The sequence below is a fragment of the Callorhinchus milii genome, unplaced genomic scaffold (genome assembly GCF_018977255.1).
Source record: "Callorhinchus milii isolate IMCB2004 unplaced genomic scaffold, IMCB_Cmil_1.0 Scaffold172, whole genome shotgun sequence".
In the NCBI taxonomy this organism is placed as follows: Eukaryota; Metazoa; Chordata; class Chondrichthyes; order Chimaeriformes; family Callorhinchidae; genus Callorhinchus; species Callorhinchus milii.
In genome coordinates, this window is record NW_024704913.1 from 1,457 (window position 1) to 73,545 (window position 72,089).

The 72,089-nt window shown below is 45.9% G+C and overlaps 3 protein-coding genes across 3 annotated transcripts in view; 2 read left to right on the top strand and 1 right to left on the bottom strand.

The window, feature by feature from the left end:
* Positions 1-4,451: 4,451 nt before the first annotated feature.
* Positions 4,452-6,283, bottom strand: nop10 (NOP10 ribonucleoprotein homolog (yeast)). The gene is given in 3 exon segments (XM_042345956.1): positions 4,452-4,549; positions 4,552-4,591; positions 6,230-6,283. Coding segments are annotated over 3 exon segments (192 nt in total).
* A 31,514-nt stretch (positions 6,284-37,797) lies between these two features.
* On the top strand, positions 37,798-39,756 carry LOC121851868 (LYR motif-containing protein 1-like). Its single transcript, XM_042345957.1, has 4 exons — positions 37,798-37,956; positions 38,427-38,487; positions 38,680-38,711; positions 39,643-39,756. Exons 1-4 carry the CDS (start codon positions 37,798-37,800, stop codon positions 39,754-39,756), a joined length of 366 nt encoding a protein of 121 aa, XP_042201891.1.
* Positions 39,757-53,557: 13,801 nt separating this feature from the next.
* Positions 53,558-72,089, top strand: part of LOC121851866 (E3 ubiquitin-protein ligase CHIP-like) — a 20,245-nt gene continuing 1,713 nt past the window's right edge. The window contains exons 1-4 of the mRNA XM_042345955.1: positions 53,558-53,650; positions 65,850-66,048; positions 69,142-69,307; positions 71,402-71,489. Of these exons, the coding sequence (XP_042201889.1) occupies positions 53,558-53,650; positions 65,850-66,048; positions 69,142-69,307; positions 71,402-71,489 (546 nt within the window). The remainder of the gene's footprint in view (positions 53,651-65,849; positions 66,049-69,141; positions 69,308-71,401; positions 71,490-72,089) is intronic.

Genomic DNA, 72,089 nt, shown 5'->3' on the forward strand with positions numbered 1-72,089 from the left:
GTGGAAGCAAGCTGAAGACGGAGCTCAGTCTCATCTACAGCAAGGAAGAGTTCAGAGCCTGCCGTGGTGCTGTGGACCTATTCCAGCTGTTTATGGAGAATAATTTCGAAGAAGTCTTTTCCGAAACTGTGACTCTCCTAAAAGTTATCATTACCACACCCATGACCACGGCTGAAGCTGAGAGGTGCTTCTCAACCTTGAAACGAATAAAAACTTTTCTCAGAAACACCATGACCCAGGAGAGGCTGAATGCACTGGCATTGCTGTCCATGGAAAAGAGACTTGTTACGGAGATGACTGACTTTAATCAGAGAGTAGTTGAGAAATTTGCTGGCCAGAAAGAAAGAAGAGCAAAATTTATGTTCAAGTAGGAAACATGCTTTTTGGTACTTTGGTCTGAAATGTATATAAAAGAGAAACATTTATGTTCAAGTAGGAAACATGCTTTTTGGTACTTCTTTTGGTCTGAAATGTAAATAAAGATCATCAAAATTTATATTCAAGTAGTCAAAATGGTTTTTGGTACTGCTTTATATTTATTTGCCCCCCTCAATAAAATAAAAAAAATGTGCCCCCCAAAAATAAATATCACCAGCCGCCACTGAGCAGGGGTCACCAAAATATTTACAAAATCATGAACAACACAAGATCCAGGTTCGATTTAACACAGTACATAAAATTCGTGATCTGATCCTATCTGTGAAGGATGTGATCCCTGACATGCAATACCCCAGCGTCTACAAACTAAGCTGTGTCTGTGGCAGTAGTTACATTGGGGAAACTAAGCGACATGTCTCGGACCGTGTTTGTGAACATAAGGCAGATCTGAAATACGGTAGGACCAACACCTCGGCCGTGGCTGGTCATTGTGTTAATGCGGTGGGCTCACACGAAATAGATTTATCCAAGACGAAGGTACTTTGCAAACCCACTGGCTATCAACAAAGATTAGTTCATGAAGCCATCTATATTTATAGACACAGACACAATTTCAACCGAGAAGATTGGTAGAAACTGAGCAATCAGTCGAAGGACGTTATTAACCAGTTGAAGTCATAACTGGCTGTGATGTTTCCATCCTACCTTTCAATGATAGTTGTTATTTGCGGCTCTCTGATTTTACATTAACAGGTTACATTTCTCACCCACCTCGTGCGCCGACATTACATGCTAATTTCTCTCATTAACAGAGCCACCTCTGTGCGCTCGTCGTGGAGGTCGCCCTCCGATCTAACATGGATTGGTTAATGAATTATACATTATTGGATGCATTGTTAATTAATATATGATTTAAAATCATCATGTTATATATTCATGGATCGGTAGACACGCCGTAAGATCAATGGACTGACGATTGCCCCAATGGCAATGTAACCCAGTTATAGAGAGGTTATAGGGTAATAGATGAAGAGATAAATTCATCCCTTTGTTTGGTCTTGAGCCTGACAAAATTATATAAATGTAATATTGTAATTATTGTCCCGAGATGAATGGCTGTATGGCTCGCCACCAGCTCCGTTCTGCACCTGAGCAGCATTGCGTACGACCGCTACGTGGCGATCTGCCAGCCTCTGCGCCACGCGGAGCGTGCGAGCCGCGGCCGCACCGCCGTCATGCCGCTGGGCCGCTGGTTCGTCGTGATGCACCACAACGCCCCCATCGTGATGGGCCTCATGCCGCCCGACATCGAGGATGCCGTCGCCAGCGCCTCCTGCCCGGACAAGTGCGTCGTCCACATGAACGCGAACTTCGGGGTCAGCGATGCCCTCTACTGCTTTGTCGCGACGATGTCCGTCATGGGGGTTGCCCGTCGACGGGCCAGGTCCGTCCACGGTGCCGCCACTTCCAAGTCGTGCGGACCCAAGGCGTCCGGTGGGACAATCACGGTACAGTGGGCGTCGTTAAAACGCGAGCACAACGCAACCAAGACGTTGGCCATCTATATCTTCTGGCTGCCCTACTTCTCGGTCGGCACGGTGGAACCGTTCAAGGACTTCACGATGAACGCCAACACGTGGAGCTGGTTGTGTGGCCGAGTTACACGAACTCTACCATCAACCCCCTGCTCTATGCCTGATTCCACCACTTGTTCCGCTACGACTTCAAGCTGACCTTCTGGCGACCAGGGCACTCGATCTCATGTAACGCAGACCTCAGCGGATCAGACGAGACGACCATGGACTCACAGTGGCAGCACCATCATAAAATGTGCGCTCGGAAACATTGGATTCATCAATTTCATTTTGCATGGCATTTACTTTAATTGGCTCAAAGTATGAGAATTGGTTTTCCCCTTTTTTCTGGCAACAAAACAGGTGTTGAGATGTTAAAACACCAAACTGAAACCATTTACAAGGAATCATGTCTGCAGTAACCACAATACTTGTGGTCTGAATTCAAACAAAAACATACTCTGATAATATATGCATTGTCTTTGAAACTGATTGGTCCACCAGAGATAGCTTTCGTTGAGCCTAGTCTCAAAATGGCGTTAGACCAGAGGACGCCAAAAGGCGTACAGCACAAAGACAACGCACCATCAGAGTAATGAGAGCTTGGGGTGAGCAGCTACATCATGGGACCTCCTTTGTCAGTACCAAAACATGAGAATAGGGTTTCCCTTTTTATTACACGCTTTTATTTAAGTCACTCCGTCTGTTGTCGTATCCTTAAAATATCTTGTAACTCAATTTTTACCCACTTCCCAATGTGCTATCGACTGCAAACTTGGTATACTTATGTCATACTGATGGAAATACTATATTCCACCATAAAAAAATATTTTTAAACAATCTTTTTTACGGGTCTAATTGTCCACGCTCAACTCACGTTGCCTGTAAATCACCACGGTCCCTTAATGCAGACATGATTTCTATTTTGGTGCTGGCAAATGAGGTCCCATGATGCATTTAACCTAGAGCATTAACTTATTTTTTATTATGAACCTGAAAGGTTTCGTGACCGGTATTTGCACGTGGTTTATACGTGGGTTTTCTTCGTAGCTTTCCAGGTAAGGCAGCAGCCGAGACGAGAGGCAACTTATTGAGAGCATGTTTTGAGGGCCAAAGGGAGTAGGCAAGGTTCCAACCCAGGCCTCTCAACCGTCAGTACTTGTCTCCGAACTACATTCTTCTGAGTCTAATGTCCTCATGTGGCAGTGTTTTGGCTGTATGCGTAATGCTAGCTGCAACTGCACTTAAGTCTGGACGATCAGGTGGAGGTTGTTTTATATATGGATACGTCTTGAGTAGGTAAACTGTTGAGTCTTGACATGAATTATTTTACCTAAGTTATAAGTGGAGCAGCATTGACTGCAGCTTTGCGATGGCGGTTTGATATGGGATGAAATTGTTACAAAGGTAGTTTCACCTGCCTACCGATGACAACTATCTGAACATTGCGTAGTCGGGATTTCATGGGACTTTAGCCACGAGTGAATTTTTTATTGAAGACCTTTCACTTGCAGCCTATTCATTGTGGGATGTGATTTTTAATACCCTGCTCATCTGTCTTCTCCTGGTACAAGAAAACGAAATGCTGAAAACCCTGCAGAAGCCTTAACTGTTTTGTTGCTGTTGCATCCTCAGATGTGCTGTGCTGCCAATGCTATGCACCATACTTTACTGTGGTATATGCCGTGTAATAATGCCAAAAACGGACCCGTTACAGGTTTTTTCACGCGAGCCAATCGGTACAATAATCTTAATATTCTGCCTGACTTTTTGAACCAGGAATAGTTACCCATTCACCAATTGCCATTTAACACTACGATTAAATGATAAAGTTTACACATTGCACCAATAGTAACATTTACGATTCAAGTGAGAATGAGACAAACTCGTGACACCAGTAATATTTTTATTTAAAATCCCACAAATCACGTATATAATTCAATGTAATCTTACACATTGAGTTTGTGATGTACACTGCATTGCTTTGCTTCTGCTCTTAAATTAAGTTGTGTTTTGGTGAAGGGGCTTCATGTACAGATCTTCTCAAGCAGGGTCTGCCAACCACTGTGGGCCCAAGACAGCCATCCGGGATGAGGGGGTGGCACAGAAAAGGGTTCACACACATTACCAGATGCAGGGGAGCACAGACACCACAGGTTTAAAAACTCCCGTTCTGTCTCCAGTAATTGAGCAGGGTGATCGAGTGATTGGCACTGGCCTGGGAAAATAGACCCTGCCAATACCACCGGTCTACCATGGCCCATGACTCCACAGCAGTATGTCCAGGCCTACACCACACAGGCTTGGGAACCAGCCTGGGTGGGGGGGGGGGGGTAAATGCTGGAACCAAGCCGGGCTTCTCTTGTGCCACCGAGTTGCTTGGCGGTCTTCCTGGAAATGCGGAGCAAGCAATTGTGCAGGATGGTCGTCTCAGTTGGTCACCTCCCCCCAGAGTGAGCCATCTCTGGTGGTGCCCAACCTGCCAAGCCCCCACGTGCCTTACAGCACGGGCAGAGGCTGCTGCGTGAGCAGCAATCCGAAGCGGCGCTTCAGCATAATACGGTGGCGCGAGAACTTGTCATCGGGGGAGAAGCGTGCGGGTGGGCAGACAGTGTGGGGCCGCCCTTGGGGTCCTGCTTCTGTAAGGAACAAGAATCACCGCACGTCTGATTAAACACAGTACCTATCTCAAAGAATCACACACACCCCTCTCACAACACATATAACCGCTTTAGCACAGCATATATCTCAATAACTAACATACAACTCAAGACTAATGACCACATCAGCAATGCACATCACAAATGGATCCGCTTTCATCATTTTGGGATGTGCTCTGTAATGTAATATGGTATTATTTATACGGAATGGGTTAAGTTGCTATCTACATATAATTGCATTAATTTAGCAGGCATGGACACAAGGATGTGAAAATGACCAAATCACCCAGAATGCATCTTGGCAGATCACTGAAGCTAAGCAAAGTTGAGCATGCACAATGCCTGCACGGGCAACCACCATAAGAAACCACCAAGGCTGCGGCTCTACATTGCAGGCAGCAGAGGCCGATGCAGCACGCTCCATTTCTGTAATGTAGTATGCTCACATGTCTAATGCGACTAGCTTTCACCAACCCTCACTGTGACCAGCATGGTCAAATAACTCTTACACTTATTAACTGGTAGTTGATATATTTTTTTACCAAAACTACGTTTGCAGTAGTACACAAAGACAAATAAAAAACGCAAAAGCGTTCGTCAATAGCACTGCTTTAAAATAAAAGTACAACGATTTGGATTGCCTACTAACATATAACTCTGCACGTACCGATTTAAAGACGGATCAGGAAAGTTGTTTTTAAATGTAATTCTTATCAGGCCTCATGTTTTAAAGTGCAGTCTCCAAATCGTATCTCCTATCTCTGGGCTGAGACCGAAACGTCGCCTATTACATACATTCCCCGTGAAGACAGAATTCTTGGCGAACGTGTCGTGTTGGGTTTCCTGTCGTGTGCAATACAAAGGTGGTGGCGTCGGTGCCGGCTCGTGGACCTGCAGCTGTGCGATTCACCGTGCACAGCTACGCGCGCCTGAGCCTCCACGTGCTAAGCAGCTGCTCCATTCTGTGGCAATGTACAATCCACTGCTGGCCTCTTCCCGCCGTCTATTTATATGGCCACTCGCAAATGATTATGCGGTCCCATTACAGTTGTCTGGTTATTTCATTAGCTTGTGTACAGGTATCTTTGGCGATATTGCTTTGAAGGCCACGAGCGTGTGGGCGTTGTGTAGCAGCACTCATTTACGTAGGCTGAAATAATCCAATGAGCTGTGAAGATCTTTTCACAGATGTCCGGCAGGCGCGGATCAGAAAGTTACAATACAAAAACCGACAGGAGTACAAGGTATAGGAAAGCGAGACAAGTCACGAAAATTAATAAAGGGGCTCGCAATTCACTCAATGTAACGGGCGCAAAACAGTAGCCTCTTTCACGTATCCGGACCTTGGCGTAAATATATATAAATAAGTATATTTTTACACACCTCGTCTGCCACACGGTTTGGGAGGGGGAGTTCGTACGTGCATCAGCGATGGCTTCGACACAAACATTTGGCGTTTAATCGGCAGAGCTGAGGGGGGTCTCGTTTCTGAGGCAGCCGCGGTGTAGGCCGCGCCGGGCCTACACAGCAAGGGCGCGCCGCACGGCACGACGAGACGGTATCCCCCCCCCCCAAACCCCCACGGCCGCTCGCCATCTCTGAGCCGTGCATGCTCACCTTGAGGGTGTAGACCCGCTCGCCCGCCTCGTCGACGTAGAACTGCAGGAACATCTCCGCAGTTGCGCGCTCCGCTCCACGTGTCGGCGCCTCGAGCTGTGTGGCGGAAGGGTCTTCTTCCGAAGCCGGAAGAGGGCGTGTCGAACTGCAAGGGGGCGTGTCGAACTGCAAGGGGGCGTGTCGAATTGCAAGGGGCGTGTTGAACTGCAAGGGGGCGTGTCGAACTGCAAGGGGGCGTGTCGAACTGCAAGGGGCGTGTCGAACTGCAAGGGGGCGTGTCGAACTGCAAGGGGGCGTGTCGAACTGCAAGGGCGTGTCGAACTGCAAGGGGGCGTGTCGAACTGCAAGGGGGCGTGTCGAACTGCAAGGGGCGTGTCGAACTGCAAGGGGGCGTGTCGAACTGCAAGGGGCGTGTCGAACTGCAAGGGGGCGTGTCGACGGGAAAGCGGCTGCCTCTTCCAAAAAAGGCAGAGTAGTCGGAGACGTTCAAGTCGACAGGAGCAGGCACGGACAACAGAGTCAACACGGCGGAGTCGATGCAGCACAGACACAGCACAGACCCCACACTCGACACGGCACAAACGCAACAGGCTCAATACATCCATAATAGAGGTTTTTGGGTTAGATCGCGTAAATATATAAATGTGTCCTTAAAACCCGCCACCACCCGACACAGCCAACTAGTAAGGGTTGTCACGTCAACAGAACGTGGCCAATTCGTCACGAGTACAGCACTAGTGTATAGTGTAGTATACTAGTACAGCACTAGCCGGTGTGTTGGAGAGCCAAGCCACGACATTTACAATCTGAGTACGACGTTTCGCCGGTAATTACAACTAGCTTCATCAGGCGACAACCAGATTTGTGGAGCAGTCTTGCTGGTGGTGGCGGGTTTTAACGACACATTTACGCGATTTAGCCCAAAAACCTCTATTATGGATGATATTGGTCGCGAAAGTCTACGTGTTAAACAGGCTCAATAAATGTACCAGTCTTGTTGGGTCTTTCATTGACATGCTTATCTTTCTGCTCCAGCAGACCCACCTCTCTCTCTGCCCCCCCCTCTCTATTTAAGGCCTCGACACAGAGGCATTGGGTCTCTGTGTCTATGTTGTGTCTCTCTCTGTGTGTCTTCGTGTTGTCTCTGCTTGTGTGTCTGTGTGTCTCCGTGTCTGTGTTTTGTCTGTCAAATTTAGTTCTACCTGATGACGGTTGCTTGTGTTGCAATCGAAACGTCGTATTCTATTATTTAATTTATTTTCTTTCTACGTGACTTTATCGAAAGAACCAAAGAGTATAATTCGTGCAGTCACGAAAGCTTCAAATCAAGTTTAGGCTCAATATAACCACTATGAATGTTGAGGCGCCGTGTTGATGCTTAGTATGCTATCTATTTAAAAAAAAAGTCGTAAATGTCACATTTTTCAACGAACATAACCCGTGTTTTTTTTCCCCCAAAAAATTTAATTTTTCCCAAAAAATTAAATTTTCCACTTTTTTAATGTTTGCTTTCACCTAACGCTTTGGCGTTAGTGCCACCAGAGGGCATCGTGTTACCAGTACAATACGGCACAGTATTGTAGTTTAATCGTAAAGGAGCTATATTCAATGTCGAAGTTTGCTAGTATTCTTCTTGGTTCTTTCGGTAAAGTCACGTAGAATGGAAATAATAAAACAACAAAAAATAAAACATAATAAAATGATTCTCACGACATCTCGATCACAAAATAAGCACATGCATTTATTAAATGTTATTGATTCTGCTCATTGATTTGCCCGCGAAATTTTAAAAAATCCAAATGAAAATTCACGCCCGCTTTTATCGTATTACAGCGCCCTATATAGAGAGGGCATCGCACAGTCACAGACACCGGCAGAGGCCTGCCAGTGATTAGGGACTCTGTGAAAGTTCAACAATTAATTAGATAGCTACAGAAACGGCAAAAAATTAAATACCATCTTCTTGGTTCTTTCGGTAAAGTCACGTAGAAGGGAAGTAATAAAATAATAAAATAAAACATAATAAAATGATTCTCACGACGTTTCGGTCACAACGCAAGCAGCCGTCCTCAGGTAGAGGGCAGGTCTGTCGAGTAGAGCCTGAATGACAGACCTGCTCTCCACCTGGGGACGGCTGCTTGCGTTGTGGCCGAAACGTCGTGAGAATAATTTTATTATGTTTTATTTTTTGTTGTTTTATTATTTCCATTCTACGTGACTTTACCGAAAGAACCAAGAAGATGAATCCCTGCAGTCACGAAAGCTTTAAATCGAAATACAATAGTATTATTTATGTCCACCAGAGGGTAGTAACACGTAGCCAGATAGTTTAGTATCCATAGTTCAGTGTATGTCGACCATAAGCCATCACGTTTTATTGTGTTTAACCAATTGCTGCTGAAATAATGCACTCCCAGATGGCTGTGTAGCTGATGGGATGCGGAAAAAAATACTTGTATTTATTACTTGCACAGATATGGAAAGGAGAAGTAGTGTCTCCTTTTGTAAAGCAATACATTTTTCATACAATTATAATTTTCTACGTGACTTAAGTTGCCCATCATATAAAAACAGATTCTGATTATTCGCATGGAACTTGAGCCATTTGCAAACGGAAGTGCTCCTGAATAAATATGTATGTACTGTATATATCTAAAATTTATTTGGCACCGTACGTAGTCAACCGTGCTAATCGGGGTTGTGGGGGAAGTACAACAAACTAAACACAAAAATCTGTTTTAAAGAAATGAGTTTTCAATCCAGATTTAAAAGTACACAGCACCAGTGGTTTTCCAATACCGGAAGGAAGAGCGTTCCAGACGGCCGCAGAAGCACATCTGAAAGCGCGCGATGCGGTGACCGTCTTTGTTCGATGGCTATCCTAATCATGCTGGTTTATGTTCCTTGACGAGATATGTGTAGAATTAGAATCGTATTAGAATTATTAGAATCACACTGTACGGTAATCGAATCACTCTATCCACTGCTGGATGAATGTACCATCTCAATGGAATCGAATAGATGTATACAGCATATATTAAAATTAACCTAATCAAAACTCATAATGCATGACACACGATGTAAAAAATAAATGTAACAAAAATTAAGATTGTAAGAAGGCCCAAACTCCTCCCAAGGGCGCGCTCTCCACATGCTTGTGTGGACTGCCCGACTCAATATCGGAGCGTGTAAATTCACAACCCGGCCACTGAAGACATCACAAGTGCCGTGTTTACACTTTGGCTGCCGAAAGGCGACATCGTGCCTGTGGGGGCTGGGGGCATCACGTGGTGCCTTGTCGGGTTGACGCTGGAATATTCCATAATTACAGCAAGCCGGGCTTGTCCCACGAACGTAATGTGCCGGCAGAGTTTGTCTGGTGTAAACTGGCAATGCTGTACATCAGTGGGGTATTTGGATTCACACGTAGGCCTTAGCTACTAATATTATCCATAATAGAGGGGGGGTTTTGGGGGGTTAGATCGTGTCAATATAAATGTTTTTTTTAAACCTGCCACAGCCAATTATAAGGTTTGTCATGTCAACATGCAATTCGTTACTAGTTCAGCACACCAGTGTGTTGGAGAGTAAACCCATAACATTTACACTTCGAGTACGTTTTACCGGTGATTACATTCAGCACCATCAGGTGGCAGCCACAATTTGCTGTTGCCCTGATGAGGCTGGTTGTAATTACCGGCGGAACGTTGTGGGTTTATTCTCCAACACGCTGGTGTGTGGGCTGGTGGCGGGTTTAACGACACATTTATATTTACGCGATCTAACCCAAAAAAACTTATTGGAATGTGGATGTTAACATATGGGCTCCGTATCGCCTTGTTGACAAGTTGTGTTACGTTTTCTACGCCACAACAATGAGGTTTTATAGGATGCAGTATTTGGTTTTCCAACATGAATACGTTCTTTTGGAATGCATCTTGTTCATCGACCAGGTGACTCCTCGGTAGAGTGGCTCGCAATCTGAAGTTTGCGAGTTGAAATCCTGGGTTGGGGTTGACTAGCCCATCATCCGATAAGAGTTTGATACGAATTATCACCTCATCTTGGGGAAGTCAACAGTGGTTATATCCAAGACTTGCCTCAACAGTCTCCTATGATTTGGCCTTAGACTTAGACTCACAGAGAGACCCACAGACTCACAGAGAGACCCATCGACTTACATAGAGCCATCGTTCTGCCCTAACAGTCTCCCACCATCCACTGTTCGGTCTCTTCCCCTTGGCCGTCAGAATCGTGTAGACCACTCCAATGCCCATCCTGCTTACATGCCGTTTTGAGCAATATAGTCCTTCTGTAGAATCTTTACAAGAGCCATTGACACGCTCAGACCAGCACTCAAATGCCACGTGTCCACATTCTAACTGGTTGTGCACAGAAGGCATGGAAGTGCAAAGACAATTACAGAACACAACCTGTTTTAATACAGAGCAGAATATTTCAAATATGAGCCAAATACCTGCAATAACCTTCTGAGGTAACCGCACAGATGCATTCGGTTTTTTTGCCAGGAAGCGTCTTACAGTGTGACAAACAGAAACTCATAATTAGAACATTGAACACAAGCACCATCTGCGCTTTCGCTCGGGGTTCCCTTTTATCCTCCCAGCGTGGCCTCGCTCCGCCCGGCCACGCTCCTCGTCTAGAACCTACGAGCGGGTTCCCGGGCTTCCCTCACGTGCCCCCTCTGTAACCTTTCCCCTACATCCTTCTCTCTGGTGTATCACGTGACCTGCTGACAGACAGGGCTGCTGCAACTGCAGATCCCCTTCTCTGCCAGCAACCAGCGCTATGCTACGTAGTGACCAATTCCATGTCACTACATATGCATGGCCATTTGGCAATACATTGCTGTAAGAGGGCTTCCCGACACCGTGTCGGTCGTCAGGGTTTTCTTGACCATACTTTTTGATGATATAATTTGACTATGCCGCAATGGTCAGGTCAGGTTGGTGAAGGCGGAGAGCAAAAGACGTGGGAGCCTAGAAGTGCAGCATAACAAATAATTTCCCTGCACTGCAGTCTGCTGCCCACCACATGATCTCACCCTTTATGCATGGTTGTCGCCCATTCAAGACAATTTAAGCTCACCTTTGCTTATCTCCTTTTTCTTTTTGACACTAATGTGCCCATTCAGGGGTGATTTGGCCATATACACACGACATATACAAGCTCATTACACTTCTGTGTCTTATTATGTCGGAATTTTATTTGCAGTTCCATTACCATTGTATAGCCGATTTAAACAAAAAAATTCCCCAAAGGTATTTTCGATGACAAAATGCGTTATTGCTGTTTTAAATTACAACTTCCATAACACATCGTCTCTCGACGAGTTGGGTTGCTACCATCCGGATTTCACGCAGAGATGGCGTCTGTGTCCGGATGGCAGGAATTAATTTGTACCGAGATCTGGTGCCGGTAGTATGTTCACATTTATCATAGTAAACTGCAGGTTTTTCTTTTCAATTCTTACATATGCAAATATGTTCAGGAGCTAAATACCATTAAGGTTTCGAGGCTGACGTTTGGCAACTCGAACCTTCAGCTCCCTCCACCGATTTTCTATGGGAATAAGGTCTAGAGACTGGCTAGGCCACTCCAGGACCTTAATGTGCTTCTTCTTGAGCCACTCCTTTGTTGCCTTGGCCGTGTGTTTTGTGTCATTGTCATGCTGGAATACCCATCCACGACCCATTTTCAATGCTCTGGCTGAGGGAAGGAGGTTCTCACCAAGATTTGACGGTACATGGCCCCATCCATCGTCCCTTTGATGCGGTGAAGTTGTCCTGTCCCTTAGCAGAAAAACACCCCCAAAGCATAATGTTTCCACCTCCATGTTTGACGGTGGGGATGGTGTTCTTGGGGTCATAGGCAGCATTCCTCTTCCTCCAAACACGGCGAGTTGAGTTGATGCCAAAGAGCTCCACTTTGGTCTGTAAGAGGGCATGTATATGTGCTTTCTTGAGCAGGGGGACCTTGCGGGCGCTGCAGGATTTCAGTCCTTCACGGTGTAGTGTGTTACCAACTGTTTTCTTGGTGACTATGGTCCCGGCTGCCTTGAGATCATTGACAAGATCCTCCCGTGTAGTTCTGGGCTGATTCCTCACCGTTCTCATGATCATTACAACTCCACGAGGTGAGATCTTGCATGGAGCCCCAGGCCGAGGGAGATTGACAGTTCTTTTGTGTTTCTGACATTTGCGAATAATCGCACCAACTGTTGTCACCTTCTCACCAAGCTGCTTGGCGATGGTCTTGTAGCCCATTCCAGCCTTGTGTAGATCTACAATCTTGTCCCTGACATCCTTGGAGAGCTCTTTGGTCTTGGCCATGGTGGAGAGTTTGGAATCTGTTTGATTAATTGTTTCTGTGAACAGGTAACAAGCTGAGATTAGGAGCACTCCCTTTAAGAGTGTGCTCCTAATCTCGACTCGTTACCTGTATAAAAGACACCTGGGAGCCAGAAATCTTTCTGATTGAGAGGGGGTCAAATACTTATTTCCCTCATTAAAATGCAAATCAATTTATAACATTTTTGACATGCGTTTTTCTGGATTTTGTTGTTGTAATTCTGTCTCTCACTGTTCAAATAAACCTACCATTAAAATGATAGACTGATAATTTCTTTGTCAGTGGAAAAACGTACAAAATCAGCAGGGGATCAAATATTTCTTTCCCTCACTGTATCTACGCTCACTGGTCAGGGTTTCGTATACAGTGGAAAAGGTGGCAAATCTAAACAGTGTATGACGATGTGTTTTTGGCCATGACAAATTCCCAGAACAAGACCCCCAAGTCCCCCGTGAGTCCTGTGTTGCCGTTTCGTGTTATTTTAGATTTGCTGTTAAGAGTAGGGAGCATGAGTTTGAATACCTATACACACACAAGAGCCACCATCGTCGTGTTCAGACAGCAGTCAAGTTTCTGTCTGGATAAGTGGATAGTCGAGACCGCAATCTAAGCATACATTGACATTTATTTTGCATTTACAAAATGTAAGTACTTTTAGAACACGTAAACACATCATCGTGAGTGCCAAGTGGCTCAGCGGAAGAGCAAACGGCTCGCAATCGGAATGTTGCGACTTTAAATCGTGGTTGGGGGATAATAATGTTAATTTGAGACTCGCCCCCGCCATAGGAATGTCGAATTGCCACCGTTAGCTCAGGGCTATAAACAGGAAACTCACGTTGTCTCAGAGCAGGACATCGCTTTGACTTTGAATAGTGCCAAGATGTTCGTGTTATTTTTAGACTGTGTACCAAGCTGTGCAAATATGGTTAGGAATACGATTAAATAATTTCCAAACACGACAGAAAATCGATAATAAACATAAAGCTCAGCAGCTGCTTGGGGCTATTCAGCAGGCTTCACACGATCCTATTAGGCAATTATTTGCCCCCGCATTCTCAGTCTTATTGCCATGGCATTCCCAGGGAAACGCGTCACCTGTGGAGCCATGTGATCCCCTCTCCCCAGCATCGCGCATGGAACGCCAGGGTGAACAGCGATTCAGTCACCCTGCTTTGTTTCCTGCTATGGAAATGAAACGTGCACCCTTACCAGAATTCATTGTGAGGAGGTATTTAAGCGTACAGGAAATAACAATAGTTCTAATAATGAGCATCACCAACGTCACTTTTACAATTCGGCTTATCCTGGTCTCCTGAGTTCTCACATGGTTAAATAACATATACATGAAACTCTACACACTTCATATTATTTCTCGAGCACATGTTTGTTTTATAGCTGAGGGGCCTTTGCAAGAGAGATATCGATGAGACCACACCTGGTTCGAGATCGAGGATTGCCCCGACTGTCTATGTGTCTTGTGTGTTGCAGATTTGACTGCGCAGTACTTAGAAGTTAAAGAAACTCATTGATATTATTATAATTTTTTGTATTTTTTTTATTATTATCTCCACCCTTTCACAGTCCTAATATTTAAAAAAACGTTATGGTCGCATAATAAATTATGTTCACTCGTGAATTGAAATGTATTGTAGTATTGTGAATGGAAGTATCAACTCTTAAGCTGCTATATTTAAAATCTAAATGGTATGTTATTGTTCTTATTCACTAATGAACCAGATATGTGTTTTAAAAACTAAGCGGTGAGTTTAGCTAGGCCATGCATCGGATGAGTCATTCGCCTCTATTTTCCATGACATGATTCACAGCAGTAGCTGGTCGCCACCTGACTCATCGTTTGACAATAGGATACGGAAAAAAACACGTGAATCTGTACACACGAGTGAATGTGTCTGTCGCATTAATAAAGAAAGAAAACAAGTTTATTAATATATAATTTGTTCCTTATCTAGGCGATACAACCACAAACAACAAAAACACAACACATTTTTCAATAACAAATTGGCATTAAGAGAAACAAATATCTAACAGACGACGTTTTGGGCAATGGCCCTTATAAAGAGAGATGTGAAGTTAATAAAAGTTGGAGACCGCAACGTACACCATAGGCCACTTTTGTGAATTCAATGTTCAGGGTTATCATAAACAGAACTTCATTCAGATTAAGAGCAGGACAAGAGCCTGGATGGAGTACAAATCGTGTCTCAGGAGTCTTGGGGTCTGTTGAAAGCAGTCACCTTCAGGAGAGGAGATATTTGTATATTTACACCAAGATGAGAATATGTATTTAGTGATAATGCTGATGAAATGTTATTTTATTTTATTTATACTTACGTGACTTTACCGAAAGAACCAAATAGTATGAGTACTGATGAAATGTATCAAGCCTTGGAGAGATGTCTGTTGGGGATGCGTCAGTGACCCCTTGAGCACGGAGACGCGTGCCACGACCGTACTGCCACTCTAAAGGGGCCTCGACGCTTACACAGAAAGGAGAATAAACACAAGCACACACGCAGCAGACACGAGTTTTAACAATTGTGTTTAATCAGATTAAGTGGCACTGTAGTACTCCCAGCCCCCCCCCCCTTTCCTGATGACGACCGCTTGTGTTGCGGTCGAAACGTCGTAGTTTTTTGTTATTTATTTTATTTGATGATAATCTACGTGACTTTACCGAAAGACCCAAAGAATAAGATCAGACAAAATTGTTGCTACGCTTTCAACACAAGGCTGTGCTTGTAAATGTGTTTCCTTGGTAGGAAATTCCTCATTCCTATGGCAGGGGAGAGTGTCTCCATCAGGAAACCACTGTTGAATTCCCCAAAAAGTGGTACTCATTGCATTCACCTCGAAAGGAGGGATGATGGGCTGAGTCAACCCCCAACCACGATTGGGAACTCTCATGTAGAGAAAGGTTTATGGTGGGAAGCATATACAGCAGCCGTACTCTGTGTACATCTGCTGTAGAAAGAGCCAGACCAATGTTAACTGAGTCTAACATGGGCATTGCTCAATTGCATCCGTCCAATCATGGGAGACTACCTGATCACGTCAATGGCAACTACAGTGCTAACAAAAACAACCAAGGTTTGAAGTTAATACAATTATAATACAGAAGTGTGTTATATAATGAATGACATTTTACAGCCTTTTGTAAATCCACTGCTGGATGAAGAGGCTCCCCAAGCCGTGGCAATCATGAGGGTTGCTTGACCATAATTCACCACCGCTTTTGAGTGTTGGGTTGAAGGATGGGGGGGGGGCACGTCTGAATCAGATATCACTCGCCCCTGATGGTGAACTAAGGCCTGGAATTGAACTGAGAGATTTCGGTTCGCAATGCAGCATCGCACGTATCACTTGTGTGCTGATCACTCTGTCCCGAGAAGAATATTTCACAACACATTTCACGACAGTGACACGTAGTGTCCGGGTCTTTTTCAGACTTTCTGTGTGGCGTTGCAGTGCATTACATAACGCTTTGGCTGTTATTGCATGGCGTGCCAGCGAATGCCAATAACAAACAAGACCGATTAAATAACAGGACTAAATAACCACGTGAATGAAATCATAATACACAAACATCCAACGCCGAGCCATTGTTTCCAAAAAGAACAAATTGTTCAGCGTTTTCCACCAAAGATTCGCTCCCGATTGTGATATGGATAATCCACTGAGCGGCCGCGTTTGGTACAGAGGGCACAACCGCTCGCCCGCCCGCCCTTTTTGTGCGAGCCCAGAGACTGAGCGGCTCACTGGGATCAGAGCCGCTCAACAAGTGGCCGGGACGCGGAACGAGATCGCGTTTCATGCCGCGACGCCGAACACAACGAGCGGCGCGAACGCGCAACGCCAACAGCAGCAGCGGCGGCGCCAGTGCGGGTGGCTGAGAGGGCGGCCTGGCCAAGTCGCCCCAATGGCCGTGGAGACGCGGGTGACGAGAGAGAGATGGGGGGGGGGGTCCGAGCGTCGCGCGCGAACGGAGGCAGCAGTCTCGTGCGGAGCGAGTGGGCGTGACTGATGACCGTAGAGGAGGCAGCGAGTGCCGTGCACAATAACGTCGCGCTGCATTCCTGCTCCGCTAACCGAGCCATGCAGCAGCAGCACCACCATCATCCAGGTAACTTCGGTGAGACGTCAGCCAGAAGGCGGCGGCGGCAGCAGCAGCAGAGTGCGACCCGATTACGAAAAGTGGTGGCGCTCTGTTCTCTTGATTTCAATGAAAAATAATATTTGAAACAATGGGGTGGCGCGAATGATCTCAGTGTGGGTGGTGTTGTTTGCGGTGTGTATGCTAATGGGGTATATGCTTTGCTTTTAGATAACATTCGAGTTTTGTAAAAGCGTTATCGATTGAATTAAAATAAAACAGTTATTTTAAAACCAATATTTCGTGTACTGATCCTGTGTGCAGCGTTCGATTTACATGCACGTAAACAAAAACAGGCAAATGTTATTTTTCTTGTATGAATTACATCATTATCTAGCATTTTCCTGTAAGCTTGTGTTCGGTAAAAAATATTCCAATAAAAAGTGAGAGGATATAAAACAAAATTCGCACGATTTGCAGGCGAATCTTACGCGAGAGACGAACAGAAACCGACAACAGCAGCGGCACGCGCAGTGTCTGTAGGGGATGGACACGCGTCGCTCGTGCACGGCCCGCAGGTGAAGCAGAGATGCCAGCAGCAGCAGCAGGGAGAGAGGCTGTCCCAGCCGTGCCACGGGATCACGCTCGAGAAGAAGAGACAAATCATCTCGCTGCTGCCCGACACCGCCTGGGTAGCGTCGTCGGTCGTGGACAAACACAAGAGGCTCTCACAGAGACTGTGCCGGGAGAGAGAGCAGAGGTGGGAGTCACCAAGCGACGTTGCGCCCCACGCCTCTCCGCCTGACACTGGAGCGAGGACTCGGAGAGAAGACCCGGAGGCGAAGTCCGCGAAGAGCGGCACCTCGAGATGCGCGCCCGGCGAAACGCTTTCGACAAAGAGAACGACGCGCTGCTCTCGGCCGCAGCGGTCGGGCGACGCGGGAGGGCGTGGGAGGGGAGCGGCGCTGGCTCCGTTCCAACTGGCGACCAAATTAACGTCGGCAAACGCTCCAAAGTGCCCTTCAACGTCTTGACAAGTCAACAAGAGGCTTTTAATGGTCCCAGAGAAACGGTTTCCATGGTATGCCCGGGCAATGCATTCCCGTCGACTCCGCACAGCTGCGGTGCGAGGGACCGCTTGCTCACCTCGCCGGCGAAGCCGGATCCCGCGGACGGCTCCCTGCACGAGCTGTCGAGCAGTCTGCCCATGCCCGAGCCCAGCGGAGGCAGCCCTCTGCTGTCCCGTCACCGCGTCGATCGCGCTCCGTCAGCCTGCCTCTCAAGGCCGACAGCAAAGTTCAGGATCTGCCGAGCTTCGCCGGCCGCCACAACAGCCTCAACATCCGCGAGTTTACCGTGGAGGACGGGAGGGCCATTAGCCGCGCCGCATCGACGTCGGGTCCCGCGCTGGACGAGGTGTACCGGGGGGAGCACGAGTTCCCGGGCGGGGCTGGCGGGAGCAAGGCGACGAGGAGGAGAGTGGAGGACGCGTGGCTCTGCCACTACGCGGCTCTTGACAAAGACGCGTTCGCCCATTCAAGAGGCAACGGTCCTGCGGCTGCCGAGGCTTCGTGCGGTCAAAAGGATGCCGTGACAGTGGGACGAAACCCATGGCTTCTACAGCGGGAGTATGTTCGTGGGCCAGTTAGATATTTGCAAGGAACATCACCGTTCGAAAGCCATTTCCAGTCAAAAGTTCAAAGCACTCTGTTGAATGTTACGAGCCAGCTCAAGCCCAAAGCTTCCACCCAGAATTCCCACGCACTGAACAGGTCATATGAAGTGCAGACCCCTTCTCCGCTGTGGCAACAATGTTCCAAACACGCCACAGACGCGGTGGCCTTTGTTCCACACGGAGCGGCTGATCCTGCAGTGGAATCGACAGAGCAGCGGGGCTGTGTAAGAAACGGAACGTTCCAGCGTGTGCTATCCATGGCGACCCCAGCCTGTAGGAGGGAGGAGAAAGGCGCTGCCCCTGGTGAGTGCTCTCTAGGCGAGTTGGACCCAACTGACCCGTTCACTCTACCGGTGATGCACTGAATGTCGAAACCGATCCAGAGTTTGTGCTGAACCATTGCTGCTGAAATTGTGTACTCCCAGAAGACCCTGTGGCTGATGGAATACTTATTATTTGACGCATCTTTAATCTGTGACAGCGGCGTATAGTCTGCTTATTAATATTGTTACTTATATTTTCCATGACGCAATTGGTGATTTTGTGTGATGGAGTACAAAGTCAATTCACAAACGTTAAAGTGCTGACGTTGGCAGTGGTGCAACAGCACAAATCCGAGCCTCACCACGTTTGCCATGAACACCGGTCCAGAGGAATAAACAATGCAATAGAATAGCAGACAATTCGCCTTCTCGTATCCGTTCTCTAAATAAACAATAAAGGGTTTATCCCGTTAGCCACACCGCCTTATTAGGAGTACGCATGTATGTTGAACTTCTTTCCGCGCCGTACATAGCCAACCCTGACAATCAGAGTGGTTCAGCACAAGTAAACTGTGAATATATACTTACGAAAAAAACTCCACACCTTTAAAGAACAGTGGCCTTAAAAGAAAAAAATATAATGGGCGACTTTTCTGGCAATGCTCCTTCTTCGGACACGTAAATGAAGATGGGCCATGGCTTAACACATTTCCTCGTATATATATATCTTAAAGCCACAGCGTTATTAACGAAAGTATAGTGTTTTATCTAGCAAAGGGCTGTCATTATTTACCCTGTTAGCCATAGTGCTTATTTCACCATTATTACTTCACCACACTGGTCAGTGTGGATTTGGTCAAGGGAGCACCCAGGAACGGTTGAGATATCCCTCGCCCCTGATGTTAGCCATGATCGAGAATCACGCTATGGCAGGGGTCCTCAAACTTTTTAAACAGGGGGCCAGTTCACTGTCCCTCAGACCGTTGGAGGGCCGGACTATAGTAAAAAAAAACTATGAACAAATTCCTATGCACACTGCATATATCTTATTTTGAAGTGAAGAAACAAAACGAGAACAAATACAATATTTAAAATGAAAAACAAGTAAAGTTAAATCAACAAACTTTCCAGTAAAGTTAAATCAACAAACTTGCCAGTATTTCAATGGGAACTATGGGCCTGCTTTTGGCTAATGAGATGGTCAATGTCCGGTTCCATATTTGTCACTGCTAGTCGTAACAAGTGATGCAAGTGTGCATCCGTTAGTCTAGATCTGGTTGGAGATTTCAAATGTTTCATTCTGGAAAAAGTCTGTTCACAGACATAAGTGCTGCCAAAGATGGTTGCCATTTTGAGTGCATGGTTCCTGAGATGAGGATATGTCTCAGAGGGGAGAGATGCATAGAAATTATGAAGGCTGCTTGACTTGAATGCGTCTTTCAGAGAGTCACAATTCTGCAGTTCAGCCAGTTCCATTTGGTAAATTGTATCCACATTTTCAATGTCAATAGAAAATGGGTTACGGAAAAGCTGTATGTCCTGTTCATGGAGATGAAGCTCTTTAAATCTAAATTGGAACTCCTTTTGCAATTTTTCCAGTGAATCCGCACATGTTTTGTTTGGGAATGCAACCAATGGTTTTTCCGCTAACAGATTTTTAGTTGTGGGGAGATGGCAGAAGTTTTCCTCCTTCACTTGTTTGATGAGGAGGCCTAATTTTACTTCAAATGCTTTGACATGTGATTGCATATCACAGATGAGCTTCCCCTTTCCTTGAAGTTGCACATTGAAACTGTTGAGTAGCTCTGTTACATCTGTCAGAAAGGCAAGGTGCCATTTCCATTCTGCATCATTGAGCTCTGGTACTTCTTTGTTTTTTTAAAGCAGAAAAGCTGTAATCTGTGGAAGTAAGTCATAGAAACGTTTCAAAACTCTCCCTCGACTCAGCCAACGGACTTCTGTGTGATACAGAACATCTTCATAGTCAACATTTAGCTCAGACAGAAATTCCTGAAATTGTCTGTGGTTTAGTGCATGAGCTCTAATGAAGTTAACACAAGATACCACAAATTTCATAACAGAGTCCCACTTCAGTGATTTACTACACAGCGCTTGTTGGTGGATGAGGCAGTGTATGGCTATTGGATGAGAATGGTTATGTTTGTCCATCTCTTGGTTAATGCGAGCAATTACTCCTTTCTTAGACCCCACCATGCTAGGAGCACCATCAGTTGTCACACTGGCTAGTTTAGCCCAGTTCAGCTCCAAACCATTCACAGTTTGGCAAACCTTTTCATAGATATCCTCTCTTCTTGGTTCTTTCGGTAAAATCACGTAGAAGGGAAGTAATAAAATAATAAAAATAAAATATAATAAAATAATTCTCACGACGTTTCGGCCACAACGCAAGCAGCCGTCCTCAGGTGAAAACCAGGTCTGTTGGGGAGACAGCGTCTGAATGAAACAGCACACGAGCTTGGAGCATATATAAGCTGGGTTGGAAACGGGGGAAAGAGCGCCCTGACAAAAGAATTTGCATATCAAGAGGAATTTAGCATATTTATGGGAAATGCAGGAATGTGATTAGTACTACATATGCCCGTGCTGCATATGTAGTACTATTATTAAATTATTTTGTCAAGGCACTCTTTCCCCCGTTTCCAACCCAGCTTATATATGCTCCAAGCTCGTGTGCTGTTTCATTCAGACGCTGTCTCCCCAACAGACCTGGTTTTCACCTGAGGACGGCTGCTTGCGTTGTGGCCGAAACGTCGTGAGAATTATTTTATTATGTTTTACTTTTATTATTTTATTACTTCCCTTCTATGTGACTTTACCGAAAGAACCAAGAAGATTAATCCCTGCAGTCACGAAAGCTTTAAATCGAAAGATATCCTCTCCTGTAGTTGTTCCTTTGATGCTTTGCAGTGCAGCAAGCTCTTCTGTGACTTCGAAATAGTCATTTGTCCCACGAATAAAAATTAGAAGTTGTGCAGAATCACGAACATCATTGCTTTCGTCGAGTGCCAAGGAAAAATAGGAAAGTTTTTTTGTGGAGTTTTGCAAATGCTGATGCAAATTGTCTCCCATTTCTTCAATACTCCGTGTAATTGTAGGTCCTGAAAGACTCACTGTACTAAATAAATCGGCCTTCTCTGGACACATCTCTTTGGCAACAGAAAGAAGGCATTCTTTAACAAATTCTCCCTCCACGAATGGTCTGCCAGTGCACGCTATTAGCTTCTTCTGCTTCACAAAAGTATTTTGCTGAGTTGTTAATGTATTTTTCAGTTTCAATATTTTATCTTTTCTCACTTCTCCGACCAAACAATCATATTTATCTTTATGTTGAGTTTCATAGTGTCGACGTAAATTGTATTCTTTGAACACAGACACTATATTCTGGCATATTAGACACACAGCTCTTTCCTTGTACTGCATGAAAAAGTAATCATAAGTCCACTGTTCTTTGAATATCCTACACTCCGAGTAAATTTTTCTCTTTCTTGACATCATTGTTTCCTAGGGAGTCAAAATTGATATTAGTAAAATACCAATATATATACAGCGCTACAAAAACAATATACCAGCAATAACTTTGCCCACACAGAGACATACAGACTGCACTGCCCATCAATGCAGTCTGATTGGGGGGAACTCCGCCCCCTCTCCCTCTTCCACCAATGACCGTCCTTCTCATGTAGAAAAAAAGTAACAGACAGGCAGCGGCGGCAAAAACACCCGGCGGGCCGGATAAATGTCCTCGGCGGGCCGCATGTGGCCCGCGGGCCGTAGTTTGAGGACCCCTGCGCTATGGGTCATTCGAGCATAGCACAGTGTGCTCACCACTACGCCACCGCTCCAACCCACGGTAACAGGCAAAACAAATGTGACGTAACAAGGCGCCAAAACGTTTTGGATGCCGAACCACTGCATCTATCATACGTGACGTGACGATCGCAAGGCTTGGATATCGCGTGTGTTGACTGTCACGCACGCGTTGTTGTGTTGCTGTTCAAATAGCTCGTCCCACATTGGCTAACAACAACAGCACGCGCGCTGCTATGCGAGTGAGCGGTGACGCTGCCGAGCCACGTAAGGGGTGAACCCTGTTTGTTTGGACTCATCCCATTTGTCACGAGTCTGTTGCCAAGATTGCATCACTTACAAACTCGTCGTGGGGTTTTCCGATCTCCTTAGCAGCGAGTGTTGATGCCGAGGAACAAATAGAGAAGGTGGCTTCAACAAGAAATGCGATGAGTCGCGTTAGTCTCGTGTCGTCACCTCTGTCAAACAACAGTCTGCGTGACACCGCGGCTTATAGCGCAGTCTGCAATGGTGGGAGAGTTCCGGTGGTCAGCTCAGGTCATCATCCCTCCGGGGTGATTAAAATTAGTACTTGTTAGTGGGGGGGCACAGCGGTTGTTCTATGCAAGGCTATATATACACACACCGCAGTCAAGTCAGTCCTTGATATGTTTATGGCGTCAATCCACTGCTGGATGAAGGTTTTCTGATGCCTTCACCATAGGAAATCTAGAATCCACCATAGGAATTTAGAATTTCCGCCATTGTCCCAGGGCTCTAAACGGGAGAAGAGCATCCTTTAATTGATTGGGAGGCATCTCTGATTGGCATTGTGAGAAGTGTCACATGTCCACTGGTTGCCAGATGTCACCTCTCCATGTGGCAATACCAACAGTTGCTTGAGCTCTGAACCCCTTAGTTAAAAACCAATCACATGACAACAAATGGGACATTAACTGATTATGACAACAGTGTTAACAGGGTTTGTTTGGTCAGATAAAATGACAATATGTATATACTGTATGTATATATACACACACACAAACATAGGCTAAATACGCAGCTGGCTATATGCTGTGGAGTGTAGACTGTTGGTGTAAATGTTGTTCGTGGGCACATTTTAAGATCAGTATGGCACACAAGGCGCTAGTGGGGCCAACGCTCTACCTGATGACCCTATTTCTCTAGTGCTGATGCCAGAATACCGCACCCTCTAATTCACCCATCCACAGTGATCCATGTCGTGAAATATGACCAGACAACTCCCACGACTAAACAGCACGTGGAGGCCTTCATCCAGCAGTAATTTGACAAAGGGTTATACTGTACAGTACATTATTTATATCAGCAGCAACCATGGTCAATCCACTGCTGGATAAAGGCCTCCGGCAAATCTTGCGATGTAACAATTCCAATTCATCTAGGACCTGCATACGAGCTGATTTCACCATCTCTTCGGTAGATGCCTTTTCACATGCATTCCTTTACTTGGCTACCACTCCGACATTACTCTTGACCATTATCCATCGTCCCTTCCAGCCGTAATGTGTGCTGACCAAGCCCACTCGCTGTACTTAAGCGTTTGGATAATATCCTTGGCCTGTGAATGTTGTCTAATCCATGTGTTCCTCTTTCTCTATATCAATGTAATTCCACACCTGCATCTTTCCATATTTCTTTGCACATTTTTCAGTTTCCGTTCTATATATTGTTCGTTAATCACCATGATTTTGAAACAATTATGTAATTAACGTCTTTATTTTGAAAAAAAGAATAACTATATTCTGTTTATCATAACATTTTTTAATTATGTAGATTATATTATTTGTCTTGGACAGGAGATGACACGGTTACAAGGGATGGTGGCCGATGGGCAAGAGTAATCACCGAGTGATAGCCAAGGAATGGAAAGCGTCCGAGAAGACCTAACACTGAGGAGATGGAGCAATGAAATCAGTTTCGTGTGCAAGTACTGAGTGGATTATTGCATTGTAAAATCATGTGAGGTGGTGGTGGCTTGGGGAGGTCTTCATCCAACAGTTTGACCGTGGCTAATAATAACAACGATCATGATTTGTTTTTGATACGGTGCCTTCCTATACGCGCAGACGTCTCAGGACAAATTACATTGCATCTCATCTCAAACACCATTAAAAGGGCATCCTCAGTGGCAGCTATCTCTGTGATACGAGGTGACTCAGCACCTTGCTTGCAAACTGGGCATTAGGCTGCCAACAGGGGGTGATGATTGCTCTGCAGAATCCCAAATGAGTAACCTGCGGCAACCCTTGCGTTTTAACATTATTCCATTTCGTAGATAATATCAATAATAAAGACAAATTCCCAGACAGAATATTCGTGGACAAATAGACTGGCAAGTAGGCGAGTGGACACGAAAGCAAGCTGACACACACCTACGCTGACAATGGCCCCTCTATGCTCGACACTCCAGTGTGTGTTTTTTTTATATTATTTCACAAGAGGGCTGAGATGACGTTTCCAGGGGTTGCTGAAAAAGCAAAGGCCAAAGAATGTTTCAACAAGGCGCACTAAAAATATACACTCACATGTTTATATATTCAGGATCAGGAGGGCTATATGTCAAGTCGCAGTGGTATACTGCGCCGCAGTTATACATTGATAATGTCTATCGAGCATTACATCATCAACATGAGCCATTATTAATCCTCTGCTGGATGAAGGCCTCCCCAAGCCACTGCTACCTTTCCTCATCTTGCAATGGAACAATCCACCCAGGACCTGCACATATACCGATTTCATTGCTCTATGGCCTTCATATTCTTGGGTCTTTCGGTAAAGTCACGTAGATAGGTTCAAAGAAAATAACAAAAAATAACAAAAAACTACGACGTTTCGATCGCAACACAAGCGGTCGTCTTCCTTTTTTTCATGAAGACGACCACTTGTGTTGCGATCGAAACTTCGTTGTTTTTTGATAGTTTTATTATTTTCTTTTAACCTATCTACGTGACTTTACCGAAAGACCCAAAAGCATGAAGCTTTAAGTCAAGATCTATGGCCTTTATTTTACAAAGTTCCAATGAATTCCCTCATCTTCACACACTTCCACATAAAACAACAAAGACTCTGCGCACATAATTACGTGTTGTCGTACGGGCCTGAATGGCTCATACACTCAGAGTGTGGGACAGCATCGCGTGTGTTGAAAGTGATTTTTGCGCTGAATTTACGCAGTCGGTAATGCACCCTCGCTGCTCTTGCTCCCACACAGATGAGAGAGGCATTCACATCGTGGCATTTAAGGAGAAACAGCGGCAGCTGAGGGATTGGCATGCCCTGCATCACAATCCCGTTGCAGACAAGCCAGTGCAGGTACATGCGCATTGGGGTTCTCAACATCGCTTGTATTGCCATACTGCTAACTGCATTTGAAACAACTGTAAAAACCAGTTACTGCTTTGAGGCACGTATAGCCATGTCTTGCTATTAACAAACATTTCTACCCTTTTCACTGATAATCAAAAGGACCTGCCACAGTGATGTAATGACGAGCGCACTGCCCTGACAAAATCCGGAGATCGCCGGTTCCATTCATTCGCCTGGCATGCCAGTAGAAACAACGGAGCAGGTTTCTCAAATCACACCCCGCCTCTGTCCACCCAATAGTGTAAATGGGTCCAACTACAGTCGATCGGCAGGTCGCGCGTGGTGCGACAAAGTGTGGATATGCCCAAATGTCTGGTCAGCCTGGAAGAGTAGACCAAATACATTCTCGAAATCAAGAGCAGAATTGAACAAGCAAGGCAAGCATTTATTAAATGGAAAACACTCCTTGCAGACCGCAACTTGAGTACATCACTGAAACTGCGCACACTGAAATGTTACATCTGGTCAATTTTGCTGTACGGAGTAGAGACGTGGACACTGACAACAACAGCAACAAAAAGGCTCGAAGCTTTCGAGATGTGGCTGTATCGAAGAATGCTGAAAATCCCATGGACAGCCAAAACCACCAATACACAAGTTCTGCAAGATATGGGCACTGACAGGCAACTGCTGAAGACCATCATTAGCAGGAAGTGTTACTACCTAGGCCACATTGCCCGAAACGACCACAAATACCAGCTATTAAAGCAAATCCTGGAAGGAAAATCGAAGGGAAAAACGACCAGGACGGCCAAAAACGACATGGCTCAGTAACATCAAAACATGGCTACAATTAACAACAGCACAAACTCTACACGCCGTGCTAGACCGGGACCAATATCATCGTGAAGTCGCACACGCCGTTAGGCAGCATTAAAGAAGAAGAAATACATTCTCAAGCTCCCAATTATGGAGGCTCTTCCACCAACAGTGGCGTGTGCAAATAATCCATTGTAAGGCAGTAGCTTTAGGTTTTGACTAAGAACAAGGGAAAATGTGGTTTGTATATTCGTGAGCCACAATTCTTTGCACTCATTTCTAAGAATCCACGGGAAACGGTTACGGTTTCTGACTTTTGGAAGCGGTAACCAATTCTGAAAATGGTTACCGGTTTACAGATTTTCAATTTTAAAACTCTAATGTAAATGTACAGGCCTTTCATCAATCCACTGCTGGACGAGGGCCCCACCATTTCATGCAGATTACGTGGTCAGGGCATGTTATTGATAACGTGGGGCATAGAAAGATAGAATACTCCAGTTGGTCTGATGTACTGCCTAACATATATCACGTTTAGGTATATTTACTTTATTGGCTCAAGTTAGTTTTATGAAGCAAAAAAGCAAATGCAGGGTGTGCCTTGTAAAAGTTATTGTAGTGAGAGAATAACATAGCTTGGTGAAACTTTTGAAAATTACTGCGAATGCAAGGAATTACATCAGGGTATCTTAAATATATACTCCACAGAAAACTCTACCCAGCCATCGGAATGAGAGATGTGCCATGATTTGAAATGATGGAACCTTACCAACTGTTGCCTCTATGACTAGCATGCCCATCACTGCAGCACTCTGAATTGCGAAAGTGAAATGTCAGTTGAGAAGACAAACATTGCTCATGTGTGCATGAGCGGCACGGTAGAGTGTTTGGAATGTACTAATCAGCTGCTGCTCAGTGATGTTTCTCTCCACCATGGGAGTTGTTGTCTCGCTGTGCCAATGGCTCAGTTGGGGCCGCTCATTCAAAATGTTCTGTGTTTGGTGCAGATTTGCATGGTACCACAGTGCCACGTTATATCACAAGCACAGCCAATGTATTACAACACGAACACGTGTGTGGTCAGGTTGATAGATGATAAGTATTAGAGATACTCCAATCCAACCGGGGCATAGTCCAACAAGCCCTAACTTTCCCTGGCTCTCACTCATTCTTTGATAATACCCAAACACCTGGAATTCCATCGATTAAAATCATCGCTTACTCTTCCATACAATTAAAATGTAATGCAAAGCTGTCGATTTTGCAGTTGTATTTGATATACATCATTGTCTATTTACATACCAGTGTAATAATCACACTGATACCGTGCTGTTTCTTAACCTAAGTGTACTATGAACGGTTTGTACAAGTAATTTATCCGAGTTAATTTTCGTAAAAGGAAATGTATTATATATTTGTGTATGTTTCTCCACCGTTTTAATATCTTCTGTCATGTAATTATTATTGCTCCGATTTCTATTTGTTTCACTGTTGTCTATAATTTTATTTGATTTCATTGCTTTTGTCATATTGGTGACCTAGGTTACTCTTGCAAACACCATTAAAAGTAATACTTGCTGATACCAACTTGCAAATAAATGTGGAACTTGAGCAGTTCCCAGTGACATTTGAACAAAACATTTGGTATCACGAGAATGCTCGCACCATTGCAGAGTTGCACTCACATACTATCACAAACTAACATGCCTGTTATTCTTTCTTATTACAGAAATATGATCAAAAGGATAGCAAGTTGCAAGAGCAATGGGCTTTTCAAAAACTGAGTGGGTTCGCAGGCAATGGTTCATTCTCCAAGCAGAAGAATGAAAACGGAAAACATTCATCACCGCACTGCGCACACCTGAGCGATCGCAGTAGGAACACTTATATCACATTCACATCCTCTCACATCACTCTCACATCACTCTCACATCACTCTCACATCACTACTCCTCACATCACTCTCACATCACTCTCACATCACTCTCACATCACTCTCATCGTTAACACAGCTCTGCTTTACAGCGCCTGTTTGGAACGAATGAACATGGACCATTGACAATGCTGTTAAAATTGCAATGTAATTTGGAGAGCAGTGCTCTGGAACCACTCACTTCATGCAAGCTCTTTTGGATTGAATGAATGCGTGAAATATTACTTAATAGTCAGGAGAGAGTATGGCGTGTGTGGTAAGACAAACTCTTTATATTTCTATATTTGGGTCTGAATATTGCAAAATAAATTGCAATAATATACAGTAAATGTTTTGAGATAGGAGTTCATAATGGCCACCACACCTCACAATCTCGTCCTTTCTGCGAGCAACACAAATTGTATGGCATAAAAAATGCAGTTATCATTGTACGCAGCTGTCATGACCCAGTGACTGATGAGTCTTCTTATGATTCTGCACAAGAGCTGAAAAGCATTGGAACATAGTTCAGTCTACGTTTTTAAAATTATATAATGGAGTAAATTATTTATTTGGACCACAAAGACAATGGCCCTGAGGTCAAATGGTTTCAATTAACTAAGTAAGCTAAATTTGAGATGAAGTTACTCATCGTGTTTTCACTGCTTTGTTCAGTATCATGAAGCCAAAGTTGCTACTCTCTTCTAATGTTATATTTCTAGTAAACTAGAATCTAATTACACTCTTTAAATGCCCATGTAAGTGCTTGAGTACGAGGGACTTTTTCAGAAGCACTGTTTGGCTAACAAATTTATTTCCATTAAAAGTCAAAGGTGATTTCCTGCTCAAATGAGCAGCGAGGTGGTGCTCATCTCATGTTCACTGCCCTAAGTCAGCGGTGGCAATTCCTAATTCCTGTGGCAGGGGCGATTTTACCCACAGAACGACCACCGTTGACATCTCCACAAAGTGATATTCATGTTATCGACAGCATAGGGATGATAATGGGCTGAGTGAACCCCTAACTAGCATTGAAACTTACAACCTTCCGATTGTGAGCCGCTCACTCGACCGCTGAGCCACCCGGCCAGTTACATCACTAACATTGCTACTACACCATGAATTGTAATACGCAATGTTGCAGTGACCGGCATGGGGAGGCCTTAATTCATCAGTGGATTGCTAAAGGGCTCTGCATATGCCACATCGTTGCAGCTGATTACACATTGCTCATCTACAGAAGGAAACCTGTGAGATTTATCAGAGGTGTATGTCCGCGTTTTTAACAGGTGACGGGGCTGTCCGGTCGTGTTCGGCTGCTTCCCAGACCACGGGTGTCCTCCTCACAAGGAGCAGTTCCAGTGTTGGGCCTCTTGATGCGCAGCCACTGCAGAAGACCGAGGGCGACAGCGGCGGTGAGTCTGGGTTAGCATGAAGCCTTTTTTAACTCAGATCAATTACAGCTCTCCAAAGTAATTTCACCGCAGTGGGAACACTGCTGTCATATCTGGGGTGGAGCACCCAGTTCCTACCTTACTGCACTTGGCAGAATTAAACGCAAAGCAGTCGGGTTGATTGATGATCCAGGGCTCACTGATATGCACTCAAGTCCCCTCCTCATCGGTGGTCAGTCACCTCCTTATCACCCTTCTGTCGCTACTACCATGGTAATTGTTTTGGTTAATGTAATTGTTGATTCCTCCACCCATGTTGAGCACTCCAGTTTCATCCACACTTTAAGTTTGGAATAAAATTTAAGTTATATTTGTTTAACCAGGTAAGAACTAAAATGACCAAGAGAGTCTCATATGCAAGAGTGACCCGGGTCCCCAAAATTACAAAATAAATCACATAAACACAAGGAACCAGAGTTAATCAATTCAGAGTAAAATAACCAAATGGATTTGGCAGAATCTTTCAGAATTCACAGTCTCACATTCACAGCACATCTATTTTCATCTTTCGTGACTGCAGGAATCCATACTCTTTGGTTCTTTCGGTAAAGTCACGTAGGTAGAAAAATAATAGATCACGACGTTTCGATCGCAACACAAGCAATCGTCATCAGGTGGGACAACCACAGCAAGAAAAAATATATATACAAACACAGACGTAATTTCAACTGAGAAGATGGATTCAAATTGAGTAATCATTGGAAGGATGTTATTAACCAGGTAAATCTTAATTGTTTTTTTTTATAGCTTGCTTCCATTCCCGTATTCCCAGTTTCTGCAGCACGTTACCCCCCCCTCAGGCCCGCTCATTGCCCAGCTCCGACATTGTGTCTCACCAGCCGTGTCTCAACAGGAGCCTCCCCCCCCCTACTCCACACCCCCCCCCTACTCCACACCCCCCTACTCCACACCCCCCCCTACTCCACCCCCCCGCCCCCTGCATCTCTCCTCCCTGGCTCCTCCCCCCCTCTTACCTTATATAATCGCTTCACAAACAGCTCTCTTTGCCCACTACAGTAATTGTTTTGCTGTGGTTGTCCCACCTGATGACGGAAGCTTGTGTTGCTTCCGAAACGTCGTGATTTAATTTAGTTATTCTATTTTTTTTATTCTTATATATATATTTCACCTACGTGACTTTACCGAAAGAACCAAAGAGTAATAAAAAACTGCTGAAGTAGGCGAGAGATCCGCCGTGGCACGAGGTTATATAGGCCTCGGCAGTAGGGGAGAGAGAGAAGGTGGGGGAGGAAGCGGGGCAGAAGTGGACTCCACAGCAGCCCCGGGTCACTGGAGTAGAGATCGGAGAGAGATGCACACAGAGAGAGAGAGAGAGAAAGACACACAGAGAGTCGGAAATAACAGCTGACATAGGCAGGTCGGATGGAAACACAACAGTCAGTTAAGACTTTACCTGGTTAATAACGTCGTTCCAATGATTGCTCAGTTTGTACCCATCCTTTCGGTTGAAGTTGTGTCTGTGTTATATATCTGGATGGCTTCATGAACAAATCTCTGATCATAGCCGGTGGGTTTGCAGAGTACCTTCGTCTGGAAAAGTCAATTTCGTGTGAGCCCACAGCGTTAAACAATGATCAGTAACGGCAGAGGTATTGGTCCTACCGTGTTTCAGATCTGCCTTGTGTTCGCGAACGCGGTCAGCAGTTTTTCCTTGCAGTGGTTTTCCCACCTGATGATGACGATTGCTTGTGTTGCGATCGAAACGTCGTGATCTATTATTTTTCTATCTACGTGACTTTACCGAAAGAACCAAAGAGTAACCTTATATATTGTACCAAATAAACACGTGGCAGTTCACCAGCATTGGTTAAGCAAGCCTGATCCTGGTACTGAATGTTCAAACCAGTTTACAGTTTGTTTGAATTAAACAAATGCCGCTTGAATTAAGCACTCCGAGATGGCTGTGTGGCTGATGGATAAAAACACTTTTGAAAAAGTGTGGAGTGACAGATATGTAAAGGAGGCGTCTTGTCTGCTTATTTATTTTGCTCCAAGAAATGCTGCGTGTGGATGTGTTCCAGGCCAACCTGCTCGACGTGCAGAAGAGATCAAACAGAGTCTCCGCTGTCGTCAAGGGGTTCCTGACGCGCAGGCTCCTGCGCACGGAGAAGGTGCAGCGCCTTGTGCGCATAATCAAGGTGACTCCTCGCTGCTCTCAGTCTCTCACTCGACGGGTTCGTGAATCACACGAATTCGTCGCCATCTCCCGTCTGGCCATGGTATGCAGCACAGCGCCGCAAGTGTGTCAATTTGCATCTATACGGTTTCCTCCACATGGTATAAACATTATCAAACGTCACAATGTAGGAGCATTGAGCTTGGGTAATTGCAGGTTCTAGCTGGCTTCCCGCTTGCATGTGGTTTCCCGCTTTGAGATGCATTTTGCCGTGAATGATGCTAAATATTAATTATCAGAATGAATCAGTCATGAAATCACATTCCATATTCACAGGCCAGCAAGGCAGTTCCAACAATGGTGCGAGTTTCTTAATTCCCCCTGCCGCCTCTGTCTACCCAGCAGTATCGATGGGTTCACCACAGTTAGCCAATCGGCAGGTCGCATGTGGTGGGGTAAAGTGTGGGTATTCCCGCCCTTTTCAACACATCTGATGACCATGGAGGAGTAGACCAAATATCCTGTAGGGTTCACTCGAGTGGAGGCCCTTCCGCTAGCAGTGGTGTAAGTGAGCTGTTGCAGGGCGGCACTTTTACCTACGGTGGGGGGGGGGGGGTCAGTCTGTGCTTGTACAACCACTGTTGACTTGCCCCACAAAATGGAACTTATTTTACTGACCGGTAGGGAGGATGATGGGGATTGAACTTGCAACCTTGCGATAGGGAGCCACTCCCTCCACCGCTGAGCCACCTGGCCACGCTAGGGCACTGTGTATATTCCCTGCAAATAGTGATTGTTGCATATCAATAAAGCTAATACAAACACAAATTACAGCTGTAGTAAGGCAACATGAAATGTAAAACCACATTATCTTTTTATATTGTTTTTTATTGCATTCCATTTCATAATGTTTCTGATAATGAAACACAGGAACGTGTGGTTGTCATTGTTATATCTTATTCTTTTGCACACAGGACACCAGACAGCTGGCACTGTCTATTCAGGGAGACTCGAGTACAAAGTGTCTGGGACCGAGTGACTCGGCATTCCACACGAGACTCTTAAAACAGGTAAAGGCCACCACTACACTTGTACTGCTCTGGGTACGCGTGAGTCTCACGTGTTCATCATTAAGGGTCGCACCTTTTCCACAGACAAATCAAGATTTTCAACCTAGTTAGTGCAGCTGTTAATTGTGCGCAGATAAACAGAATGTTGATCAATGTCCTCTACCATTTTGATGTAACATTGTTTGTCAGCAACCTTTATGTTGAGTATTTTAAATGCAAATAAATTCACCCAGCATAGAAGATTAGGCCAAGTTACAGATGTATATCCTCTGAAAGGGGTCTCCAGAGCTCCCATGAGTGAACATCCTACTGCCAGTGGTGCTGAGCAAATAATTGCAAGACTGCACCTTTACTTAACCCCGGTAGGGAATATTCATAAAATATAAAGGACAGCCATCGTCGTTTCGATAGGCAGCAAGTAGCAAAGGGATTTGAATGTTAGAACAGGGACCAACATGTTACATGTTTCCATTTACACTTCAGAGAATGGTATCCTGTAGTTAATACAGCAAAGCAATATTGAACATTTTTATATTGCATATCCGAGTACATAGTGTTCTCAATAGATATTATACACATGTCATATTTTTTATATTCCAAGTGATGCTGTCATTTACAATGTGGCATTATACACTTTGCGTGCTGGTTGGTGGTTGTATTTACTATGTTAAACTTCTTTCGCACCGTACATAGCCAGCCGTGCCAATCGGAGGTGCTGGGGTAGGACTGTTGCATACTGACGGTGCACAGTAAATAGTATAACATTCTTCTATCACGAATACAAAGCACACTCAATGTCAGTAAAAACATCTGCTAACAATACAGGTGTAAAACAAGAACAGTTTTGTAAGGATATTTAATTAAAGTTGCTAATCTGAGTAAATATGGCGTCACTTTATGTACATTATATGTTTTGTTTTAGATTCAAGGAGCTTTGGATGAGATTCACAACATTTTCTTTGTCCTCTCACCGGGGCAAAGAATGGTCATTCTGAAAACAGATAAAGAAGTGCAGCAAGCAAAGGGATTACGGACAGCGGTAAATACAATGCAGCATGCATTAAGAAGCGAGAATCACAAATATAACACATTCCTGCTGCTGCTCTTACTATGTGTTGAGTTTTGCGATGCGTAACTGGTTTCTACACGTGCTTGTGATTTTGCTTTTAGGAAAAAGGGATGGTCACACATGGAACCAAGTCTGTGTCAAGCCGACCTCTGAAACTGAAGCTACACCATACGTAATGGGATTTCCCATTTCCCATTGTGCCATCGAGTTAATTAACCTTAAATAATCTTAGATCAATTTCATATTTTTCTTATCGTCAATTTTTAGGACACTTTTAACATGAAATACACATTAGCCTTGCTCTGCACGGGTTCTTTCGGCACGTATTCTCAAATACTCGTTTTTTTACGACCAAAAATTCGCAAAGCACGCGGTGCGGTCTGCATCCACATGGGTTGAGGAGCGGGGTTCGCACACCGTGCTGTCCCACACTCTGCACGCAATTCACACTCCTCTCCACGTGGATTCTGAGCAGCTGTGTACTGATTTGGCTGTGCACAGGGAGCCGTTGAGTTCGGAAAAAACAACGCCACACGTTCCCGCACCTAACGATGGACCATGGAGGACTGCCTCACTTCTCCCTCCTTTATCTGGAAAAGTTTCAGTTCATGAAAAATTATGCCTGAACAAGATTTGTAGTGCAGTCTACTCTTGGTCTTAAGCCTCACCTTAGCATATTAATAAAAAAGTGTGCCGTTCCTGGCCCTTCCCCCTCAACCATTATATATACGGGGTAGTTTTTCTTGTGATCTCTCATTTACTTGATACAGCTGTCGTGGCTGTGACGGTTCCACCTGAAGACGGAGGCTTGTGTTGCTTCCGAAACGTCGTGAATTTTTTTATTTGTTTTATTTTACTTTTATTAATTTAAACAATTTTACCCACGTGACTTTACCGAAAAAACCTAAGAGTATGAATCCTTGCAGTCAAATCTAGAATACAAATTAAATAAAGTGAAAATAAAGTGAATAAAAATAATAAAATTATCACGACGTTTTGATCGCAACACAAGCAATCGTCATCACCTGATGACGATCACCTGATGACGATTGCAATCTGATGACGATCACCTGATGACGATTGCAATCTGATGACGATCACCTGATGCCGATTGCTTGTGTTGCGATCGAAACGTCGTGATAATTTTCTTCTTTTTATTCACTTTATTTTCATTTTTATTATTTTATTGTTATATCTACGTGACTTTACCGAAAGACCAAAGAATATGATTTCGTGCAGTAACGAAATCTTTAAGTTAGATGTTTTTTTTGTACTGTATTATTTTTTTGCGAACAATTTAGTAAGTTATATTTGAAGCCAGCATAACATTACAAACTCTTATCATATAACTGCAGCTGGAATAACCAAAACGTTTCGCGCTAAGTACATGTAGTCAGGAAGTGGTCAACTGTAATCCAGCATTGTGGAGGCAGTGAGGGTTGGTGGATTACACGAAGGTTGTAAAACTCCCTTTCCGTGGGTGTCGAAAACCCATAACCCTGACTTGCCAGAAGGCAGGACTGAAAAATGTGGACCCCACCTATTCCGTCTGTATGGGATAGAGTCTTGCCCCCTTGCACGCGTACGTTTTCTCCGGGTGCTGCGGTTATATTCCACAGATGTAAACACTCATTGATTGGCTAAAAACACCTGAACAGGGCCACAAAGCTCGGGGAAATATTGGTGGTGCCGGCTCTCTGTGGCTCCTCGCGCCTCTGTGGGTCTGTTGTTCTCTGAGAGTGAGTACATACTGTGCGGCACGTTAGAACTTCAAATTATATACTATGTAACACGATTTTATGTGAAGGAATGACACAAATGCACACTCATTTAAAATAGGTACATTTTAAAATATCACTGTCCTGGTCACGAAAGTTTGTGGGGAATAATACCCATTTTCTGTAATTTTGAGGCAAAGGCAATTAGAAAATAACACTACCCAGGAACAAAATTGTTTTTGTTACAGTGTTATCTTTATTATTACGACCCCTGCTGGCCAATGCCGTTCATAACACTCCAGATGACGGCGATGTTCATGTCTGCTGCAATATTATTTGCACAGATCACATTAAAAAGAGGGTACAGGTGTGTATACACTTTTTAATTGTCTGTAAAAAAATTAAAATAACGCTTTTGAAACTTATTTATTTATGCTAAGTATAATTACTTAGCAAATTGTATTATAGCTTTCTCTGTCGACTAGCACGTTATTTTAACATTTAACACAATTGTTGAAAGACTTTAAGCGACAAGAATGATGCTGATATCTTTAACGTGTATGTATTGTACATTAAGCAATTTACATTGTAGAGTGCATATCTTTGTAAGCATTGTTAGCTGACAAGTTTAGCCATTTTAAAAACGGGACTGCATTTATATTGTATGGATTTTACAAAGTAAATTCCTTTTTCAAATGTGTTTCTACGCTTTGCTTTTCGCATCATTTCGACTCAGCTCATCACCCTTTCGGGGTGTATAAAATTAGTACCACTTCGTGGGGAGGTCGACAACGGTTGTCCAATGCAAGGTTTTACACACAGTATATACTGTATACACCAGTCAAGTCTACCTATATTTGTTTATTTATTTGTCCGTGACTTCTAGCTTCACTCAAATATACATCCCTTTGCCAAGCCACTGTTGGAATAAGGCTTCCTTGTGCATCCGCCACAGGGATGTCGCATTTCGGGCTCTTGGCTCAGGGCTGCAAAGTGAAGATGAGCACCATGGAGTTGGAGACGTCTCTGGCTGACATCACGAGAGGTCCTCGGATCTCCACTGGGCGGCAGCTGTCAGTTTCTGTAACCAGAATCGATTCGCCCATCATTCAACATGCATCGATCCCATACGGTTTGAATGAATCGAAATGTTTATGCCCAGAGAATCGATGCTCTTATAACTTGCGATGTGATGCGTGGATCGAGAGCGGCAAATCGATTTGAGAATTATCGCAGTCAGAGGTCACGACCCCACGACTCCAGCATCCTGTGTGCGTGCAGACAGATTGGTGTGTAAACGCGGCTTAATTGATATGTAAGCCGATTAGGACTAATTAACACGCTCGTCTTATTGTAGCTACACGTTGCACCATTTCGTCTCAGCACCATTTATACGTCGATATTTTTTGGTCGCGTTCAGATCGCCACGCTCCCCCGTCCCACCTGGCCTAGTTTCCTCTCCGGGAAAGAGGTGCGCTAACTCTGCGAGGCTACCTAGGCCGCAAGGGGTCTGGCTGGCGGAGGGGAGCGTCCGCTGACCCATAGGCACGAGGCACGAAGCCGCGAGTTGACTTGAGCAGGTGCAGCGATCACGGTGCGAGGCAGCGGTGCCCGTGTGGGGAGTGAAGTTGAGGTCCAGGATACAAGCGTCTGGGGATGGGGTAACTTGCTTAGGATGTCTCATTCGACGTCACGGATTTTGAATGCCTGGAGTTTGAGGTTGGAGTGAGTTTGGGGCTCGGGGCTATCCGCTCGGCACGAGTTAGGTCTGCAATCTGAGTCGGTGGCAGTGGCACTTCCTCGTCCCGGCATGAGCGTGTCACGCGTCGAGGTGCTGGGCCTTTACCGCCGCGTGTTCCGCCTGGCGCGGGGCTGGCGATCGCCAGGCGCCGCTGAGCCCTCGGCAGCGCTCGCCGAGGCCGAGTACATCCGCGCCGAGGCGCGGGCGCTCTTCCGCAAGAACAAGGACGTGGGTTCGCGCACTGCCTACGCGAATGTGTGCGCCACTGCATCGACGAGTTGAACATTAATCCCTCGTTTTGATTGACGATCCAGCATTGACCCGGTTCGCGCCCGATACTCGATATCGCGTCCGCTCACCTGCGGACAGTTGCCTGCTCATCACTGCTCGTCTATCGTTACTACTCCTCCGTGAACTTCACTCGTTGGCTACTACTCCCGTCTTGAGGACCCGAGTCTGGCCTACCAGACTGGCCGTTTCGTCTGATCTGCAGTGTGTTCAACCACCACACTGCAGGTCACAACAACCACTCATACGATACTGCAGCGGACACTTTCTGCTTCTTCCCTCGGACTGCTCAACTTTTCATTGCCTCCCAGCGGCTGTTTTCCACAGAGAGGGCGCTTTAACACGTCGGCTTTCGCGACCAATATAAAGGGCACAGTTTATATTACAGGGTGTTGTTTCGTTTTCAACAGCTGGTGGAGCCAGAGAAAATCAAGTTCTGCATTGAAGAATGCAAAACAAGAATAGAACTCGGTAAGCAGTACAGAAAATATTTGCAAAAGCCAAACAAAGATTTGAAAATTATCTTTAATGTTTTGTAATACTCTAGTTATCTTCAGTTTGAGAAACGCAAATGAGGTTGTTTCACTTGGTTGTTAATGCTCATGATGTGATCATGTTTGTATATGACAGCAGGAAGTGTTAACTTCTGTTGTCTCCCAACAGCACTTCATTACAAGATACCTTACCCAAGACCTGTAAGTTACTTTGTTATTTAGATGTCGATGTCTTATGTTTACACTTTGTATGACCGGTTTTCAAGAGCATGTCAACATAAAGCTCGGCTGTAATGATATGCTCATTGCAGTAATGCATTACTCGTAATTTATTTTGAGACCTATCTAACTTCATTATTTCTGTGTTAACTCTGTTAGAATACGTTTGCAGACGAGTATTAACCAACGCTTATGTCATAACTTGACTCATTTGTATGGTCAATGGCAGCAACTACTTTAATAAACCCTGCTTGTTTGCATGGTTGGTTAATCTGTAATGTGTTTATGCTGTTCCTAATAAATTGTGTATGTACATACAATAATAGGATAAAAAGATGTAGTCTATAGAATAGAATAATGAGATTGCTTGGGTAGGCCTTAATCTAGCAGCAGATTTATCATAACGGATGATATTATGGAAAGTAACACCTGATAGTATTTTGTAATGTAGGCAATAAACTTAGTTACTTTTTTTCCTACAAATATAACTGCACCGCTGTCTATGCTGAATCTCTACAAAGCTCATACTTTTAGGTGTTAATTGTACCCAGTCTCCCGTCTTCCTTCATTCCTACCTGGGTGTACCAATCCAGCTTTGTGAATCAGCAGTAGAGTGAGCAGCTCGGAATCAAAAGGTTGCGAGTTAAAATCCTATTTGGGGGGTTGACTCAGTCCATCATTTGTCTGGGTTCGATAAGATGGCTACCACTCTTTGGGAAAGTAAACAGCAGTTGTTTTATGGAAAGACCTGCTTCTGCCATTAGGAATGAGTACCGTAATTTCCACCACTGGCTCAGGGCTGCTAACATGTTAGTACCACCTCAATGTTCATTTGTACAGGAAATTACTTTGCCTTTTTCTCTATACATGCACTTTAATTTACTCATGGCTTTCCATGCTGGCGAACTTGCAGATGAACCTCCCTCCCATGGGACTTGCTGGAAAGCAGGGGCGGCAACTGAAGACTCAGGAACGTCTCCGCAAACAGGCCAAGCCCATCTACCTGCAGTCACATGACGAGACGTGAACAATTGGTATAGCCCCCCCATGCACGGCCGTGTGGCATGTAAATACCACTCTGTAATTCTCATGCATTGTACATTAAAACATCTGATTTAATCAGTAATGCTTCAATAGTGTATTTTTGGGTAAGGCAATATAAGACCCTATGCCATCCAACATAGCGAATTACATGATCATGTCTCGTGTACAAGTGTTTAATGTGCCAATTATTTGTTTCATTCTACTGGTAGGTTGAACAAGTTCAATTTTAGTGATGAATTACAAATTTTCACTTGAAACGACGTCACGCATCCGCAGGACAAAATCAAGGAAGTCAGAATAAAACTTTAAACATTTATTTAAACAATGTTGGAATGTTCTTTAGACAATGTTGGAATTTGTATTATTCCTGAACTCGTCCATTTTTACACGCATGTAACATGCCTTAATTTATTTACATTTAGTATGGTTGCAGTTATATTAAAATTACATTAACGCAATTGTAAAAGGACTGGCAGCTTCGGGTAAAGCTTGAGTTATGGTTCATAGCATTGGAATGAATATTCCGTCCAGTATAACTGGTTGTATTCTTGTTTTAACTGCATAAACTAAAACATAATATATTACACTCCTTGTACCTCATGAGTACATACAAGACTGTTGTTTCAGGTTAACTGATTTAACTTAACCCATATTGTATTAAACGCTGTCAGCTGGTGCAAAATTTTCACTGCATTTATGTTATTCCTCTTTTTTTTATGAGGGATGACAGTAATGTCATGCATTTTAGCAATGGTGTATATTTTGTGGTATAGAATCGCACTAAACGAAGCAACTAGAAAAAGTTATTAGCATTTTCGCACAATGCATCTAAGATGGATTTTGTGAAATGCCAGCATGAGAACTGGAAATGTTGCAGGTTATTGTATCTATTATACGATAATATATACCATGGTCTGTCCTGCTAACGTCCCTTCAATTATAAAGTTATTTAGTGTAACCAGGTGAGAATTCAAGAGACCAGGTTAGTATTATTTGCAAGATTAAACATTCTTGACTTAAAGCTTACGTGACTGCAGGAATTCATATTATTTGGGTCTTTCGGAAAGCCACGTAGATAGAAAAATAATACAAATATCACGACGTTTCGATCGCAACACAAGCAATCGTCATCAGGTGAAAAAATATAGTGGGAGAGCTGCTGTAGCACGATGTTATATAGGTTTGAGATGGGTTTAGCCCAAGGGTAAGTGGGTGGGGCTAGAGATGGAATTTGCATGTAAATGTAAGATCGGAGAGCTGATATACCTCCACAACGACGCAGCTGTGGAGGTGGCCATTGTATTGTGAGAGATTAGCATGTCAATGTAAGCGAACCACCACAACGGTGGCTGTGCTAGTGAGACATTTAGCGTGTATGTAACTCAGAGTCGGAAATAACTGCTAACATCGGCAGGTAGGATGGAAACATCACAGCCAGTTATGACTTCAACTGGTTTATAACGTCCTTCCAATGATTGCTCAGTTTGTACTTATCTTCTCGGTGGAAATTGTGTCTATATATCTGGATGGCTTCATGAACTAATCTTTGTTGATAGCCAGTGGGTTTGCAGAGTACCTTCGTCTTGGAAAAATATATTTCGTGTGTGCCCACAGCGTTAAAACAATGATCAGCCACGGCTGAGGTATTGATCCTCCCGTGTTTCAGATCTGCCTTATGTTCACGAACATGGTCCAAGACATGTCGCTTAGTTTCCCCACTGTAAGTACTGCTGCAGGCACAGCTTAGTTTGTAGACACCGGGTATTGCATGTCAGGATCACATCCTTCACAGATGGGATCAGATCACAAATGTTATGTACCAAGTTGAATCGAACCTAGATCTTGTGTTTGCTCATGATTTTGGAAATCTTTCTGGTAACCCCTGCTATGTATGGCAAGGTGATGGTTTTGATTGGGTCCTCAGATGGTTCTTTCCCAACGGTTGGGGTGATGGCTTTACGGATTGTGTAGTCCGAATAACCATTCATCGTGAGGGCTTGGTGTACGTGCTCCAGTTCACTGGCTAGGTGGTGATGGTCGGAAATACAATGAGCTCTATGGTGTAGAGTTTTGATAAGGGAATTCTTCTGGGATGGATGGTGGGAGTCAGGTTTTAGGTAGGCATCTGTATGGGTGGCTTTCCTGTAGACAGTGTCCCATTTGAGCCATCTGGTCTGTTTTCGATTAACACATCTAAGAATGGTAACTTGCCATCCTTTTCCACCTCCATGGTGAATTTAATGGCTGGGTGAATGGAGTTGATGTGGTTCACTACTGACGATGCGCTCCCCAAATTTCACCAGGCTCACTGTTCATGAACTCTTGGAAGTGCTTGCACAAAGGATAGTAACATCTCATCCTGTGTTCTTGGAATCTGAATATCTGGACTTGTCCAGTGACTGCTGAGAAAGATCAGCTGGCAACAGGGGAAAGTCCTTGTGGCGGCACGGAGAGACGGCTGACAGGAGGGAATAGACCCCACTAGGACAGTCATGGGTTAGCTTCCCATTTCTGTAGTTTCCCATGCTTCGCAGTATGATGGAAACACCCGCTTTAGCTACAGAAAGTCAACATACGAGAATACCCCTAGAGTCTGCGAGAGCGGGGCGGAAGATGACTCATCGGCTGACAACATGGTAACGACTGGACCGGAAACGACTACAAGTAATGAGAGCACAGCACAAGAGAACACCACAGCAACTGTCACAAGTTCCGCTGCAACAGCGGGCCACAAACAGATGCAGGTATGTGTCTGTGGTTGGAGGAAAGTTACATCACACTGTTGTATATGTGGGTTATGAATATTCAGTGAAAATAATAATAATTAAATGAAATTTGGCCAAATGTGTAATTATCCGGAAATATGTTAATTTATGTAATTATGCACATTTTAATTATGCCAATTCGAGAGGTAATCGTATTAATTATGCGAGTGGGTGTAATTATGATAATGCAAGTCGTTATGATAACCAGACCCCGCCTCGGTGACGAGGGTGGGTTATCGATCGGAATAAGGCAATTAATCGTATGCAGTTATGCAGGTGTGGTGTAAGTATGCAAGATTAACTTAGATTAACTCGGCATCGTTGTCTAGGTTCGTCTCATTCTCGCTTTAACATTCCCAGAGTGTGTATTCGTGGTTATATTTTAGGTCCCCGGTTCACCCCGTTATCGCTTTAACATTTACTGAGTATGTATTAGTGTGTTTATTAAGGTCACCAAGTTCAGATCTCAACGCAGAAGCAGATCTTATGCATAGATTTCAGGAAAGAATCACACAACCACTTCTGTATTGATCAATTTATTACTAATTCAACCTTAACTATGATATAGTATGCGAACTCTCAATCCCGGAACGTCAACACGGCATCAATACAGTATCATCAACGATTGTCTGATTTCACTTTGACAACGGCACATGGATCCCGCATAACGCGATGGTTGTTAGTGAGAGAGAGAGTCGTTAAAATATGCAAATACTATGCTAAGAAAACCTTAACGTTAATGAATGATTATACTCAATATTGTTCACGCAGTACCGCACTCCTTATTGATCATACGCAACCCTTATCACGTTGTTAGCACCTTGGGTCACGGGACAGTTGAATATTCTGTAGAGGATGCGAGTACGTGCGGCGATTATGACTGAAAGATACTTGAAAGATTATACGGCGATAAAAAAAACACAATCAAAAACAGTTATTATTCTTAAAGGCACCAATCTCAACAGATACATCGGCAGGTTATCTGACAACAGAACGGCTCGGAGTAAGGGCCTGCGACGGTGCTCCTTTTCCGAAGATCGTTATCTTATACCAAGTTTACTAATTGGGGACCAGATCACCTGATAAGGATCCGGTGGGCCACCACTCCCCACGTGAGCGTGGCTCGGCGGAAGGAGGTGCCAAGAATCAGTTCGTATTGATGGATCTGTTGGGAATTTATGCGATTAAGAGTACAGCCCACTAAATATTAAAGATAAAAATTACGAATACTCTTATAAACGACGGATGGCCATCACTCGGTCTCGTTGTGATGCCTTCCCAGCCACGGATGGCTTATGGGTTCGAGTGTGTTTGAGTGGTAAGAGTTGTCTTGAATAGTCAGTGTTCGGAGTCGATTCTTTATGTCAAACAGACGCCTGGTGGTCGTGTGGTGAGGGGGCGGTGCGCGTCATACGTATCAGTCGCTCCCCTGTCACCGTGGTGAACTGGTTCGGATGCCCGTTGATACGCTGTCGCAGTTCGGAACCCGGTCGGTAGGTGGCGCCCACAACTCGCTCGCAGCGTGCAGTGTTGGGTCGTCGACCAGGGTGTGCACGGAGCCTCGTCGCCAAACCGCGACCCTCACCACTCCGGCGGCAGCAGAGACCTCCGACTCGGCAGAGGTTGACCCACGCAGGCCGAGTTGAGCTGTCAAGCGGGTCTTGCCCGCCTGCAGAGGAGATGGGGAGCCGCTTGAGTCGAGCCCCGAGAGCCGGCTTTGGTAAGCCGATCGAACTCGGCTGAGTCCCAGACGAGCTGAAGATGAGTCGAGCCGACCCGCTGGTCGCAGCTCGCTCCTGAGCCGACCCTCCCGGTCGAGCTCGCTCCTGAGTCGACCCGCTGGTCGCACTAGTTTCCAATGCTCAGGATCCTTTCCTTTATGCCGAAAAATCCCCCTGGATCCCGCCCACAAGGCGGGGCTTCTTTCGATTTTTGCTGTGTCAGGATCTGTCCGTAGGCAGGTGTGTCCATGTGTGTGTCCGTACGTCCGTATGTCCTTGTGTGCATCACCCACGGTATATTCCGTTGTCACACTCCCTCCATAAACCCACGAGCAAACAATCAGATGTTACAAATTGCCTCGAAGTCGTCTCTCTGTCTGGGTGCAATATTATCTCTTGTCTGGCCTTCTTCATGAACCCAAAACACAGACGTTACAAATCGTCTCATAGGCGTCTTTGTTCGTGTTGCACAACCTGGAGGGAGGGGCAACACTCTCTCCGACCCGGCGCACAAAGAAATGGTTAAAAAGTTTTAAGTTAACATTTGTCCCTTACTATTTCACAGTTATGATTCTGTATGTAACCTAAGGTCTGTCGTTTCCCATCGTGGTGCTTGACTCAAGTGGAGGTGTTTCCCCGAGCGTATACACACTCCTATCCCGCGCTGCGGGGATACAAAGACGGCCGGGATCTCCCTTTCTCTCCGACCCTGGGTTTAACATCGTTTTTTTTATTATGTATTTATATTCGACCTGGTGGTGATTCATCCCGTTATCCTGGCTTTTCCATAAGTTTTACTTTTGTCTTTTCATGCATATGCTTATTATTATTAATTTATTTCCGATATCTTAGGTTAAGGGGTAAGTTTCTTGATCCTAGGAATTCGTATTCCTTGGTGTCTGCATGGTTATATAAGCGGAATATAGTTTACGGTGAATAGCGTTAACATTGATGTTATGTACGATATTATGTATTGTGATGTCTTTAACTTAACTTGTTTGTCAGGGCTTTACTGACACGAAGTTGCATTCCATAGCCCCGCAGTCTTTGCCCCACCCTATCTCTGCTCGCCGTTGTTGTTGCTGTCCAGCTGACGCCGTTAACTCAAGGCCTCATTAATTTCCGTCACTCCTTGTAGGTGAGGGCGGTTGAACCTTGGAGTCAGTTCTGGTTTTTGTCTGCCTGCTTCTTCTTGTGTCCCCTGACCCCGGGAGTTATTATTTCTACTTTTATGGCCTGTCGAAGCCCGACTCGCTGTTGCTGGGCTGGTGTCGTTCCCGGCTTTTTGCTTACGTTTGCAGTTCGCCGTGCTCTTAATTTCCTTCCCTCTTCAACCTTATATCGACTATTCGCTCCTGTCTGGGTGCGATTCAATTTTGACTTAGGAAGGTTCTGATTGTCATATGCTTCGGGTCGAGTTGTATAGAAAGTATTAAAGTATGGAAATAACATTTCATATTGACTTAATGATGGTGATGGTTCAGTAGGCGTAACTTGTGGCCTGGTTTAATTGGAGTGGGTGTGAATATCAATAACTTTAGCCTACCCTGTTGTTAAATTCCGACTTTAACGTTACTTTAATAGCAATACAGAATAATTGAGCTTTTTGTCTTAACTAGGCGAACGCGAACTTCTGGTGACCCCCGCAGCCTTGTTGTTCAGCTGGGTCTGCCTCCTTGAGAGATATACAACACTCTTATTCTCGTCTCACTGTGGCCATCCAACCTTCTGCTCTGGGAGTGTTATTCTTAATTTCAGGTCAAAGGCCCCCTCACGTTCAGACGTGCAGGGTTGTTTAAATCAGCTCCCTCCCCTGTGCACACAGCCTTGAGCTGACCCACTTCATTTGACCACTCACCCTGGATTTAATAATTTAATTCCTTGGCCTTTTTGGGTTTATCTTTGCTCCCTCAGCTGCAGGAGGACAAGGCGTACTTCTACCTCCCCCCTGTGTGCACGTGTTCCAACTAGCTCGGAATCCCTAAACACACAATCAGTGATGATTCCTGGCTTTCTGTGGTTGTGATTTAGACAAAGGCGCCTCTGCTTTCTTCCATTGCCTTTGAGTCGACACTGCCCTATTATTTGCCCATGTGCTGAGGTCATAGAATTCGTTTTGACTTCAGTAATATTAACATTCAGTATTGGATTAGCAAATGGGCAATGGTTCATTGATGTAGCTCGCAGCCTGGTCTCCAATTTGAGCGAGCGCGAGGATCGATAATTTAGCCTACTCTGTTGTTGAATTTCGAATTTTGACGTTACTTTAAAACCATGCAGGATGGTTGGGCTTTTTGCCTTAACTATGTCTGGCTGACACTCCCACTGTCTCTGCCGCCTGCACGGGTGACATGTGCCCGTTCATCAGGCCTTATCTTTCCTTGAAGCAAGGTTGCAAATTCTGCCATCCTAGCCCTCCTCCAGTTCATTACTTAACAACACCTGGTGTTTTGCAGTTTGCTGCGCTTTGGTGTGTTTCATTCATTAAAAAAAACAAGTAAAAAGATAATATATAAAAATATCATCAAATATTATTAATCTCAATTTTGGAAGAAGGGTTAGTATACAACAACACCATGGGTTGAGGATCCACCAGCGGAAGAAGGGGTGTTTGGGTAAAGAGAGACAGAGGCCTCGCATTGATTACTTTCTGCGAAAGCGATCAAATCAGTCGAATGAAGCACAGCAACTGGACGCAAACCATAGTTTGCAGTGCATCAGTACCACTGTCATGGAGGACGTAAACTCAAGCACCGAAGTAACAACTGAGGTGGAACCAACAACAGGAGTGGAACTCACCCAGCCTCCCAGACCTGCAGTCGAGAGGAGACTACCAGGGCACAGACCGTATGTGAAGTGGCCTGGCGCCAGTGACAAGAAGTTGTGGGAAACAGTGAAACTTCGAGGCACAGTGGAGAAGAAGTTGGAGAGGATGGGGGACATCATCTATGAGTACGGGGCAGAAAGCTTTGGAGTGCAAGAGGCAAAAGGCGGGAGAAAGGTTCCAACCCCACCAGTTTCCAGGAGGCAACAAGAAATCAAGCGCCTCGTTCAAGAAAGGAGACAGCTTAAGAAACAGTGGAAGAAAGCCTCGGAAGTGGAAAAGGAGGGCATAGAGGCACTTCAGGCTGACATCAAAACCCGGTTGGCATCCCTCCGTAGAGCAGAGAACCTACGGAAACGCAGAAGGAAGAAAGAACAAACTAGAACTCGATTCTATAAAGATCCCTTCAAGTTCCTTAAAAGTCTCTTCACGAAGGAAAAAAGTGGAGTTCTAAAAACAACAAAGAAAGACCTAGAAGAGCACCTGAGAACAACAAACTTTGACTCAAAGCGACATGAACATCTGGCCATCCCATCAGATATCCCACCCATTGAACCCCCGGAACATCATATTGAGACCAGCCCTCCGACATGGAAAGAGGTGGAAAACACAGTTCGAAGGGCAAGAACAGCATCAGCCCCGGGGCCAAATGGAGTCCCGTACAAAGTGTATAAGAACGCACCAGACGTCCTGAGGTTCCTCTGGAGGCTTATGAGAACAGCTTGGCAAAAGAAGATAATACCCAAAGTGTGGCGTAGGGCAGGCGGGGTCCTGATCCCTAAGGAGAAGGATGCAGTGAACATCAGCCAATTCCGCCCAATCTCCTTACTGAATGTCGAGGGTAAAATCTTCTTTAGGGTCATTGCCCAGAGGATGGCCGAGTACCTGCAAAGGAATGCGTACGTCGATACATCTGTACAGAAGGCAGGAATATCAGGGTTCTCTGGCTGCTTGGAACATTCCAGCATGATCTGGCACCAGATCCAAATGGCCAAGGTGGAGAAAAGGGACCTCCATGTAGTCTTCCTCGACCTCGCCAATGCATTTGGCTCTGTGCCCCATGAACTCCTGTGGTCTGCCTTCAGATTTTTCCACATACCGGACACCATCACAACCCTGGTGAAGTCGTACTTTCAGGATCTGCAGTTCTGCTTCACCACCTCAGAGTTCACCACCTCATGGCAATGCCTGAATGTAGGTATAATGGCGGGATGTACCATTTCTCCATTGGCATTCATAATGGCAATGGAGGTTATCATCAGATCCTCAAAATGGGTTGCTGGTGGACAGCGAGTCGACTCTGGTTTTCGCCTCCCTCCACTCAGAGCCTACATGGACGACATTACAACATTGACCACCACTGTCCCATGCACCAGGAGACTGCTCAGAAAACTCGAGGAGAACATCAGCTGGGCCCGTATGAAGATTAAACCATCCAAGTCACGCAGCATCTCGATTGTGAAGGGAGTACTCTGTGACCTGAAATTCTTCATCGGAGATGACCAAATCCCAACAGTGTCTGAGCAGCCGGTAAAAAGCCTTGGAAGGTGGTATGATGCAAGCCTGAAGGACAAAGACCAGGTGCAACAGCTGCGCAAAGACATCAGTAGTAGCCTACAGTCCATCGACAACACCCAGCTACCTGGAAAGTTAAAGGCCTGGTGTCTGCAGTTTGGTCTCCTACCCCGGGTGTTGTGGCCCCTAGCAGTGTATGAGGTTCCAATCTCAACAGTGGAGAAGATGGAAAGAGGAGTCACGAGCTACTTAAAGAAGTGGCTCGGAGTTCCACGATGCCTTACCACCATAGGCCTCTATGGAGATGGTGTCCTCAAGCTGCCCCTCACCAGTCTAACCGAGGAATTCAAGTGTGCAAAAACCAGGCTCCAGATGACACTGAATGAATCTCGAGACCCAGTGGTGAGCAACAACGCGCCGACCTTGGCAACTGGGCGCAAATGGAGGCCAGGAAAAGCAGTCCAGGAGGCAACAGCAGCCCTCAGACATGCTGACATTGTGGGTCATGTTCAGCAAGGGAGAGGAGGCCTTGGGCTAACTAGCCGTGCTGCTTGGAGTAAGGCCACTGCACCAGAGCGGCGGAAGATGGTAGTGCAGGAAGTACGCCATCAGGAGGAGGCTGCAAGGTGGGCCAAGGCAGTCTCTCTTGCCAAACAGGGACAGTGGACTCGATGGGACAGTGTGGAGAAGAGGAAGATCAGCTGGAAGGATCTGTGGGCCATGGAAGCGAGGCGGTTGAGCTTTTCCATCAGAGCAACATATGACGTCCTTCCAACACCAGTTAATCTTCACCAATGGTATGGTGAAGATCCGGACTGTGCCCTCTGTTCCATGCCAGCCAACCTCAGGCACATTCTCACAGGGTGTAAAACAAGCCTCACCCAAGGACGCTACACTTGGCGTCACAACCAAGTCCTTAAAAACCTTGCGTCCGCCCTGGAGGACAAGCGAGCTGCCACCAACTCCCTACCACCCCCAGCAGCATCACACCCCTTACGGACGACCTTTGTCCGCGAAGGGGCTAAACCACCGAAGAGCGGCTCTACACCAATAGAGCGAGACCAGCTGCGCTTGGCCCGCGACTGGAAAATGCTAGCTGACATTGGCCGGCAACTTGTGTTTCCTCCGGAGATCGCAACCACCACCCTAAGACCTGACATGGTGCTCTGGTCCCGTTCGCTCAAGAAGGTCTTCATCATTGAGCTCACAGTACCCTGGGAGGACTCAGTAGATGAGGCTTATGAGCGAAAACATCTGCGCTATGCCGATCTAGCTGCCGAAGCACGGCATCATGGCTGGAACACAGAAGTCCGACCAGTGGAGGTGGGCTGCAGAGGTTTTGTGGCAACATCTACAACCAGACTGCTTAGAGACCTGGGAATTAAGGGCCAGAGCCAGCGTTCGGCAATCAGAGCTGTATCGGAGGCGGCAGAAGGCAGCAGTCAGTGGCTCTGGATGAAGAGGAAAGACCCCAGCTGGGCCCCAAAGTGAGAGGGCCAGGAGGTATGCAGTCAACAATGCTTGACTCAGGGAGGAGGACGCCCCTGCCATGCATAGTCCCATGGGATGTTGGCTATCAACAACAAGGCAACTCCTATGACTAATTGGGAATGGGACGCAAGCGTAGGATTGATCACCCTGTCGCTGGCCGCCTTTGGGGAGGGTGTATAGTATGAAAGGCCGAAACACCCTAGGAACCAAAGGTTCACTACTGACGATGCGCTCCCCAAATTTCACCAGGCTCACTGTTCATGAACTCTTGGAAGTGCTTGCACAAAGGATAGTAACATCTCATCCTGTGTTCTTGGAATCTGGTTGAAGAATTGGCCCAGCGCTGGTAGGCCATGTGGCCAGATGACGAACGTGTCATCTACATTTCTCTTCCACAAGGAAGGACGTAGGGTGGATGCCTGGATGGCATCTGTCTCAAGTTTTTCCATGAAAACATTGGCTACAACTGGAGATAAGGGCGAACCCATTGGGGTACCTTCAACTTGTTTGTAGAATGTTCCATTCCAGTTGAAGTAAGTGTTGGTGAGGCAGTGTCTAACCAGGGCCGGTACATCAGCATTCAGTCCTTGTTGGACCAAATATTCAGTGATTGCAATGGTGTCAGGCACAGGAACTTTGGCAAACAAAGATACATCGAAACTGACAAGCAAATCACCTGGGGATAGTGAGATGTCCTTAATTAGAGATACCAAGTGAGCTTAGTTAAGTACAGCTGAGCTGGTCTTACCAGTGAATGGTTGTAGCGTCTCAGACAGAAATCGGGCCAGTTTGTAGGTGGGTGAGTCAGTGGTGGAGATGATAGGCCGGAATGGCGTACCTTTATGGATTTTTGGTAAGCCATAAAATCTGGGTGATCGAGCAGCAGAGGGTTTTAAGGAAAGTCGCTTGGTTGGTTCGATTAAAGATGTCGAATCAGTGATGATGCTGTTGGTTTTCGTAACCAGGTGGTTGATAGGATCTCTTGATTTTGGTATAGCTGCCATTAGGTAGGTCCTGAATTTTGTTATTGTATGTGGTTTTGTCCATGACAGTGGCATTGCCCTTATCTCTTCACTTTTCTGAAGAGATGCCGTGACACTCGGGATAATACTGATCGCCTTTACACTGACATCTGCTGCTGTCACTTCTCCTAATGCTAAACAGATCTTGTTCAGGGCTGGCCTCGCCCTGATCACAGAGAGAATAAGATTGCTCCGATTTGAACAAGACAATTTAGACAATACTCTCTTGCAATCGCACTTAACATTGACAGCAACATGTCTACATATGATTGGGACCATGTAGATAACATGACAGCCTCTTCAGCTGCCTCAATGGCAGCTAGATGCAAAGATAACCTGATTTCCAAGTTCAACCTCCTTTCCAAGAAGCCAGATCCACACGTAAAAAATTTAGACTGACAAGATTGTTATCACTCAGAGTAACAGCCCAATTTTCGCTTACATTGACATGTTAATCTCTCAATACAATGGCCACCTCCACAGCTGCGTCGTCATGAAGGTATATCAGCTCTCCGATCTTACATTTATATGCAAATTTCATCTCTTGCCCCGCCCACTTGCACTTGGGTTAAATCCATCTCAAACCTATATAACATCCTGCTTCAGCAGCTCTCCCGCTATATTTTTTCACCTGATGAGGATTGCTTGTTTTGCGATAGAAATGTGATATTTTATATTATTTTTATATGGCTTTACGGAATAACCCAACGAATATATTAAACATTATTTGGTGATGCTGCGTTGGAAGTGGTGCACTATCACAATGAACAAAAAATAACTCGTGCATTTCCTCTTTAGTATAATTTGAGTTATGGAAAGGGGTTTCCTGCATCGAATCGCGGCCATGAATCATAACACCCCCGATTATCATGCAGTAACGTTGGTGATGCAATGGCAGAGATCAGATAGAAACATTGACATGACAGTAATTGCAATGGATGGAACACAAGCTAAAAATTGCAAAGAAGCATGGGACAATATGCTGAGAATTATACCAAGAGAGAAGGACGCATGGGTTAGAGGACACACGCAAATTATTGATATTAATAATAGAGACGATGGCTCTGGTGGAGACTAATGCTGAATAGGCAGCCAAAAGAGGGGGACGAGTGAGCCCTGGAGGGCACCGTGTGCAATTGCTCCATGGAGAGCGGCACGCGTCACCACAGATGGTCACGGTTAGGGGAGGTCTTTTAACAGTCAAGGGTGGAAAAAACTAGATTTTTTTTGATAATTTTATCGGGTTATTGGTTTTATTTAAAACCCCCGATTTTGTCGAAAGAAACCATGGTTTTAATCCGGCAAGTCAAGTTGTCAATCGGCTCCAGAGTCATCGGATTCGCTGTCCTCTTCGATCTTCTCAACCGCGCCGTCGAAGAAGGCGAGAATGTTGCTCTTGATGAAGACGAGCTTCTCCACCGACTTCACGCACGGGCTGTTCCTCAGCTTGCGGAGTGAATGAAGGCCATGGTGGAGAATTTCCTCTCGGATGCGGCACTGGACGTGGCAATGCTGAACAGCTTGACGGTGACCTTTTGCAGCTCAGGCCACTCACTGCCATCGGACAGCCAATACTCCATCGGCGTCTTGCGACCTTTGACCATCATCTTGTAGCGGGACGTGTTGTCTTCTCCTTGGTGGGGGCTAAGATTATAGGGATTAACAGGCAATAAAACCGAATAAAACCGGATTTTTGGCCATCAGAGATTATCTGTTTTTTAAAAAATTAAAACCATGAAAAACCCGATGGAAAAAACCCGATGCTGGCAGCCTTGTTAGCAGTGGATACTGGCCAACGATTTTTTTAAACATACATTGTGAATTTACATGCTTCTGCAAAAATTACCTAAATGCATTGCAAAACTTTATTTGCAGAAGATATATTAATGCAACATTAATTGTGTGCACCGTTCAAGTTCTGCTTTGTTTTTGCCAATTGCTTTTTTGTACCTTTTTTTCGTTTTGATGACCCCGGGTCACTTGCAAATGAGACGATCGTCGCGTCGTGTGTTCTCGTCGAGTTAAAATAAAATCAACTTGGCCCTGAATCTTGTTGGACACGGTCAGACAGCGCAGACGGCAGCGCCAGTTACTTAATTCGAGACGTCGCTTACACGCGGTGCTGACGTCACTGTTGTTGCCAAGTCCCTGTTAGCGGAAGTTCGTCACGCGGCGCTGTCACTCGCGGTGGGGGGTGGGGGGGGCGATCCCCGCACGTCACGGCCTCGTTTGGCAGCGAAGTGGTGGTGGGAGGTGCGCGGACGTCACGTGACGTCGGTTGGGGAGTTTGCATCACGTGGTGTCGGTTTTACGTCACGTGGCTGCAGGGGAAGGGGGGCAGCAGAAGGGTTTGGAGGAGAGGCGAGAGAAGAGCGGAGGAGGAGGTGGAGGAGGAGACCCGAGAGTCGGCGGACCAGAACTCCGAAGACGCACGCCGCCGGGCGCCATGTCTACGGCACACGAACTCAAAGAGCAGGGCAATCGCCTGTTCGGCAACAGGAAATACGACGATGCCATCCAGTGCTACACCAAGGCCATTGTGAGTGACGCGGACGTGATGGTGGTGGTAGTGGTGTGATAGTTGTGTTTAGTAGCGGGGTGGGTGGTGGTGATGATGGTGGTTGCGGTGGTAGCGACGGTGGTGATGAGTGCTGGTGGTAGTGTTGATGATTGTGATGCAGTAATTGTGGTGCTGGGAGTGAGGATGCTGATCATTGTGGTTGTGGTAAAGATGATGGTTATAATAGTGATATTTGTAGTGAGGGTGGTACACCAAGCCTGGCACAAGCGCCATGGTGACGTCACACGGCGTTTGTTGTTGGTTGTGCTGTCGCTGGCGCCCGCTCACCACTACCTGGCAGCAGTTGTTGATGCCCTCTCCCCTCTTGTCTGGTTCCTCCTCGCGAGGCGTTCTTCTCTCAACAGGGAGTGAGCAAATACTGTGCGCATTACAAGTTTAAATTATATAAAAATTACATTAACCCATGGTAGTTGTACTCATGATGGGAGTTGTACCAATGGTGATTATTAATGATAGTGGTGATGCTTTAGTGCTGTGGGTGCTGGTGGCGATGGTGGTGGTAATTATGGTGGTGGTGATTTATTGGTGATGTAAATAATTTTAGTGATGCATTTGTGTGTTTTATAAGTGGTTAATGTGGTGGTGGTAATCATCGTTATGGTTGTATTATTTTGTTCGTGGTGGTGAGGTGATTTATTATATTCATCATTGTGATGTGGTTGATAGCGGTGGTTATGATGATCGTGGTGATAATGCTGATTGTCATATATCTGGTGGTGGTGAAAAATAATTGTTATGGTGATTATAACGACGGTAGTGGTCGTGGTGATGGTTGTGGCATTTATGGTGTTCGAGGTGGTAAGTGATGAGGGCGACTGCGATGGTAATTATGATGGTGGTCGTGGTGGATGGGCGATCGTAGTTTTGATAATATTGATTGTATCATGATCATGCCGGCAGGGCCTCTGGTGGGGTATAACGGCGCTCGCGTCGCTCATGCGGGGTGCATAGGGGTGTGGGAGTGGACGTGCCTCGGGCCGTTGCGATAATCTAACGATCGCCTCGCCAGGGGCAGGGGCTGTTTTTATCGCTGCCAATCAACAGGAGACGTGGAAGCTGATGCTGTTGCCCTCACTGTGTCTGCTGTGTACACAGTGCTATGCCAGTGGAGACGTCTGACATTGACAGCAGCATTTCGAGTGGGCACACCATCAATGTTAACTACACTCGGGGTTTATGTTTCGGCATTTACAGTGCGTCCATTGGAAGTTGCAAGTGCATTTTGCTAAACCAGGTGAGACCTGGGTACCATATATGACAAAAGCAATAACGTAAAAACAAATTACAAACATAAAGCAAATTAAAATCATAGCAAAAGCATCCAACTTCAAATTAGGTCAAACAACTGCGTTTCAGAAAAATCGAAAACAGTGCACATCTATGAATCGCTAAATAAAATACATTTTTTGCTATGAAAGTTGGCTCGGACAAATTACTTTTAAAGTCTTCATATTTACATTAGGTTGCAGAAACATCTGAATGTATTTAGTATGCTTATTACACTAATATATACACAGACAAGGACATGTGTCACAGACATTGATTTACCAGAAATATAGAGCACTGCTATCAGCTATGACGGCGAGGCTCTTCACTAACACTTGGGATCACACTCAAATGACCAGAAGGCTAACCACTGGTGGCTCGCACTGATTCTTTGAGTTGGACTACAACCATTCAGGGGTTTTACGAGCTCTAATGTTACTTTAGCAGATGTTATCAATTGGTTACCCAGTATTACAGTTGATATGCCCATATAATATTTTTTTTAAAGCTGTTTACAGTTTCAGACTTGTAGTAATTTTACTACAGGTGCAAACATTAGTAGGGATGTTGGTGGTTCGAAGGCTCAGGTAAGCTCCACAGTTTCTGACAGGAGTTTGTAGCAATGTGCTGTGTCAGTGAGGGTGTCTAACGTTGACCAAAGCCGTTCACTTATGGATAAGACGACATGTTACAGGTTTCCTTGCAACTAGAATATGGTGTGTACTGTACTATCTCTACGGCAACATATAGAGTGGTTGCTCAGCGTTATTACCGCTGCTAACCCTTACTTGGTAGCATTCGTGTTGTTTTTCTGCACTGAACTTGAATTGTGCTTCATTCACTTTCTTGTATCTGTATCAGATCTTGCTCATTCATTGGCTTAGGAAACAACTGCAGCTAGTTACAGTGCTGCAATTCAATATAATGCAGATACACAGCTCCCCAGTGTTGAAAAAGTGTAAAACAAACATATATCTCTGGTTGTTTGGACAATGCAATAGTTTCTATATTATATTATAAAGTTTTGCATCAAACTAAAACTCGTGTCTCTTGAGTATGGTTCTAGCCTATAAACATCTTGTAGTTCAAGCAACCCTGGTTCTGCTGATGAGATGCTGGATATTGAACTGGTTTGGGGCTTTAAGTTTAAGTTTCTTTTATTTGTTACACGGATTATCTTTCTTAGCCAATTAGCCAGCCTATTTTAAAAGGGATATGCATACTGCATGAGCACAGAAACAACCAAACAAAGACACAAGCTTCGATTTAAAGCTTTCGTGGCTGCAGGGATTCATCTTCTTGGTTCTTTTGGTAAAGTCACGTAGAAGGGAAATAATAAAATAATAAAAATAAAACATAATAAAATAATTCTCACGACGTTTCGGCCACAACGCAAGCAGCCGTCCTCAGGTGAAGACCAGGTCTGTCGGGGAGACAGCGTCTTCACCTGAGGATGGCTGCTTGCGTTGTGGCCGAAACGTCGTGAGAATTATTTTATTAAGTTTTATTATTATTATTATTTTATTATTTCCCTTCTACGTGACTTTACCGAAAGAACCAAGAAGAAGGGGAAAAGACACAAGCGTCATTATTACAGAGAACGAGTACAGGGCTAACACACGGTGTACTCAACGGTTGTAGATGAAACACGGCATCAAAAACAGTGCAAATGTTATATGCAAATGTTTTGTACAAGTGTATACAAGCTCTATAGTTTAGTCAAACAGTGACATAATCAGACGCAAGTCGAAAAAGACAGTGCAAACTTGTGGGAGGAAGAGGCGCCATAACAAGTTGGGTACAGGTGGAACTATGCTCTGTATCTTGGTTTGATGGGGAAGTAAAGAGGGGGAGTGGAAGGAAGGGATCCAAGCTTATATATGAGGGCCAAGGGTATTCCAGAAACGTGGAGCAGCAACACAGAAAGACTTGACCAAGCAAAATTCGAATAAGGAGGTGCTTACGAGGCAATTGGAGGGAGTTAGAGGAACTAAGTGGTTCTTTAGGTAATTGGCGGATTTGTTTTAAGAGGACCTTTAGGATGAAGACAGCCCAGTGATGGTCTTTCCGGATATCCAGGTGGACGGGTTTGAGCTAATGTACATGTAATGTGTCCAACTGAGTCGCAGACTTTGTTCCTTTTAGAGGCAACACTTTTATTTCATAACAAAAGGGGTAATTGCCCTTTTACCAGACTACAGCGATTTACTGCTACGAAGGGTCGATCCCTCACTCGGGTCTTCCGACCACGTGGTTGCCTCGTAGGATGGAGAGCTTCAGCTTGAGATGTAGAGCCTCCCACTTGTACATGTTGAGCTTCCAGCCTGTAGAATGCAGCGACCCCAGTCCCTCTGACGGACTTGCCTTATATCCCTCTCCGGTCAGGGCCGCTCGGCCACGCCCTTGGCCCGGCCTACCTTGCTGAACATTCTTGTTCCCTCTCGATCCTTTTCAAGAGCTCTCTCCGAACATGGGATCACCCACTAGTCTCCCCACCTGGTGCCTGCTGTGTGGACATTCCGGATCACGTGTGTACGGGGTCAACCCAGAGTGCCACGGCCCGAGGAAACCCTGCCCCTGGGCTGACACTCACCCCCTCCCCCTCGGGGAGCCCCCACTACACACTGTGTGTGGTGCCCGCACTATCCCAGTACTCGCCATGCCCCGCTAGGGCTGGTATTACACACAGCCATCCACACGGTGCTGTCCACGATGTAGGAACATCGAACGGCATGACCCTTCCAGGCCAGCACCATATAATGACATCCCTGATGTTACTACATACAGGTTGCAATATAATTTCAGGTACGGGATGTTTAATGTTATTTCATTTACCGTTTTTTTGGCTAAAGTAAAAAAAATGGTGTCTGAGACCTCAAGGTAACATTTATATAACAATTTTTTTTATAACTTTGTTGTTTTGAGGAATCGGAGGTGAATTAATGCAGATGTAGAGACGTAAATAGCGTCTCTACGGCGTATAAGCCGACTACAACCACAACTGGTAAATTAGTGTGCACGTACCTCTCTATGGGGCCGACAGAGACATGGCGGGGAAGCAGGGCATACAGAGCAGGGTCCCATCTCAGAGAGAAAGAGGGGACGTGCTGACACGGAGTAGTGAAGGGGGCCCGGAAACGGGGGCCCAGAGGACATGTGACGCTAACTCCGGTTCTGTCACAAGAGACCGAGGAAAGGGCGTGGCCGGAGGCGGAGCAAGGCCACGCTCGAGAGAATAAGAAGGACGGAGGCGGAGCGATCAGGGTTGTCTGGCGGGAAGAGCTTACCATGTGGCATTGCTTCGGGGGTCTTGGAGCGTCGGTTGTCAGGACTCGGTTTACATAAAGACCCCTTTGGAGGTCTAGAATAACCCCGAGTATTGTTAGCCCGTAGCCCTGTTCAGTTAATAAATCGTGGTGCCTCCAGACTTCTGTGTGTGCCTCGTGAGATACACACACTACATCTGGTGCCAGAAGTGAAAATACTTTATAGCTAGGTGATGGCGTAGTCTTAAAATGTACACCAGAAGAAGACAACCTACCAGGGCTTCTTCGGAGGAAGAGGCCGAAGAGGGGGGGATCCCCCAGACAGCTCCGGGCAAGGCGGCCCCGGAGATGGACCGTGAGGGGTTTGGGCCTGTGGAACAGCGCCAGGAACGCGACCTCGCCACGCCACCAGCAGCGGGGAGACACAGGTGGGCGCATGGCCAGCGCTTGGCCTACCTACTGTCCGCTATGGCAGTACTCATCGTGGAGATGGACCTGGGCGAGCCGGCTGAACGAGTCGGAGGATCGGAGCCGCGGGGCGAAGACTCTGCTGCTACGTTCCGCGCGCGTGAAACACGGGAAGCGTGGGAAACGCTGCCTGCGCAAGCGGCCGCCATTTTGAGCGGTGCGCAGGACAGGGTTCCCGCCATCACGCCCTGCTCTGAAGAGGCGCCTTCCCTTTGTCGCGGCAAGCGGAGATTGGGTGGCCTTCAGCCGCCGCTTCACTGCTACTTGCGAACTGGTGGGATGAACGGAGGGGGAAGCGCTGTGTGCGCTCCCAACGGTGTTAGATGACGCCGCCTTGGGAGCATTCTACTCCATTCCAGCTGGGGATTGGGTGACGTTGGTGCAAGCTTTTCAACAGATGGAGGGGATTTTCGACACGCCATCTAACATGCGCCATAAGTTTGCTGCGCGGAGGCGCGAGAAAGCCGAGACGCCTCTTGTCTTCCGCAGCGCGCTTTTCTCGCTGGCCCAGGCGGCGTACCCAAAAATGGACAAGGACGGCCATGATGCATTGGTCTTGGATCGCATGCTGGGGTCTCCAGGCCCACCTCAACATCAAGCGCCGTTCGAAGGTGGTGGCGTGCGCGGGTCCTGCTGAAGATGCAGCAGCGTCCGAAGGGGTCGAGTCCTTCCAGGCCTTCGCGTCGCTCAACAACAGCGGGTGGGGGAAGGCCGAGATGGGGCGGAGGGATGACCGTGATCGACGGACGGGGGCCTCCTCCAGCCCCGGATTATCCCCCGTCGTTTGTTTCAAGTGGGGCCTTCCAGGCCACATCTCCAAAGGAAGCCGGACCGACCGTGGGAGAACCCCAAGGACGCCGTCATCCTTCAGCCGACCCTCTTCCGCTCCACAGGGCCCCCATGCGAGTCGTGCTGCACCACACACCTGACCCTCGCACTCACTCATTCATCCGGTCCGTGCATCGGTCTTGATTCGCGTGTGGCCTGTCCGCTTGGGGTGCAGAGCTGGTAGTTCGGACATTGGCAGTTGGCGGATGGCCACGGCGACCTGGTCAGTGGTCGGCGTTGGGCCAACGCATCATGGCGGCATCCGCGCATCTTCGGCCGTCAATGACATTGTGCAAGGGATTGAGGTGCGGATGCTAATTGACACGGGAGCATCCGCTACCATCATATCTGATATTATTTTTGACTGCTTACCTGCTAAATCCGTCCGGTTGAAGTCCCGTGCTGTGCGGCAAATGGCGGTTCTTTGGGCATTATGGGGCAAATGTCAGCTACCGTGGCCAGGCGATATTCAAATAACCGGCCCGGTATTAGTTTTGAAATCGTTGGCCGTGCCTTGCCTGCTCAGAACGGATTTTCTAGGGAAAATGCCCCTCAAGATCCTCATTGACCGGGGGTGCCTGGAATTGCCGTCCGGCCGTAGAATGGCCTTTTTGCCCTCCTCCACTTGACTGTGTAAAGTAAATGCGGCGATCCCGGCACTTGTGCGGGAGACAGTTAAAATTCCCCCTGTAGCGCAAATGCTGGTGCCCTTGCGCCTCAGGAGGAAACTCGATGGGGATGCCACCAAGGGAGGTGTGAGCCGTGGCCTTACGTTGGTAGGGGCCCAAACTATCATCAGAAATGACCAGCAGCCTTTCATTCAAATTTTAAATGCTGGTCTTGGGCCCACTGTCATACAGGCGGGCACAGTCCGAGCTCGTGCATTGCCAGCAGATGGCGATGTGGTAATGACGGACCCCGACAAGATGGTCGCAGCTGCGGAGCAGGGTGAGAGTTGCGACGACGCGTGGGTGGACACACTCTGTGCTGAAAGCCCTGGCTTGTTGGGGGTGCAGCAAATCCAAATACGACATTGGCCTCACGTCGTTGGTACACCATCATATCGACACAGGCAATGCGGCCCCCATTCGTCAGAACCCGTACAGGCTGAGCCTGACTGAGAAGGAGCATGTTCGCCATGCAGTCGGGGAGATGCTAGCCGCGGATATTATCGCCCCTCCAACAGTCCGTGGGGGGCTCCAACTGTCCTTGTTAAAAAGCAGGATGGCACCTTGAGGTTTTGTGGATTTCCGAAAGTTAAACAAGGTATCTGTTGCCGACGCGTACCCACTTCCACGGATCGATGATTCCCTGAATGCTCTGTCAGGGGTGCGGTTCTTTTCTACCCTTGACTTGCTTTCTGGCTTTTGGCAGTTCAAAGCCAAAAACGGAATTTAGAACTCCCCAAGGCTTGTTTGAATTTAATTGCCTTCCCATGGGACTCCATTCCAGCCCAGCCACATTCCAACGGCTTATGGAATTGGTTTTGGCAGCGCTCCAGTGGGACTCGTGCCTCATCTATCTCGATGACGTCACACGTCTTTGCACGTACATTCGAGGAGCTCCAACAACGGTTGCGAGCCATCTTTTTCTTAATACGGGCAGCCAATTTAAAATTCAAGCTGCAAAAATGCTGCTTTTTGCAGAGGTCGGTCCCATATCTGGGCCATATTGTGAGTGAATTCGGAATACCGACAGACCCCGACGAAACGGCGTGTGTGCGTACGTGGCCGACCCCAAGACGGTGGGTGAAGTGCGAAGTTTTATAGGGTTTGCCTTCTATTACCGTCGATTTGTGCCCGGCTTTGCGACTATGGAGTCGCCCCCATTTCGTCATGCCTCACGCATGACGAATGGGGGCGACCCCAGATGGAGGACGCCTCCCTGCTCAAACTGCGGCGCCGTGTCGGTAAGGCACAGGGTCAGGGTAACGGATGAAGAGTATCGCCGTTATTCCTTGACGGGGGCTTGCTGATGAGATGGGACGAGGAATTCCATCGATGCACCCTACAGCGATTGGCAAAAGCTAGGGAGGCGTCTCTGAGCAACTCGGCCTTGCAGCAGGCGGCCAACAAACGCCTCGTCAGGCCCCACCAGTCCACGACTCGATGGATGCAGGGGACAAGGCATGCCTCCACTGCCCCCATGTCCCGATGGGTACCTCCCCAAAATTAGACAAACCATCGCAGGGCCCGGTCGAAGTGGTGGAGGTGAGGAGTCCGCCGTGCGTGCGGATTCAATGTGGTCGCCGCCGCTCGTTTGTGTACCCGTCGCGGCTAAAAGTTTTTTTCCACCTGCCCATTAGTCTTTCATCTCTACTTCCCGAGGGCCGGGTGTCTGGTCAGTCCGATGAGCTGGGGCGCGTCGGCTGATGTCCTTCCTCAGGACAGTTATATTGTTCCGCCCACAGGGTCCAAGCGCCTAACGCCCCCAATGTCGCCGGTAGTGCCGGCCCGGGGTGGATGGGGGAGTCCGGATCCGCCATCGCCTGACACCCCATTGCTTGGGGGTTCTTCGCCTCGGGAGGTCCCGTGCTCATCGAGTCATCTTCCGGCTGTTCCCGGAACGTCCAGGGGGCCCGCACCCTCCTCGCTTGATGACCCGGCATCAAGGACTCTGGAAAAGACTGCTCGATTTAAATGACCATCCTCCGGCGTTAAAGTGCACCTATACCCGTGGTCCGCGGGCGCCACTCGAGCCAGATGGGTCAATGGCTGACCCGGGCTCATCTTGTGCTCGTGTGCGGTGTTACATATGCGGGGTGTGGTTGTGGGCTTGTCTGGGGGGTGGGTCAGCCATTGTAAATAGTTGCAACTTTTCTTTTTCCCTTCCCCTCGTACTCTTCTTCTCCCTGGTCCTGATTTTGGTGTAAATATCGTTTTATTCCTCGTTGGGATTAGTTATTGTTGTTGTTGGTGCGTTAAAAGTTGGAGGCCCACACGTTGTGTGGGTTTTATGTCGGTCAGCTGAGACGGCTGAGTTTCATAAAGGGGTGGGTGATGTTTAGACGTAAATAGCGTCTCTACGGCGTATAAGCCGACTAAAACCACAACTGGTAAATAAGTGTGCACATACCTCTCGATGGGGCCGACGTAGACGTGGCGGGGAAACAGGCCCTACAGAGCAGGGTCCCGTCCCAGAGAGAGAGAGGGGACGTGCTGACACGGAGTAGTGAAGGGGGCCCGGAAACGGGGGAAAGGGTGTGGCTGGAGGCGGAGCAAGGCCACGCTCGAGAGAATAAGAGGGACGGAGGCGGAGCAATCGGGGTTATCTGGCGGGAAGAGCCTACCTTGCGGCGTTGCTTCGGGGGACTTGGAGCGTCGTTCGTCGGGACTCGGTTTGCATAGACACCCCTTTGGGGGTCTCGAATAACCCCGAGTATTTGTAGCCCGCAGCCCTGTTCAGTTGTTAATAAATCGTGGTGCCTCCAGACTTTTGTGTGTGCCTCGTGAGATACACACACTACACATATATAGCAATCGGAACATGACTAATAGGTTGTGAATGGTGAACATAGAGGCCATTATTTGGGTAGTTTGTTCATTAAAATGTTATTTAACCTTTTCAGCGTTTAACACGTAGGCTTTTGCGACCAGTATCATCCATAATACAGGTTTTTTGGGTTAGATCGCGTAAATTTATGCATAATCTACATAATATAACCAACAAAACCCCCAAAAACATGTATTATGGATTTTTGGTGTTAATAGTTAAAAAATGGCTGCCCTGCAGCTACGGATTTCGCATTGAGTTCCAGGTGTTTGTGAGCTAGGTCTTATAAGTGTTTTGAAAGCGATTACTTTAATTGGTGATTTTGTTCGGAGAAAATTATTTGTTCTATGCATTTATGAATTGTACAATATTATTTGCCTCCTTTTAATCATATAATTTGATATAACAATGTATAATGTATTACTATTATAAGTAAATACTGTACTATTTAATATATGTGTAGTGACTGGTAATGTCACTACTTTACACACGCACATGTGTGACGTCACTACTCGGGCGGAGCGTTACTACCCTGCGGGTCCACACACATGGACGGAACACACATGACGTCATCCCGGCTAGTGGTGGGAATGATGTTAAGTCTGGACTCGGGAGGCCACAGGGGGTGGTGTGAGGCCGTGGCACTCTGGGTGAACCCGGCCGGACACGGGACCGAAACCCGGTGGGGGGCCGGGGGCCCCGGGGCCACTTTAGGGGGCACGTGGGAGCCGAGGGGTTTCGGAAAGGGCTCTCGAAGGAAGGCGTGGAGCCCGGACACGCCGAGACCTATATAAGTGGCCTCATCTCTGTATTCGGGGCTGCCTGTATGAAGAATGAAGATGAAGCGTGAAGACGCCAACAAGAGTCAAGCCTCAGGTCAGCGGACCCGCCAGTAGCCCACCTGGCTGGGTCACGCTAGGGTATCCGAGAGTCAGTGCAAGAGAGGACGTTGTGTGTTAGTTGGAGAAGACGGTGTGTGTTAGCGAGAGTAGGACGGTGGTTACCACCCTATGTAACACAGTGTTGGTGTTAATAAATAGTGTTGCCTCCCAAGAAGTTGTGTTTGCCTATCTGAGCCCACTACATATGTATAATTATAAAGGGAAAACCGGAGATGGGTGAAGTTTGATTGTGCTACAATGTACACTCAAACTTTGCCCCTCGTGGATTTGACTGTTTATGCCAAATTTCTTGAGGTATATTTCGCCGATTGTGTCCCTATTGCTTGACCATTCGCGTTTGACCACAAGATTCCTGTGTGCATTGTAAAGAAGTGCTGTCCTCTAACTGCACTGCTCGCAATGATCCTGCTGCATAAGTTAGTGGATCATGGTTTTGGTGATTGTGGCTATTTTCAAGAACACAACCCCCGTGTTGGGCAAATATTTGGTGTATTGATTTTTAAATGTGCCGTTAAACATTTCGACCACTGAAAAACACAAATGTGTTGATGCTCTAACAGTCACTTTAATGAGGGCTCGCGATCGCGGCCGCCCGCGCGTCGGCCTGACGCACGCGCGGTAGCGCGCACGTACGCTCGCGTTAGAACGAAGCGGCATTCATGAATCCTCATCGGTGCTCGAGTATGGACGCGTGAAGCACGCGCTCCCGGGTCGCGCTCACAGCAGCGGCTGGCGGGGCCGTTTGTTAGGGGGCCGAGGGAGCCGATGGAGGGAGCCGGGGGAGCCGACGGGGCCGGGGAGCCGGGGGGGCCGACGGAGCTGGGGGGGGGGCGACGGAGCCGGGGGGCGGACGGAGCCGAGGGGGGGCCGTAATGAAAATAAAAAAAGATGGCCGCCTGGGGTGCGCGCTCCCGACGGAGCCGGGGGGGGGGGGGGGCCGACGGAGCCGGGGGGCAACGGCGCGAGCAGAGGGAGCCAACACTGACTTTCTCACACATCATACACTGATTCACTCACGCATCATACACTGACTCACTCACACATCATGCACTGACTCGCTCATCATGCACTTACTCACTCACACATCATACATTCGCACAACCACTGACCCATTCACTCATCATACACAGGTTCACTCATCGTGCGCTGGCACACTCACATTGCCGCTGACTCGCTCACACATCATACACTGACTCATTCATCATGCGCTAACACATCGTGCGCTGACTTACACATACACTCACTTACACTACCACTGACTCACTCACACATCATACACTGACTCACTCACACATTATAAACTGACTAACTCACACATACACTCACTCACACTACTACTGACTCACTCACACATCATACACTGACACACTCATCATACGCTGACTCGCACATCATACGCTGACTCGCACATCATACAGTCACTCATGCTGCCGCTGACTCACACATCATACACTGGGATTGTCATGCTGCCAGCTATGGCTGCAAGTCTGGTCATACGTGTTATGTATATTGTTTATTGTTAAATTTAAATCACAGTTCCTATGATTACTGTTGTTACATTACTCTTTGGTTCTTTCGGTAAAATCACTTAGGTATAAAATAAAATAAATCACAAATCAAGATTGTTGTTACATTATTTTATAGCTTTATTTTGGTGATTCGAAAACATGGTTAATATAAATTGTCTTATGGTTGTTGTTGTTGGCTTGCACCACATTGTGATTTTTGCACACAGCGTTTTAAAACGTTTTTTTTTATATTTGCTGGTTTATTCCAGGATGTTTCTGTTGGGCGTCGTCGCTTTGGGATGTTCTGTGTTCATATTTTGTTTGTTGCGGTTCCACCCGACTCAAGAGCCGCATGGGTCACAGGGCTATACCTAATAAATGGAACTTGAAAACACTGCCTGGCTGTGTGCACCTCTCCCTTCGACAGACACGCAACTCGCTTGTGGCGGCGTACTACACGAACCGCGCGCTCTGCTTCGTCAAGCTTCAGCAGTGGGAGAAGGCGGTGTCCGATTGCAAGCATGCGCTGGAACTTGACAGCCAGTCGGTCAAGGGCCACTTCTTCATGGGCCAGAGCCAGCTGGAGCTGGAGAACTATGATGAGGCCATCGCCAACTTGCAGCTGGGTCTGCACATGCACCAACTTGCATTTTGCACACGTACACCAAGCTTGTACACACTTACACACCTTTCCGGGTAACTTATATGTCCAACATTAGCTTGCAACGACTTTCGTTGATTTAAAAGAGCACATTTGTCTGGAAACAAACTTAGCCATGCTTGGTGCCACTCAAAAGCCAGGCAAGAGGTGGGCCTTTAAGTGTCTCTTAAAAGGAGATGTAGATTGAATGCTACAAATGTGCAGTGGTATGGCGTTCCAGACGGTGGGGGCTACTATGGAGAAACGATGCCTGGCAGTGACCATCGTCCTGGTCCTCAGTGTAGAGAGGAGGTTGTGAGTCGCGATGCTGCTGTTACTACTGCTGCGGGGATTCTTACCGTGAGCTCTGGTGCAGGGTGAGAGGAGTGAAGAGAGACACGGTGGACGACCGAGTAGAGGTACAGTGGTGGCACAGGCAGGCCATGTTGTAGCTCGACCCTGCGGGAGATGATAGGAAGCCATTGGAGGGAGCGGAGGAAAGGTGTCGAGTTGAGGATGACCGTTACGGAGGATGACATGGGTAGGATATTTTTGCAACTGTTGGAGTTTCTTCAGGTTACTTTATGAAGATCTAACAAGGATGGAGTTGCAATAGATATATTATCAAGCCACATATGGAATGAAGGCCTCCAAGCCATGATGTAACAATCCATTTAGCACCTGCACACAAGCAGATTCCATTAATCTGTCTTTGTGCTGAATATATTTTTAGTGCGTTCCCTCCTTTGGCTGTCACATTATTAACTGTTAAAAAGTTAAGCAGGTTTGGGCAGGACACATCGCTTGAAGGTGTAATAGTGCTGATGGCATGGTCGCTAAAAGAGCGTGCATCCAAGAGGATTGCCATCAAGGAGATGGAGTGATGAGATAAGTTCATGTGCAGGAAATGAAATGGATTTTGGTGGTACAGGACTGCGATGAGGGATGGTGAAGGTGTGGGGAGGCCCTTCATCCAGCAGTGAAGAGACAAAGGTTGATGTTGATTTGTCACCGTTGTCCACTGTTAATTATTAACCCTCCACTGCCATGATTGAGTTTTTTTGGTCTATCGTGGCAGAACCTCGGTTGCTTTAACAATTTACACTTACCTACTTTATATACTGTACATATATCAAAATTTAATACATTAACTATTGAACCTTCTGGATAAGTGAATTCCAGTAACATATTTTTTTAAGAAAACAGTCCCTGGACCGGTTCCAACATTCTCATCAGCAAGATGTTGTCGCCTTGCTGATAAATTTCAACCGAGTAACTTTCTGTTACAAGTCACAACGTGACATTGTAGGGCCCAAATGAATTAAGCTTGAGCAAATGACCAAAAGAGACAGCACTTAATTACCATGGTTAGTGTATATATGTGACAATATTAGTTTGGAAATGTGTGCGTGTGTATTAACCGTAAATATATACGCTGTGTAGTTGACAGTGGTCGCAAAAGATCCAATTACGGCATTCAGAAGAATAGGCCATTGTGTGCTGGCCTCTTCTATTATAAAAGCCCGGCGGTCCGTTTGTCCATCAATTAAATTATAAGAGCCTTTCAGAAGGCCTGAATCAAAAAGTTATACAAAGTGGACCCACCCACCCCTGGATGTGGGGGTACAAAATGTATCCACCAGTTTTCCAAAAATTGTCGACCCCCCTCCGAAAAAAAAAATCACTCCCCCGCAAAAAAGAAATGTATTTTCTCGGCATATATTCCTATGCACAATAGAGTCCAGATTTATTTTTTAAGGCAGGAGTAAGAATAAGGCAGCCATAGGCCGCCGACATTCTAGTGATCTAAATTTGACATTCATAAATTACCCGCTCATTACTCAATTGGGATTATACACCACAATAATTTCCCCTGACTGTGAGACTAATTTACTCTATGAGATCTCTTTTACCAGTGGCAAAATATAGTAGTAGGTTTTTACCCTTTTAAACTGGTACAAAACTGACACCTTTATTCAAGGCATCATGTTTGCAATAACCACAACACAAGTAGTCAAAAAAGCAAACAAAAAGAAGCAACTCTGATAATGATAATAATATGCACTGTCTTTGAAGTTGATTGGTCCACACCCGAGACGGCTTTCTTCTGGTGTCATCTGGTCCAACACCAATGGGGACTAGGCTCTAAAGAAAGCCGTCTCGGGTGTGGACCAATCAACTTCAAGGACAGTGCATATTATTATCATTATCAGAGTTGCTTCTTTGTTTGCTTTTTTGACTACTTGTGTTGTGGTTATTGCAAACATGATGCCTTGAATAAAGGTGTCAGTTTTGTACCAGTTTAAAAGGGTAAAAACCTACTACTGTGAGACTAATGTTCACTTGCAGGCTGGTGCTGAGTCACCTTGTGCCGCAGAGGAACACAGCTGCCTTTAGGGGGGTCCACTAAGCTATAACTGCGCTCTGGGATTCAGTGTTATGTTATGGGCACAATATAAATACTGCACATCTCGTGAATAAGAGCTTCGTATCTTATCGGATTCTTACAGTCTAAAAACATATTCTGATTCTGATAAATGCAAATATTATTCATTAGGTCTGTACATCTTCTAGGATTATTACATTGAGGTAACAATTGATACACAGATGATGAATGAAAATACCTGCAGTAATTCAACAGGATAAATGGTATACAGGGTGCTTTAAAAATGTTAACACTTATATGGGACTATCGTTTTTAATGGAAAAAGAACGGATAATACACTGTAACATGATAACAAATGTATTTTAATAGCTTCAAAAAGTCAGTCTCCACTTGTTCACCATCATTGTCAACACATGCCTGGATTCTTCTCCAGGTGGTCTCCAGAGCCCGGAGGCACATTTCTCGTGGTATTGTTGCAAATTCCCAGAAGTGTTAACATTTTTTGGAAGCACCCTGTATTGTGGTAGTTGGTAGCAGTCCTATAGATAACGTATGTTGTTGCAAAACCAGCACCCGATACAGACACACAGTCTGGCGACACTGTAGATTAGAGCTGCCGTCTTCCATCCAGGATAAGCACGTGTGAACTGCGGCCCTGCCGCTCTTGCCGATGTGTCTCCGTGTGTCCCTCAGCGTACAGCCTTGCCAAAGAGCAGAGGCTGAACTTTGGGGATGACATTGCCAGTGCGCTACGGATGGCCAAGAAGCGCAGGTGGAGCAGCTTGGAGGAGAAGAGGATCCAGCAGGAGATTGAGCTGCAGGCCTACCTCAACAGGCTCATCACGGAGCAGAAAGAACGGTAGGCAGGTGTCACCATTGCCTTCTTGTCGAACATATTTCTGTTGATAAAAATAGAGTAAAAGTGTAAAGTCACAGTGATTTCTTGTTCAAATGAGCATTGAGAAGATGCTCATCTCCTGAGCCATTGGTGGAAATTTACATTCCTATAGTGGATGCGAGTCTATCCATAGGACTCCCACTGTTAAATTCTTCACAAAGTGGTACCCATTTAACAACCCTGGAGGGATGATGAGCTGAATCAACCTCTCAAACAGCATTTATGTTCACTCTACCACTTGGCCACCAATCCTATGACCAAATCAACTGGAATGCACCAGATCTTGACAGAACTTAGACGCTAAGCAGGTTTGAGACTGGATAGTGCTAGGATGGGTGACTGTCATGAACAGATCTGTAGGGTTATTTGTTGGGCAGCAAACGGCAGTGCAAAAACATCAATCGGGTTTTCTCTACTTTCTGTGTTCCCACATCTATGCTCCCCACCTCCAGCTCGCAATGACCAGTGTGGTGAAATATGGTAAAATAACTCCCACAACCACAGAGCTTGAGGTAGCCCTCATCCAGCAATGGATTGATCAAAATAAGACTGCAGATGCATATCAGGTACTGTAGTGATCGCAGTGTAATTGGGATCATTTTTGTATATTACATTTGATCATAGTGAGATGTATCTGGTTTGTTTAGCTACATGTTATTTTCCCCATATATATATTTTTTAACAAAGTGTACCTCTTATGCCATCAGAATACTTATCATAGGAGAATATATTTCAGTTTATGCTCTCTTTTAAGAACTGGACCGTGTATGCTGGCAGTGAATGAGGCCACACAGAGGGTATTTATGTTACGATGTGTTATCAGCACTGAAAATGACATAGTTGTAGAGGTCAACGGTTTTGGTTTAATCTTGAATGTCATTTTAGTAATCTTGGGCACCGCATCACTGAATTGATTGTGGTTGAGTGTTTGTCTTACAATATCTTAATTGAATGTTCTAAGAGAATCAAATTTGTTCCACATTAGAATCTGCTGTGAGACATTTACGTCTTGAACTCTGTGAGTGCTGGTACCCAGCCACGTTATATTTTGGACATTTAGTGCACCTGTCCTATTGATAGACTAACCACTGTCATATGAATCTTTAATTACCACTACTGGATCTGGGCTGTAATCAGCAGATGAGCACCACCAAATGCTCATTTAAACACAAAATCAAGTTTGTGGTACTGTTGTATAAATTTATGTTATGTTGTGCCAATATTTAAGCACAGTACGAAACATGAGTGTAATGAATAGGGATCTAACAGTGTTGTATTAATATAGATTCTTCTAGCTTGCGATACATGCATCAGATTTCCTGTGTAATAATCAATGAGTATGTATTGTATGTAATGGGTTTGTGCGATCCCTGGGGTGGCTAGAGACCACCACATTCGCTAAAATGAAAAAAATACATAATGGAACCTTTTTGCCAGTATCAAAGTATGACAAAAAAAATAGGTTTTACCCTTTCTAGCAATAAAAACACGTCTTAAGATGTTCAAATACTAAATAGAGACCTTTTGCAAGGAATCAAGTTTGCATTAACCACACGTACTTGTGGTGAACATGCAAACAAACATGCTCTGACAATAGATGATGCAATTTCTTTGAAACTGATTGGCCTACACCAGAGACAGCCTTCTTTAGGGCCTAGTCTCACCAGTGTCAGATTACTTGCAAAGGGTTTCAATTTTGTGTTTGAACATCTTAACACCTATTTTTATTGCCAGAAAGGGTAAAACCTATTCTTATTTTTTCATAATATATACATACATAACCTTGAATTGAATCATGATCCTGAATCTAAGCATATCTGTCTAATCAATGCATGACAGTTAAGTTCCTTCCATTGAAATAGTAATGGAGCCACGGAAAGCCAGTGAGTGGAATTTTTGAAAAATAAATCTTCCCACAATGCATTGTGCCAGCAACACGAAAAATGTTACTCTCATACGAATGAGTTAATCAGCAACACTTTCGGTTATTTAAGTTTTTCACTGGTATTGACAGACTGAGTGAATAAAAAAACGGTTTTATACTCTGCCCCGCAGGGAAATAGAGGCATATAAAGAGAAGATAAAGAATGAAAAAGAGGAGCAATTGACATCTGACGATATTGAAAACATCGAAGGCAAGCATGTAAGTGGGATGTGAACTCTGCATCCATTCACTGCGTGGACATTTGGTGCGCTATTTCATATTCTACTTGTATGTCTGACTTTTGCACTGTCATAGACAGTTTCTAGTGGATAGATAATTATTTTATGTTGTGAATATGTATTTGCATGTATTATATTATTATGACTGCTCTCATAACTTTGTGAACCATAGCACCGACTGAATTCAAAGTAGTTGTGATTATAAAGCTGTGCATGTGTAATGCGAGCGTAAATGGGGTTGTTTCTGGGCTCTGGTCCAATCGCACGGCCCGGGGTATTGGGGGGCGGAGCCTGGTCTGCGGGGCGTGTGGGAGGGGCCACCGTTCACCTCGGCTCCAATGGAGGTGAGGTGAATGGGGGCGGAGCCAGCGGGGTAGTATGGGAAAGCCGGATCTGACGATCCGGAAGGGGAGGAGTCAGGGTCATGTGGGAGGAATGTATAGAAGGGGGAGCCCGGAAGAGATCGGGGCAGTCGGGGAAGTTAAGAGGCTGAGCCACGTTGGGTGGTGAGGAAAGATCCGCGCCATCGGCCACGTGGTCGAAGGACCTCAGCACGCCGTCGGCCAGCGGTGTGCGGAGT

Coding starts and splice junctions, on each gene's coding strand:
- LOC121851868 (XM_042345957.1), top strand. CDS start 37,798: ATGAGCGTGTCACGCGTCGAGGTGCTGGGCCTTTACCGCCGCGTGTTC. Junction 37,957..38,426: donor TCTTCCGCAAGAACAAGGAC/GTGGGTTCGCGC, acceptor CGTTTTCAACAG/CTGGTGGAGCCAGAGAAAAT. Junction 38,712..39,642: donor AGATACCTTACCCAAGACCT/GTAAGTTACTTT, acceptor GCGAACTTGCAG/ATGAACCTCCCTCCCATGGG.